This window comes from Callorhinus ursinus, unplaced genomic scaffold, assembly GCF_003265705.2.
Source record: "Callorhinus ursinus isolate GAN/ISIS: 27379988/994484 unplaced genomic scaffold, GSC_fseal_2.0 scaffold9, whole genome shotgun sequence".
Lineage (NCBI taxonomy): Eukaryota > Metazoa > Chordata > Mammalia > Carnivora > Otariidae > Callorhinus > Callorhinus ursinus.
In genome coordinates, this window is record NW_027397071.1 from 34,301,931 (window position 1) to 34,374,019 (window position 72,089).

Genomic DNA, 72,089 nt, shown 5'->3' on the forward strand with positions numbered 1-72,089 from the left:
TCTACATATAATGTTTGCTGTTATGAATATTATGACATTCTTCACTTAGCCTTATGTCAGTGACTGAAAGAAATACTTAACAAGAAGATGCACATACACACATATATTAATCATAACATTTTAATTAGATGAAATGACAATTATCAATACAAAGCATACCTCTTAAAATCTTATGTAAAAAGTCATTGCTAATAAGACATATAAAACACTGAATTTTAGTTCACTTGATGCATAGTATGTGTGTCAAAAATTTTGTAAGAAAAAATATTATTTTGATTGAATATTATTTTGATTATCACCTTTTGATTTTAGAGATATACTCTTCTTTAAAATTTTTCTGAAAATAACTGTTTATTTTAGAATGTATATTTCACTTCACTATCACCTTTTCTCATCAATATGTGATCTCGACCATAAGTTTTCTTTTCTTCCAAGTCACCTCCCAGGGAAATCGGTAAATGTTAACGTAAGTGTACTTGCGTGTGCATGTGTGTGTGTTTACATTTATTCCAAAGTATATATTTACACTAGTCATCTTAGGACAGCCACCAAAATATTAGCAGTGGTTAACCTTAAGAGAGGGAATTAAAAATGATTTACTTTCTGTTTTGGAAAGTATATTGTGCTTTTCTTTGTATTCCAAAATATGTATTATAATCTTGTATTTCTTCCGTAAAATAAACAAAATGTTATATATTAGAGACTGCAGCTATTGTCAAACCCATAGTTCCTTTAATCTAAGGTCTTCAGAAAACATAGATATAGCTGCAAAACTTGTTCAACAACCAAGGGAGAAGTAGTTTCACAAATTCTTAATTTTACTTATTATTATATTTCTCTCACATCATGCACTTATTTATACATTTTGGTAAATAACACATTTTTTGAACCAGACTTCAATTTATTCAATGGAAATTTATGAACAATCCAGGTATCTTTTTTTTTCCCCATGAAGTGGGATCGTTTTCAATCTGCCATAGCATGTGCCCACACATTTTCACTTTGAAAATGTATCATTCAAGTTTAGTCAGGGCAGATTATTGCTTTTTCACTTTCATAATTTTTATGCTGCTCCCAGAAGTCTTCTCGGCATTTGCTTTGAATTCTGTCTTCGGTGCCTCCCTCGTTTGCACAGATTTGGGAATACCAGATGCGGCTGAGTCGAGCCTGTCGCGCGTACCCACCGCGACGTCTGGGGAGCCGAGCGCATCAACACTGTCAGTGTCAGCTCAGCGCGCAGCCCAGCTTGGGAAATGTTAGTTTTACTTTGTGCTAATACTTGAATGTATAAAATAAAGGATATAAAGGACGTCTAAAAATTTAGAACGTTTACTTCATGTAATACTTTCTTGTTTCATATTAGTAATGAACTGTATTGGCTCCCTAAGTATGCTACCAATCAGGCCAAGAGATCTAATTTGTTTGAAACTTCCTGCACAGTTTACTCCCTGCATTTAGGCATAAACCCCTCATAGACAATTTCCTTTTGGATGGGAGAGTTCCCAGTCTATCAACGGGCTCACTTGACTATGAGCCCTCTGAGGCGGGGGGGCGGGGAACTATGTTTTGTCCTCTTTTATGTACCCATCAGCTGTTCGGTGCAGGGCATTTGGTATCCGCTCAATAGAATGGAAGTTGCCTTGCGGCTTCCCTGATGTGTGTGTACCAAATCCTGCTCCACCCCAAATCTTCCACATCTCAATTAATAGCATTTCCATCCTTCTGTAGTCTCTTGGGCTAAAGCCTGTGGATTTATCCTTAGTTCAGATCTTTCCTTCACACCTCACGTCCAATCCATTATAAAAGACTGTCTACTCTACAAACTATATCCAGAATTCAACTCCTTCTCATTACATTCACTATGGTGTCAGCTTCATCCTCTCTCATTTGGATTACACCAATAGCCCCCTGACTTCCTTACATTCCTTCCCTCATCCATACATTCCTTACCTACCTTCCACACATCCCTTCCTTACATTCCTGTCCCTCTACATTCTATTCCCAACCATGCAGCCAGAATCTTAAAGTTGAAATTAGTGGGGCACCTGGGTGGCTCAGTCATTGGGCGTCTGCCTTCGGCTCAGGTCATGCTTCTAGAGTCCCGGGATCGAGCCCTGCGTCAGGCTCCCTGCTCTGCGGGAAGCCTGCTTCTCCCTCTCCCACTCCCCCTGCTTGTGTTCCCTCACTCCCCCTGCTTGTGTTCCCTCTCTCTGTTCCAAATAAATAAATAAAATCTTTTTTTAAAAAAGTTGAAATTAGTTTATGCCCTTTTTTTTCAAAACCATTAACAGTTCTGATTTCACTCAGAGTAAAACACCAATGGCACACAAACGTCTACCTGATCATGTCCCCTACCTCTCTGACTCTCTCCAAGTTCTTCCTCTCCAGCCATCTGCCATCCTTGCCTTCAGTGAATGCTGCAGGAGCCTGAGAGCCTTATCACTCTTGAGTATCTCTGTGGCTAAATCCCTCACTTCTTTCAAGATTTTACTCACATGTCACCTTCTCAATGGGGCTAACGTCACCACCCTATACAAAATTTCAGCTCTACCTCATTGCTTACTCTCTTGGTTCCCCTTTCCCTGCCCTGCTCTCTCTCTCTCTCTCTCTCTCTCTCTCTATATATATATATATATATATATATAAAATTGTCAGTCTCAGATGTTAAAGTATAAACTCCAAATGAAGAATTTTGTTCTTTTTCCATTTCCCTACTGACTTATCCTGTGTCTAGTGTGATTCCCGAAAACTATTTGTTGAATAAATGAATGAATGAACTGCATTTATTTGATTATGTCAAGTGTTCTTTTCTCCATTATTTGTAGTTTGAGTATATTTTTTATTAAGGTACAATTGCCACCTTAGTTCATGTATGCCTGTATTTTATTTCCATTTTAATGCAAACTGTCATTGACCTTGTTTACTTATTAAATATTTATGCAACCACACTGTATCTTTGCTTCATAATAAAGAACACACTGGGTAGGAGAGTCAAAGGAATATGAATGTTGAGGCAAAGCCTAGATACTGAAAGCAATCATTGAATATACTCTAAAACTAGTTCTGATAGCAATGTGTTTAATGATCTAATGACTGTATAATTGGTAAAATGAGATTCTAGGTTCTTAGCATTTCATTGAAAGAACCTGCTTTTAAGGTTAACTAATCAGACAAGAATTACTGAAACTGTTTTAAATTCGCCTTGTGCATGCTAAAGAGACTTTAAACACAATCTATCACAAAAATAAACTGCGTTACCATTAAAATTAATTCAATTAGTAAATTTGACCCTAAACAAGGTAAATATTCATAATGGTTGACCTGTATAAACAATTAAATGGATACATAAAATAACAAAAAAATGTTTTTTTATATATAAACGGCACATTCATGTTCGATGGTGATAACATTTGCTTTCTGTGATTATAACAGAGATGTTAAATACTTATGTTAGCTAATTTTAGCAAAAGGAATAGTACAGTTATTAATTCATTTTCAGGTGAGGAAATAAAGGATTTTTCTCAATTATCTCATTAATGAACAGGTGAAATCTTCATGTCCTTCACTTTTTTTGTTTCCCGTTCATTCTTTCAAACTTACCAATATCTTTCTTCTATAAAATCATTTCTTTATTTTCATTTTCAATATTTTCTGATTTTTCAGCTGTCATTCTACTTCATCTGATGGCTTTAGTCTTCACAGTACTTAAATATATTTTTCTTTTCCAATCCAGACCTTGTCATGCTCTCTACAACCATAGCATTTAAGTTAATAATTAACTAATATTCTAAATATAGTTTCTTTTTCTTATTATGGTTTTATTGTGTATACTTGATACATATTAGAATGTACATACCATATATAAAGGGTACTTTTGATAAATTTTGGCATATATATATAGCATAAATTTTATGAGAAAATTTATTTGATAAATTTATAAATATGTATTTATATATTATAAAAATATATATCTGTAAAACCATCGCAGATAATGAAACATATTCATCAACCTCAAGGGTTTCCTTGTGCCCCTTAGTAATTCCATTCTCCTCTCCTTCCCTGCACCCCTCACCTAAGACAATTATTGAACTATAACTGTAGAACAATTTGCATTTTCTAGAACTTTATATAAATTGAATCATGCAATATGTAATCTTTTTTTGGTTGGTCCTTCTCACTCAACATAATTACTTTGAGATTCATTTATGCTGTGGCATATATCAGTAGTTCACTCTATTTTATTGCTGAGTATTATCCCAGTGTATGGCTATAGGACAATTTGTTTTCAACTCACTTGTCAATGGACATTTGGTTGTTTTCATTTTGGGCTATTACAAATAAAGCAGCTATGAACATTCATGTATAAGTCTTTGTATGGATATAAACTTTTATTTTTTTGGATAAATACAGAGTCTGGGTCTTTGGATCAGGTATGTTTAATGTTTCAAGTAACTACTAAATTGTTTCTCTAAGCGTGTGAGCCATTTTCTATTCCAAATAGCAGTTCATGAGGGTTCCAGTTGCACCACTTTGTATGGTGAGACTTTTTTAGTGTTAGCCATGCTAGTGACTGTATAGTGATATCTAACAGTGGTTTACATTTGCAATTCCCTGTTGACAGTGATAATGTCATGTCTTTCATGTGTTATTTGCCATTTGTACACATTTTTTGGCAAAGTTTCTGCTCAACGGTTTTGCTTATTTTTATTGTGTTGCCTTCTTATTGAAATGTAAGAGTTTTTTTTTTTAAAGATTTTATTTATTTATTTGAGAGAGAGAGAGAGAGAGAGAGAGAGAGAAACAGCATGAGAGGGGAGAAGGTCAGAGGGAGAAGCAGGCTCCCCGCTGAGCCAGGAGCCCGATGTGGGACTCGATCCCGGGACTCCGGGATCATGACCTGAGCCGAAGGCAGTCGCTTAACCAACTGAGCCACCCAGGCGCCCGAAATGTAAGAGTTTTTTACATATTCTACTGCAAGTCTGTTGGATATGTGTTTTGCAAACATTTTCTAATCTTTGGCTTCACTTTTCCCTTTCTTAACAATGTCTTTTAAAGTGTGAAAATGTTTCTTTGTGATAAAGTTCTATTTATTGATTTTTTTCTTTTATAGTATTTGATGTCATATCTAGGAAATCTTTACCAAATCCGCACCACTAAAATATTCTCCTCTTTTATAGTTTTAGCTCTTATATTCTGTTTATGAGCATTCCCAGTTAATATTCTGTATATGACATGAGACAAAGGTCAATGAATTTTCGGTTTTGTTTTTGCATATAACTCTCCACTTGTTCCAGTATCATTTCTTAAAATGATTTTCTTTTCACATAGAATTGCTTTGACACTTTTGCCAATAATCATTGGAATATATACCTGCGGGTCTATTTCTGGATTCTATTCTGTTCCATTGACCTGTTTATCTAGCTTTATGCCAATACCACACTGCCTTTATTACCATAGAGTTTAAGAAGGTCTTAAAATCAGATATTGCTTGTCCTCCATCTTTAGAAACTGATCCTTTTGAAGCTTGCTTTTTAGCGTAGAATGATTAAAAGGGAGGAAACTTTTAATCTGTGGCTATTTGGGAATATATGGCAATCTCCTGACTATGCTACCCTATACCCTGTGAATTATGATGTGTTCCCATTATAGTTGGGGAGGACACAGACTGTTTCCAGTCCTCTGTGACCTCTACAGATTATTCCCTCTCTTCTTTGGGGGTAGTTGTTTTCCTGATACGCCCGTGTTGGTTAGTACTCAGTGGAACACTCAAGAAGAACCATCTGCCCATGTCTGGAGCTCTTTTTTTTTTTTTTTTCTGTGTAGGAACCTTTCTGGTACTTTGTCTCACAACTCTGGGTGCTATCGACTCCCAGCAATCTAGTTCTGTTTCTTTAGCACAAGACGGCTTCCGGGTTACACCTGGGTTCTCTGTGTGCTGCAACTGGGATACTCTCCCTACTGACAGTGGTAGGGCTCATTTCAATAGTTTTCTTCTTCTTAGAGATTACCGTTCTGCACCATTTACTGTCTGATATCTGAAAACCTTTGTTTCATATATTCAGTCTAGTTTTTTTTCCACTTATTTTAGATGGTGGAGTAAATCAGTTTCCAATTACTCTATCTTGACTGGAAATGCAAGACCTCCGTGAAGTTTCTTAATATCCTCAAATCCAAAGAACTTTAATTATACCACTCTTTCATGAGCTGGAAGGAACTTAGTCTCAATTAGAACCATCCTGTCTCTCATATCTTATCTCATACTCCACCCCTTCTTTATGTTACCCTAATTTCTTTAGCTTTCAGCTTTTCTTCTCTTTCTGTTTTATGCATTTCTGTGTATGTGTGACTGTATATCATTCAGCTAATCTTGTTTTTCTGATTTCATTGACTATGATACTAAAGTTTGCTAGAAAATTCTTGAGGTTACATAGTTGATATATATAGAATAAAGCTATCTAAATGTTTAAAAGGTTAAAATAATAAAAAAATATTTCCAACTGTAATGGAATAAAGATGGAAGTCAATAAAAGAAGTAAAACTGGAAAAAACGTCATAAATATGTGGAAATGAAACAACACATTCTTAAACAACTAAGAAGTCAATGAAGAACTCCATAGAAAATCAGAAAATACTTTGAAGTGAATGAAAGATAAAACACAATGTACTAAAACTTATGGGATGCAGCAAAGGCAGTGCTGAGAGGAAAATTTGTAGCAATAAATACCTACATTAAAAAAGAAGAAATACATTAAATGAATAAGCTAACTTTACATCTTAATGAACTAGAAAAAAAAGAAATAATAAAACCCAAAGCTAACAGAAAGAAGAAAAAAATGAAGATTAGAGTGGAGATAAACACAAATAGAGACTAGAAAAGCAATGAAGAAAATCAGTGAAACCCAAAATTTGTTTTCTTGATCAACAAAATGAACAAACCATTAACTAGACTGACAAAGAAAAATAAAGAATATACAAAATAAATAAGAAATGAGTGCAAGGACTTCACTGTCAACCTTACAGAAATACAATTGATTATAAGATAATGCAATAAACAACTGTCACCCAAGAAATTGGGCAACCTAGGTGAAAAGGACAAGTTCTAGAAATACACAAATTGAGGTTGAGATGCTAGCACTTTCTTGCTCTGTTGTAGAGCAGGATCAGAAAACTATGGCCATGGCCAAATTTAGCCTTCAGCCTGTTTTCTTTTCTTTTCTTTTCTTTTCTTTTCTTTTCTTTTCTTTTCTTTTCTTTTCTTTTCTTTTCTTTTCTTTTCTTCTCTTCTCTTCTCTTCTCTGCTCTTCTTTTCTTTTTTGCCATCAAGCTAAGAATATTTTTTGTTTTGTTTTGTCTGTTTTTTTACATGTTTAGGTTTTAAAATAAATAATTATGTGGAACAGGGACTGTATATAATCTGGAAAGCCTTAAATATTTGATATCTGGGTCTTTACAGAGAAAGCTTTCCTACCCCTGCTGTAAAGGAAAAGTCTGAAGGCTTTGGGAGATATGACATTGCAGTGGATTATGTGAACATTTTCATCTATGCTAAGTCATGCTCCGCCTTGGATGTTCCAGAGATCATTTCCTCCCTAAAGTTTTTAAAAAGGGAACTGGGGAAGGAAACACCAGCATCCTTTAATAACTTTTGAGGGGTTCCCTTCTAGAGGTCAAAATGGTGGGAGATGGATCCTGAAGAGAAAGGGCCATACGCTGGCCCTCATTCAAGGAAGGCAAGGAAGACAAAGGGATACAATAAGTATCTGGATGCTCTGACCTGCAGGATCTACGGTGGTACCTGATAACAGAGTTTATAGCAGTTAAAGTAAGTGGGCCACACACAATCTATATTTGGTAGGTTGAAACATCTTTCATTTTCTGGGTTGTAAAATATTTCCCGTTTCTCTGAACCCTCACAAACTCTTGCCATCATCGTCTGTCATTTTGATATATATGAGATGGTGTTTCATTATAATTGTTTCGTGTATTCCTAATTACTAGGGTGATTGATGTTCTGTTTACTGACCATTACATTTGCTATTTCTGTGATATGCGGTTCATATTTTACAACTATTTTTTAAATGAGTCTTTTTTCTTACCAGTATTTAGAAGTCTAAAATTTTGAGTGCTAATGTTTTATTTATTATTTAATAATAATAATAATAATATTTTATTTATTTGACTGGATCCAAATATTTTTCTCATTCTGTTGCTCACCTCTTATTTTGGGGTACTTTTTGTTCTTTTAAAAATATAGTCAAATTTACTCTTCTCATTTTTTTCTTAATTATTTTTAAAACTCATTTTGGGGCGCCTGGGTGGCTTAGTCAGTTAAGCGGCTGCCTTCGGCTCAGGTCATGATCCTGGGGTCCCGGGATCGAGCCCCACATCCAGCTCCCTGCTCAGCAGAAAGCCTGCTTCTCCCTCTCCCTCTGCCTGTCTCTCTGCCTGCTTGTGCTCTCTCTCTCTGTCAAATAAATAAATAAAATCTTAAAAAAAACTCATATTACTCATTTTATTCGTCTTATTTTTGTGTGTATTGAAGAAATTATTCTATACATTTATGGCACAAAGATATTCTATATTTTCTAATATGTTTGTTTCCACTTTAATACTTTCATTTATTTGGAGTTATTTTTGCTTCTATTTGGAAGAGAATTAATTTAGTTATTTTAAAATATTAAAACAAATTACCCATCCCTCTTCTCCTCAAAGATTTTTGATTGCCTACCAAGGTTATGCCCATATATATTTGTTTCTGTTTCTTGACTCCTGATTTTGCCTCATTTATCATTTCTCTATCTCTATGTAAATATGACATTATCTTAATTACTATAATTTTATAATAATCTTTATTTCAAATCATGAAACTTCTCCTTTTTTATGTTTTGCATATTTTTCATGAGTGTTCTTGACACTTTACTTTTGTATGTGATTCTTGGGATCCATTTTCCAACTTCCATAAAAAAATCTTTAGTGGATTTCTTTAAGAACTATAGGAAATGTATAATTTTGTAAAATTTGATGTATCTTTGATGTTTTTGTCTTCCCTTCTATAAATATGCTATATCTCTCCACTTACTCAAATATTTCTTTACTTCCTTCAAAAATATTTCAAATGTTTCTCTTCAAATTTTTGCACATTTTTTATTATATTTATACCCAGGTGACATAAAGTTTTTGCTGTTATTTGGTTAGCCTCTTTTCTATTAAACTTTCAGATAGTTAATATGAGTAAATAGAGTTGCTCTAGTATTTCTGTGTTCATTTTGTTCCCCAAAACTAGGATACAACTCTTATTAGTTATAAAATGTGCTTATAGATTGTGTTAGATGATAGATAAAGATTGATTTTCACTTTCATTCATGAACCTAATGATACTATCATTTATAATCCTTATTAACTTGTATTAATTTTTCTTGTATCAGTGCACTAAGAATTCCAAAAAGTATTAGAATCGCTGATTAATATTTGGCATCCTTCTGGGCGCCTGGGTGGCTCAGTTGGTTAAGCGACTGCCTTCGGCTCAGGTCATGATCCTGGAGTCCCGGGATCGAGTCCCGCATCAGGCTCCCTGCTCTGCAGGGAGTCTGCTTCTCCCTCTGACCCTCTTCCCTCTCATGCTCTGTCTCTCATTCTCTCTCTCTCAAATAAATAAATAAAATCTTTAAAAAAAAATGAACTCCCATATTAAAAAAAAAAAAAATTTGGCAGCCTTCTATTGTTCCTAATCTTAAAAGGAATTCTACTAGAGTTTCCTCTTAAGTATGATATAGTCTGGTTTTGTGGTGAAAACAATCTTTTATTCCTGGTTTTCTAACAGTTATTCTACGTATTAATCAGTTATTTTTTAAAAATTTTATTTAGGGGTGCCTGGGTGGCTCAGTCGTTAGGCATCTGCCTTCGGCTCAGGTCCTGTTCTCAGGGTCCTGGGATGGAGCCGCACATCGAAAAAAATTAAAAAAATAAAAAATTAAAATAAATAAGGATTTTACTTAGAAAAAGGATGTGTTCTGTTAAAGTAAATTTCATGAATACATTTACAAGGTTTAAATATTCTTTCCTTTTTTTTTTTAAGATTTTATTTATTTTTTTTGACAGAGAGAGACACAGTGAGAGAGGGAACCCAAGCAGGGGGAGTAGCAGAGGGAGAAGCAGGCTTCCTGTCGAGCAGGGAGCCTGATGCAATGAGGGGCTTGATCCCAGGACCCTGAGATCATGACCTGAGCCTAAGGCAGACACTTAACTGACTGAGCCACTCAGGCACCCCTAAATATTCTTTCATTTCTGGGATAAGCCCTGATTGGTCAGGATGCAGTATTATTGCTATTCTTTTTCAATTTATGATTTTATATGCTAAATTTTATTTAGGATTTTAAAGCTATATACGTGTGTGGTTGTTTTATAATTTTAGTATTATTCTCTAGTTGAGTTTTAAATTTATTATCACTTCATAAATGGATTGGTTGATTTTCTTATTTTTCTTTTTTTTGAAATACTTCTAAAAGCTAAGAAAATCTGTGCCTTGGAATTTGGCAAAATCTTTTCAAGGCAATTTACACTTTATTGTTGTTGAGAGTTGGATTAGTGATGTTTAATTACTAGTATAATATCTTTAACTTTCTTTTTATTATGTTATGTTAATCACCATACATTACATCATTAGTTCTTGATGTAGTGTTCCATGATTCATTGTTTGCATATAACACCCGGTGCTCCATGCAGAACATGCCCTCTTTGATACCCATCACCAGGCTAACGCATCCTCCTACCTCCCTCCCCTCTAGAACCCTCGGTTTGTTTTTCAGAGTCCATCCTCTCTCATGGTTTGTCTCCCCTTCCAATCTCCCCCCCTTCATTCTTCCCCTCCTGCTATCTTCTTCATGAATCACAGATCTGTACCTCTGAAACAAATAATACATTATATGTTAAAAAAGAGCAATTTTCTTTTGTGAAATTATATATTTGCTGTTTTATTTCTTCCTATATTCCCAATAGTGTTGTTCGTGACTTCTATTTTATAAAATCAGTTTTGCTAGAAGTTCCTATGGATTATGGCTCTTCCAGGAATCAGCTTTTGGTTTTACTGATCATCTCTTTTTCTGTTTTCTATTTTATTTAAATTTTTAATAGTATATTATTTTATTCTTTTGCTTTTCCATGGGTCTATTTTATTATACTTTTTCTATATTTTGGAGTTGAATACTTTGCTCAATTGTTTTTCTGCTTTTTTGGTTGGGGAATAAAATAAAGCTCCAACTTTCTTAGGTTATCTTAGCTTCATCCTACGAGTTTTAATATATACTACATTGTGTTGCACAGTTCTAAATATTTTATAACTTCCAGACATATGGTTTCTTTAGACTATTTTTTAATTATTGATTTCAAATGTAATTTTATTGTGGTCAGAAGTGCGGTGTTTATAATATTGATCCTTGGAATTTTTTGAGATTTCTTTTGTGACTTAGTAAGTGGTCAAATTTTGTAAATATTTTATTAGTGCTTAAAATATCTGCTTGATGCATTAGTTTTTGATAAAGGTTTGTTGAAATCTCCAGGTCCAAATCTACTGATGAATTTGTTAATATTTTTAAATCACTAAGTTTTTATATTGCTTCTTTAAAGACCTACCTTTTTATGAATATTCAAGTTCATAATTATTATTTCTTGCTGCTGGATTACTGCAGTTTTCAGAATTTAGCATCTCACTGTATTTCTGTCAGTGTTTTTACCCTTAAATTGTGTTTTGTCTAGTATTAAGACTGGCTTTCTTTGATTAATATTTCCATCAAGAATTTTTCCATCTCTTTATTTTCTGTGTTGCTTTAATGCAGGATATAACGTGATTAAACACACACACATGCCAACCTCCCTGACTTTTCATGTATAAATTTACTCTATAAAAATTTACTGTGGTTACTTAGTTCTATCATCTTATTTAATGCTTTTTAATTTGTTTCTGTGGGCTTTGTTCTTCCTTTCCTTTGATTCTATTGCTAACAGTTATTTTATTCTCATTTTCTTCTATTTGTTTACAAAAAAATAATCACTCTTATTTTTAACATACATATTTATTATATATAATTTAATAGACTTGAAAGTAGAAATAATTATTCTCCTAGCTTCCTTGTTAGTATAATCTAGCATGATAGCCAAATCATTTCTGAATCAACTAAAAATTACTTTTTCTTATCAATAATGATTTAACAAAATATTTTACTAAAAACTTAGCTCATACACCCCAATTTTCTCCATCTAGATTTACCCATTTTTTTCTACTGCCTAAATACAATGGAATAATGCATTTTATCAACTCCCAGAAGTTTGCTATTAGTACAACTATTAATAATTTGTAGGAAATACAAATTGTTCTTTGATAGCTGTGAATCTACTTTTATTTGTGAGTAGAAATTTGCAATGACCTTTAAGTTGAATCTATAGTTTCCATAATTCTTAAAATACCTTAGCTTTATATTTCAAATGCTACTGGTCTGTCATTCTCTTTTTTTCTACTTCTAAAATTGCCATTAAAAATAATATCTATTGTTTATTGCATACTTAATGTTTGTCAAAAATTTCTTTAAGAATGTTTCAACTACAGTTGACCCTTCAATAGCAGGGGTTTGAATGGCATGGGTCTACCTGTATGCGGATTTTTTTTTCAATAAATACAGTACAGTACTATAAATATATTTTCTTTTCTCTAGCTTACTTTACTGTAAGAATACAGTATATAATACATATAAGATACAAAATATGTGTTAATTTACTGTTTATGATATTGGTAAGGCTTCTGATCACCAGTCAGCTATTAGAAGTTAAGTTTGGGGGGAGCCAAAAGTTATATGTGGATTTTCAACTCTTCAGGGTGTCGGTGCCCCTAACTCCCTTGTTGCTCGGGGGTCAATTGTAATTCTGTCTCACAATTATCCTCTGAAGTAAGAACTACTATTATCAAAATTTTATACATAAAGAAACTGGGATAGAGATGTCTAAAATGACCCAGACAAAAAGAATTAGAACTTGGTTTCAGATCTGTGATCTTAACAGTGAGCCTCTGGGATGCATTGTAGAGTCTGTCAGTCTATCTTCCATTTACTTTCATTTTCTTTTCATATTTTTCCATCACTGTGCTCTTTATAGTACCTTCCATTTTATTAGTTTCTCCTTAGCTATATCTAATGAAGAGTTTATTCTATTGGATTTCTTGTAAATGTTATTTAATTGATCATATTTCTTACTACCTGGATTTTAATCGGTTCCTTCTCACAGTCATTTTTGATTCATATCTTCTTATTTGAGGTACATCTTCTTTAACATTTACTTAATTTTTTTCTGGTGAAAAATTCCCTAAGTTTATATTTGTCTAAAAATTGTCTTGCTCAGGGGTGTTTGGATGGCTCAGTGGAGTATGGAATTCTTGGTCTCGGGATTGTGAGTTCAAGCCCCAAGTTGGGTGTAGAGATTATTTAAAAATAAAACATTTCTAAAAAAAAATCTCTTGTTCAGCTCCATATTTAAAGAACATTTTTGTGGATGCCCATTTCTAACTGATACATTGATGGTTCTTTTTTTCTCTCCTTCAACACTTTACCTTTATCCATTGTCTTCAGGCTTACATCATTTCTAATAAGAACTCAAATGCCATTTTTGTTTTTCCCCTTGAAAATAATGTGTTTTTCTTTGGATGCTTTTTTTTTTTTTTAAGATTTATTTCTTTTATAGAGAGAGCAAGTGAGTGTGAGCTGGGGGAGGGGCAGAGGCAGAGGGAGAGGGAGAGAAACTCAAGCAGACTCCCTGCTGAGCATGGAGCCTGAGGGGCTGGATCCCATGACCCTGAGATCATGACCTGAGCCAAAATCAAGAGTTGTATGTTTAACCAACTGAGCCACCCAAGCTCCCCTCTTTGAATGCTCTTAAGACTTTCTCTTTAACTTTTGTTTTCAGCAGTTTGACTAGTATATGACTATAGTTCCTCTTCTTTGTATCTTGATTTCTCTGAATTTCTAGGAACTATAGTTTTATATCTTTTATCAATTTTGAAAAATTTCAGCCATTTAATCTTCAAATATTTTCCTCTACACCATTCTTTATCTCTTGTTCTGAGACTTAAATGAATGTTAGATTATTTCATATTATTCCACAATTCTCATATACTTAATTTTTTTTCTCTAGGATAGTCTTTGATCTACCTTAAAGTACATGAATTCTTCCTTCTGCTGTGTTCTACAATACACACAATGCCACAGTGAAAGGAAATTTCTATCTAGTCTTGCTGAACTTCTGCTTTTTTTTAATCTATGTACCTCTGTAATTTTTTGACTCAACTATAAATATTAGCTTCTAATTACCTCATTTCTTTACCAACCACGCAAACATTAACACACTACTCCTTCTGATGAATAGTTTACTTCATACCATCTTCTTGACCAAAAGCCTGCAAGGAGTTCCTATTGCCTACCAAATTATATATCTACATCTTAGCCTTGTTAACATTTTTCACAACCTGGTCCCAATTTACAATATTCTGGATTATCTCCTATTATTTATTTATGAATTCAACAGACATTTATTGAGTGCTTACTAAATGCCAAGCTCCGTACTAGACACTGAGGAGCAAATAGTAAGCAAAACAAATATAGTCCCTCCTCAAAAATGCCATTAATTCTGGTGGTTAGATCATTTATTAATATAATGATCACACTAAAAAATCATAAAATTAGAATTCTAATTTTAGTAGCAGAGTTTCATGGTGCAATGAAATAATATAATAGTGGATTCTGACTAGATTAAGAGGGTTGAAAGCTCTTCTCTTATAAAGTAATGATCCATGACGAAAAATGAAAATGAATATAAGGCAAACTCAATGAAGAGAGGGAGAGAGGATTTCATGCAAAGAAAAAAAAAGAACATTTTCAAAATCTCTGTGGCAGAATGTAGACTGGATCACGTAAGGAACTAAAAACAGTGCTGTGAATGCAAAGAATAAAGGGTTCCAATTCTGAGATGAAGTTAGATAAGTAGCCTGGGAACCAAGTATGCAGTGCCTTGTAGGATTTCAGACTTTACTTCAAGATCAGTGGAAATTCACTGAAGGTTTTCAAGTACAGACATGACATGATCAAACTTGTATTTAGGGGAAACAAAAGGTTGTTAGTGCTGCTATGGAAAAATAGATTTGAAAGCAACAATAATGGATATGTGTAGGGTGGTGCAGTTAGGAGGGTATTGTAGCTCAGGCTAGAGATGATGAGTTTGTACTAGTGTAGTTGCTATGGTTATGTGGTTGCTATGGTTATAGGAAGAAATAAATAGACTTGAGAAATATGTAGATAAAATCAACAAGTCTTAGTAGTAGATTTGATATGGTGAGTGGGTTATGCAAAATCAAGAGTGACTCTTAGGGTTTGGCTTGTTTAATTTGGTGGAAGAAGAAATCATTAAGTATTGGAAGGGGGATTACATTTCTGGGTTTGTTTTAGAAATATGAATTTTAAGATGTCTTTGATTTATCCAAGTGGATATTGGAAGAATTCAGTAGGAGGTACAGGTCCACAGTTCAAAGTCGTGGTCTATGTTGAAGGTATAAATTTTGGAGTCATCTGAATATTAGTGGTAGATAAAGATATGTGTAGATGAGATCATCTAGGAAGAGTACATGAAATGAGGAAAGAATAGGACTACTGAAAAGTCTTTGGTTTGTTCTATATTTTATCACTGGTTAGAGAAATTATTTAATATCTCTGAAAAAAACAAAAAAGAAAGAGATCACATATCTATATATGCATTTCATAAAATCTTTTCTAAAATAAAAGAATTGTATCTGCATAATAAAGGAACATATCATCTTCTGGGGAATGTGACTGAAATTAGATCTTATAGGGATGTATCTTAAAACTGGGTTTTCTAAGATTAAAAAACAGAAACCCTTGTAGGCAAAGAAGACAAAAGATCATAATTTGGTTTGTGCCTAACATAATCAGAATTGAAGTAAAACTCACATACTGAAAAATTCAGAGACTTTATGTGTACTATTTGATGATTTTTGATAAGTGCATTGCCATGTGATCACTGAATTGAGATATAGAATATTATCACCTAAAATTTTCTGATGCCTCTTTCTAGTCATTATAACCTACAATAATCAATTTTCGTATTTTCATCATCATATAACAATTCATGTAATGCAATTACACAGCATATACTGCTTTGTGGCAGTTTTTCTTTTTTTTTTTTTCCACTCAACATAATATTTTGGAGGTTTATCCATGTTGTGGCATTGCTGAATGGTATTTGATTGTATGAATATATTGGATTAGTTTATTTGCTCTTCCACTGTCAATTGATGTTGTCAATCACTTTTTATTTTAGGAATTTAATATTATTATTGTCAATTACTAGAAGTACATTATTTAAGTAAAAATAAGTGCCCATTTAAAATTTATACCAGTTTTTAAAATTAGGTATATATTTTTTTATTGTGGTAAAATATACGTAATATAAAATTTACCATTTTAACCATTTTTTAGATTTATTTATTCATTTCAGTGAGAGAGAGAGCATGAGTGGGAGGGTCAGAGAGAGAGGGAGAGAGAATCTCAAGCAGACTCCATGCTGAGTGTGGAACCTGACATGGGGATCAATCCCACGACCCTGAGATCATGACCTGAGCTGAAACCAAGAGTTGGATGCTCAACCAACTGCACCACCCAGTTGCCCCACATTTTAACCATTTTTAAATGGACAGTTCAGTGGCATTAAAATATTCACATTGTTGTACAGTCATCACCACGATCCATCTCCAGAACTTTTCTTTTATGCTGCAGATTGAAACTCTGTACTCATTAGACAATAACTCCTCATTTATCCCTTTTGCCCTGCCCCTGAACCATCATTGTATTTTCTCTATGGTTTTGACTTTTCTAGGTACCTCATATAAGTGGAATCATACAGTTTTTGTCCTTTTGTGATTGGCATATCTCACTTAGGTTAATGTCTTTTCAACCATGTTGAGGCATGTGTCAGAATTTCCTCTCTTTTTAAGACCAAGTAATATTTCACTCTATAAATATTTCACCTACCTATTCATCTGTTGATGAATACTTGGGTTGCTTCTATCTTTTGGCTATTGTGAATAATGCTGCTAAGAACATAGGTATATAAATGTCTGTTTGAATCTTGGCTTTCAATTCTTTAGGGAATATAACCAGAAGTAGAATTGCTGGATCATATGATAGTTTTTTTTTTAATATTTTGAGGAAACATCATATTGTTTTCCATAGTGGCTGCACCATTTTACACTCTTATCAACAATGCACAGGATTCCAATATCTTCACAATCTTGACAGCACTTGTTAGTATTATTATTTTTTGATAACAGTCACTCGAAGGGTGCAAAGTTGTATCTCACTGTGGTTTTGATTTCCATTTTCCTGATGATTAGTGATATTCAGTATGTTTTTCATGTACTCATTGGCCATTTGTACATCTTCTTTGAAGGAATAATAACTTAAGTTCTCTGCCCATTATTAATCAGGTTTGTTTGTTTTTTCTTGTTGAGTTGTAGGAGTTGTTCATATATTAGAGATATTAACTTCTTTTTTCAGTTATGGTTTGCAAATGTTTGGCAAGTAACTTTTAAGGATAAAAAATCATGGTGGACTGAGATTTCTACAAAAGAACACTTAATGCAGTAGAAAAATAGAGTAAAATACCCAAAACAATCTAGGACAGAAAGTGTGAGCCAAGGATTTTTGACCAGACAAGCTGCCTTCAAGTGTATAAGCTATAGAAAAACCAGTATTAAACACTCAAGAACTCAGAAAATATTGTTTTCCTAGAAAAGTCATAAAGAGTTTACCAATATATTAATCTCAACCAACGTGTGTGGTGAGCACAGAATATATTTAATTGTAGAACTGAGATGAAAACAAATGTGGACATTACAATGAAAAAGAAAAGTAAAGCTGTATATTATTCCAAAGGAGAAATTTTATGACTTATAAAAAATTAAACATTAGTGGGAAAAAATGGTAGGAAAGACAATAGTTACACTGATGAAATTATTCCTAAGATTCAGTAGAAAAACAACCTAATTTCAACTCTACAAATCATGTTCAAAAGAGTAGAAGTATATTTAAATGTGCCAAAGTAAATAGCTGGAAAGTTAATACTTTCAGAGGAGTGCTATAAATTGATTAACATTTCAGTATTCATTGTATGCTTACTTAGATGGAAGATCAAAGGTATGTTAAAACTAGGGAATGCAGGGGCACCTGGGTGGCCCAGTCAGTTAAGCTCCCACCTCTTGATTTCCGCTCAGGTCATGATTTCAGGGTTGTGAGATCAAGCCCTGTGTGGTGCTCTTCCCTGGGAATGGAGCCTGCTTAAGATTACCTTCTGAAGACTGGAGCGCCCAGCCGGCCACTGAAGACTGGTCTGCAGCTCCCACTGCTCAGGCCACTGAGTGGGTAGGAACAACCACTGAGGGGTCTTAAGCTGCTCTTCCACAAAGGCAAACAAAATGGAAATAGAAATGGAAAAGGTTGACGGAAAATAAACAGTTTGTAAAAAAAAAAAAAAAAAGATTCTCTCTCTCCCTCTCCCTCTACCCCTCCTCTCTCTCTCAGTCTCTCTCTCAAACAAACAAACAAACAAAAAAAGACAAGGGAATGCAGAGATTGCAAGAAAGGATAAAAACCAATGTAAGCATTTAGAAAAAATAACAACAATAAAACAACATTTGGCATGTAAGTGAGTTTAGTGGTAAAGCATAATGAAGAAGGAAAAAATAATTCTGAGAGCTTTGCTTGGAAGGTCGATGAAAGAATGGTAATGCTTTCTGAGTTCAGGAAGATTAGCATAAGAGGAGACTTGAAAGGAAATGTGAACATTTCTATCTTTCTGTGTTGATGTTGATTTAGCTGGGTTATCACCTAGCCTACTGGCTATGTCAATTTCAATTCCAAGTGACTCAGAGTAAAAGTGCAATACTCAATTGAAAGGACAAATTCAAGGGACAGATACTGATCAACTTTGTCTTCTGTTTACTCATGGAAAGAAACAATGTAGATAAGTCTCTGGAAAATAAAGACAACTACAGGAAATCCAGGACAATGTGGGTGCATGATAGGTGTGGGCAGAGTTAAAGGACGTCAGGAGGATGAAGTAAGGCTAACTAGGTGGAACTAAGTCCTGATGCCTGTATTTCTGAAAAACCAGCAGGCGGCTGGAGCCACAAGGGGATTTCATTTGTCTATTAAGAAACATAGATGTTCTCTTTTATCAACACTAAGATAAGAGTATGTTTCAAAGAAGATATATCACAACATATCAAGAAATATTTTTAAGCTATAAGAATGAAATTGATCAAACTAATAATAGTTTGTAAAATAAATCTGAAATGATATAAGGAAACATGGTTAAGAAACAGAAATAAAATAAGAGTTGCTATTAGCATCTACTCAAAATGAAGTGCAAATGACATAATATTAAAGAATATGTATACATATAATTCTCAATATATAACAACTACTACACATAAGGGAAAGAACAGGGATGTTATCTTCTTGCAGTATCTTTATTAAATACAAGAAGTCATCCAGACTTACATATGTATTTTTGGAGCTATTATGAAGATAGACCCACTTTAAAAAGGCAAGTAGCTCTTTTATATGACTAAGATAAAAAGTATTTTTGAAAAAAGAGGATAATTTACAGAAACATAAAAACTGCAGCAGAACAATGAGTAGCTGTTCTCCTTATCTACTCAGAACAAAACAGAAAATAGGCTTCTGTTGTAGACAAATGGATTCAAATTTTGTGTAAGTTAAAACTTCCTAAATAAAAGAGTTTTGAGATACTGGTTGGGAACATTTTTTGATTTTTGTTTTCAAAATTATTAAGTATAGGGGTGCCTGGGTGGTTCAGTTGGTTAAGTGTCCCAGTCCTGATATCAGCTCAGGTCATGATCTCACCTGAGATCAGCCCCAAGTTGGGCTCCGCGCTCAGTGGGGAGTCTGCTTAAGATTCTCTCGCCCTCTGCCCCTCCCCCCACTTGCTTACATTCTCGCACACGCATGCACGCTCTCTCTCGCAAATAAAAATAATCTTAAAAAATTATTAAGTATAAGTTCTGACTCTCATTTATGTTTTTAGCAATTCCAAAATTACATAAGGCTGAATGAACTCTGCATAAGTTTGCTGTCACATTCTTTATATTGGTACTGAAGTATATAAAGACTTCTTACACCAGCTTATCTGTATCAATTTTAAACAATACAGCAAATGATCTTTAATTGTATCAGGAGAATTTAGTTAACTACGGAGAAGAATTTCCAGCTGGAGAGGAATGTTAAGCATTGAAATGAAGTCCTATGGGACCAGGTAATAATAATAGAACACAGGGAGATGAGGCACAGATGTATAGGAATAGGAATTCACTGCTGAATTTGTCAGCCAGGTGTGCCCAGAGAGGCCGGTTCAAACACCAATCACCATAGGAGTGGAGGGCAAATGAGAGAGTGGGGCCTTATGGTATGAGAAATGGCTTGGGATCACTTCAAATCTTCCAAGCCCATGCTAGACTAATGATCCAGTTCAGGGCTAACGCCGTTGTGTGCACTTTGTTCAAATCTCCCTCCAAATCAGGAAGATTTCTAGGACAGGGGAGTGTTGACCTCACTGTTACATAAGTGCTAGGTAACAGCGTCACAAGCATTATCTTACTTAATCATTACAAGGAATTTGATAAGAAAAACGAAGAAGGTATTATTGCAATTTGCATTTTGCAAAAGAAGGTATTGAGACTTTGGATATTAGAACCTTACCCAATTTCCCATAGCAGGTAAAGCCTGTCAGTCTTACTCTAAAGACCGTATTCTCAATCATTATTCTATATACTGATTAAATTTTGTTTTGAAAATACAGCAAATTTTAGTAAGTATGGCTTAAACAAGACAAACTATTAGACTTTGTTAATTTGTTTACAGAGTTATTGATTTATTTAGAAAATTATAAATGTTTAAAGAAATGTGATTTCTTATTAGTAAATTATTACATGTAGTTACTGGTAAAATGTCTAATTTCCTTTTTATGTTATGCTAATTTCAGATTTTTAAAAACCTTATTAAAATGCATCCATTATTTACTAGAGTTAAAAGATTAATTGTTCCCCCTTATGCATGAGAAAATGGAATAATCCTCATTTCTGACAATTTTTGAAGTAATTGCGCTCTGGAGGAAAAACAAATTTCAATCATATAAGATTTGCCTTTCAATAACACATTTATGTCCTTTATTTGGCCTCCAGTAAAATATGATTATGTTAGATCACATTTCCTTAGATATATACAAATTAGGCATATTGCACAATGGCTAGGAATTACTTTCCTAATGTTTCACAATAGCTAGAATTAATTGAAATCCTTTAGGGTATATGAGGCCGGAAGTGTGTCGTGTTCATGATATAGTAGGAAATAATTAGATCTGTAGTGAAGAGACACTCCCAATTAAATCTTTATGGGGAAATGATTCTGAAATTAGCTCTAAGGAAGTTGAATGGTAGCAGATCATAGGCAAAATGCAATACTCATGCATAGTATTAACAAGTATATTTTATATCTATGCATGGAACTATGTTATCTCCCTTCGAATCAGGATATAATTTGTGTGACATATTAGAGAAAGTTAGGTCTATACCAGAAAAAAAAAAAAGCAGGGCGCCTGGGTGGCTCAGATGGTTAAGCGTCTGCCTTCAGCTCAGGTCATGATCCCAGGGTCCTGGGATCGAGTCCCGCATCGGGCTCCCTGCTCCTTGGGAGCCTGCTTCTCCCTCTGCCTCTCTCTCTCTCTCTGTCGCTCATGAATAAATAAATAAAATCTTTAAAAAAAAAAAAAAAAAAAAGCATGGAAAACATTTTTGTCACAATGGGAGGTAAAGTTAATAGCAACAGTCAACGTCTTACTTGTAATCATCAAATTCATATATAAACCTTAATAGGAGAAATTATGAATGTAGTTAGTATTCTAGAATTCATATGAAACAGATACAGACTGATACTGAAATTTCTTTTTATCTCAGTTTTATTGAGATATAATCGACATACAGTACTACCTAAGTTTAATGTGTCCAGCATAATGATTCACAAATACTGTAAAATGATTGCCACAATAAGTTTAGTTAACATAAGAAAAATCTTGTTAGATTCTGGAATTTGTTTCTAAATCTCTCTGTTATTATTTAGTTAATACAGGATTTACTAGACAACATGAAAGATACTATATCAGATCTTCTATTTCTAAGTTGATTGATAAGATTTATAAAATAAAACTGTCTTGAATTCACATGAAACAGGATAAATTTTGAAAAAGTCTGAAATAAGTGTATGTGTGTAAGTCCCCTAATTCTTGTTTTATTGCCTTATCTTGGAAGTGCTAGGACAAAATCTCCTTTTTCTTTCATTTATTTCCAAAAATGTCTAAATAATATAATTTCAAAGTATAAAATGTCTATATAACTCTTGATGTAACTGAAGAATTGTATATTTGGGAAGGACTTTCCAATTTTATAAATGAGAATATTTAGATGCAGAGAGGTTACATAACTGGCCAACTTTGCAAAGTGTGGTTGCTAGTTACACCTTTGCAACAAGAACTGAATTCAGTACTCCTATCTTAGGTCTCTAGTTTGTACACAGAACCAAAATGCTTCCAGTGGGTAGCTGCTTGCTTGTATTTGTCCATCCTTGGACAAATGCTCAATGCATACTGAATAGGAACATTTTCTAAAAGTTAAATTTGAGGACATTTATACCCATGCTGAGGTGCAGCTTTAAATGTTTTCCTGGACAGTTATTGACATTCAATTATTGTGTGGAAAGATTGTGGCCTCCAGGTTTTTGCCATAATATTCCAATTATAGTTTACATAGTGCTTCCAGTGATTGGCAAGAAGGAAACTGCAGTGTTATTCACATGTGGAATTTCAGTCCTCGATGAGTAAGCTATTATGTATAAAAGGAAGCATTTTAAGCAAATTGATTTTCCGTGTAGAGCTTTAGCCCAAAAGGACTTCTCTGTACAAAAATCAAGATCAATAGTTCTAAGCAAAGCTAAATTGAATCATGTCACTGCTTCAATTTTATAATATTTTTAATGTAAGATAAATAATAAACATGCTTTGGAATCTTTCTTGCTGGTTGTTCTAATTTCAATAACAATCAGTGTGTATTTCATCACCCCACTTGCTGTTGACACCAGAACCATACGCAGAATATACAGTAGAGGAGGCAGACGTGATGCGTGATGACCAAGGGCAGCATGCCTGACGTGCCTTGTCATCTATTTAACCAAAACACTGGTAAAATTCAACTCTAGGATAATTAAGCTCACAATTTATGGATGTCATGTGAAAGAATGAAAATGAAGAGAGCAATTCCTGCCACCATGAGGGAGTTGAGGTTAATATTTGGGTAGCTTTGTGTTAGTGCATTAAATTATGACTAATGATAATATTTTTAAAGGAGGAGGTGTGTTATCTCCAAAGAGAAAGGGCTATTTGGCTTTAGATAATTATTCTGACAATTCAAGCTTAAATGCACAGTTGTTCCGATCACAGAAATATTTGGGATAGATAGACTGATGCAAATCATTAACTGCAAGAAGGAAGGGGAGGTGTCCTCTGTGTGCTGGGCAGCAAGCATGCTATCCTGCACATTCACCAAGCCCATAAAACAAGGATTTTTCAACTCCTACTATGCTAGGAGTCAGATATATAATGTTGGACAAGAAAGATAAAGTTTATGCCCTTATAGAGCTTATAATAACCTTGCAATGGGTGTCCAAGTAGCGCCAATTTATGCTTAAGAGAACAGGAGCTCAGAGAAGTGAAATAACTCGTTCAAAGTCCCCCTTTGAGAAGTGGCCAGGGTGGGATCCAAACCCAAGTCTGCCTGTCTTCAAAGCCTGACATACTCCATGTCACAGTGCCACGAACAAAGTCCGATGAATAGTATTTGCTCATGTATATAATAACACATGTGCCTGGCAACTCTTTGTTTTGCAAACTCCCAGGCCCCTGAATTTCTCTGGGATAAAAAAAGAAAGAAAGAAAGAAAGAAAGAAAGAAAGAAAGAAACAAACAAACAAACAAACAAACAAACGAAAAAAGCAGTTAATTTTTCAAATCTTGGCAGGTGCTTATGTCTGGGCCTGAGTATATTTCATTTCATTTCACTGTCACACATAAAAGCTTTTTTTTAAACTGTAATTTGCACATATTTTTGAAAATTAATTTAATAAAATATTCACTGAAAACAAAGATTAATTACTCCAGGTTTGTCAGCCAACACAACCGAGTGATGACTGTGGTTTTCTTTTTTGAAACAGTTGTTACTTAGACACAAATTATGATGCATTTTTGGAAGCAGATAATTCCTAAATTCATATTAACTGCTTCATAAATCATAGGCCAACTGAAAAATTAATGAAAACGTGCTAATGTGTAGGTGTGTGTAAAAGGAGGTAAATCCGAGGCTAAAAACCAATACAACTCTCAAGCCCTTTATTGCTTCAGAAATTAGTTAGCCCCACCCTTGATCTCATTAGGAAATACATTTTTGGTAAGAAATTTCTGAAATATTTAGTATTTTTTAGTCATGGGAAGTTGTCTAATTATCTTCTTTTTAAAAAGCTAGTTTGAAAACATTTAAGCATGTAGAAGTACCCCAAAATATTTAGTATTTTTTTAGTCAGAGAAAATTGGATACTTAACCCTTCCTTTTAAAAATGACTTTGTGAAAAAATTGAAGCATGGAGACTATGCTGAGTTTCTGTTTGGGAAATGAGTGTGTGGAGGATATTTGAATGGCACCGTGTTTACGTGATCCCTGATCAGTTCAACTGCAAAGGTCCCTCCCTGCAACACTTGATCCTGATCACTGTATTATACAACAATTCAGTGGCTTTTGCTATGTACCAGGCATAAGTTCATATACTTGGGGCATTATTTCAGGTACTCAGTACAAAACAGGAAAGAAAAAATTGCAAGCCCTGCCCTCATGACACTTCCATACTCTCTTCTTGCCAGGTTTCTGCAAATATATTCTTTCCTACTTTATTGCAGTTATTCCCCTTCCTTCCAATACTCCTTTATTGCTAATGTTCTCAGAGGCTTTAATAACATCCTTCTCTCGATATATGATTTTCCCATGTAAGCTTCAACTGTCTCCTCTAGTTTGCTCTGAAATTTCTGTCTTCTTACCCTGACCTTTCCTGCCCTCCAGGTCCATGTTATCAGGTGCTTACATAAGTCCATCTGGAAATCTCAAAGTCATTTCACACACAATGTGTCCTGAATTAAAGCACAATTACCCTTCCCTGCCAAGGAAACCTTTCCTTAGTGCACCTTTTATTCCCTAGTAACATCATCACTGACCAAGAAGTCACCCAATATAAATGTCTATAGTCTGAGTGATTAATAGCTCAGATATCCAGACTGTGGCAGTCTATGTTTCTATTCCAACTTTGCCAATAATTAGCTTAGTAATATTGGCAACTGACTTAACCTATTGGAGCCATAATTTGCTTATCTGTAACTTGAGGATTAAGGGTGCTAGAAAGATTGACAGAGGTGATGTGATTAAGGATTCAGCACCTAGGAAGATATAAATAAAAAGTAGCTTTTGGTATTCATTTTCCCTTTATTATCATTATTTTTATAGCTACCACTATTCAGTCATTTCAAAGTGGGCTTGGCAAAGTCCTTGGGTGTTGCAAAGCCTTGGCGGGGGGGGCTCTTCTGGCTTTGAGTGGGTCTGAGCACCAGGGCTTCCAATTGCCCTGCAAAGTAATATCAACCAGAGCACATCTGATGTCAGGTGATTTATTTAATGGAGTTTAGTTTTGAATTTTGATTGCAATGGATTCTACTCTTGAACACAATTTTACAAATCAGTGATGTATTCCTAGCGATGCTCCTTTGTTTTTCTATTCAAATCTACTTTTTCAAATACTACACTTGAAGAGCCAAACTTCCCACTTGGCACTGAATTTTTCCTTAGCTCAGTCCTTTAAGTGTGTGCATTTGGCTCAGAACTGCTATCCTGCAGGATGAATTCTCCTGAGAAAAATTCCACCTTTTGTGAAAGGCTGGCATGCTATGGAATGTAAGGGGGGTGACATTGTTGGCTTTCCCTGATACTGCTCTAGTTAGACTGAGCTAGAACTCTGCCATTAATTAAAATGAGGCTCCTTTCATATTTAATGCATTGCGCACATTTGCAAAGCTACTGGTCTCCAACTGCAAAGCACACTCTCCCCACCCCCCCAAAAAAAACTCTGTGAAGAATGAGCCAAGAATAATTATTAGCTTTTTGACATATCAGTTTCTAATGAATGTGTTATTTATTTTGAAATACCAGTGGCATGTCTGGTTTTGTAAAGATTTTATTTATTTATTTGAGAGAGAGAGAGCGAACACAAGCGGGGGGGGGGTGTTGAGCAGAGAGAGAGGGTAGGCAGACTCCCCGCTGGCTAGATCCCAGGATCCTAGGATCATGACCTGAGCCTAAGGCAGATGCTTAACTGGCTGAGCCACCCAGGCGCCCCACCAGTGGCATGTCTACTAAATGAAAACCTTAATGTTGTTTCTAGCATGCCTGTAATATCTCATGGTGCAAAAATAATGTATACAGAGCCAAAATTTACAAGCTATATTGAATGTGAATTCATAGATAAGTTTAATAGTTAAATGAGCTATAGGCAGTGAGCAACTGATGTTTATATATACATTAATTATAAACTTCAGTCAAAATACAGATGTGTGAAATTAAAATTTCATTTTTTTCTATTACTAAATGTAATTTAGAACTGGAGCCCCTGTTTCTGACTCACTCAAGTTTGCACTAGGTAAACTCAAATTAGTATTAGCCATTTCTGGTTTTTACTCAAACAAGGGATGTCCCTCTCACTTGTCCTCAGAATACATTTAAATTAGAAGGTTTGTGTAACCCGCATGATTTGGATGGTGTGTAGACGATGAGAATGCAGGCACCTTCTTGACCATGAGCAACCTTTGTTCTCTGCTAGACTCTACAGAGATGTAAATCATGATGTCAGGTCTTTGATCATTGGTCTCATTTTCTGTTTCCATCCACAGCTGACCTTGGCCATCGCTTTTGGGATTCATGCCACATACCTTCACTGAGAGTGTCCCCCCGGTCACCACAAAGAGACATTGTCTTATCCGGCATTCATCTCTCAGCTACTTTGGTCTCATCTGGGTCTCATCTGGCTTTTCTAGAAGGCCTGGAAAATATTCAGAAAGATTACCAATGTTTTTCTGGAAGGATGGAAGACTTGGGGATCTGTTTCAGGTCTTCTTTTCCTAGACACATCCGCTCTTTCTACTTTTTGATGAGGACTCATGTTGGTACAGGGAACTTTCATCTATTTCTTTCTCCTTGGCTCTCTGGCTTCCCTGTTCTTATATTCCTCAGGTGCAGAGAATTGGGTTTATTCCTCTCTAGCCTATGACACATCATCATCATTGATCCATGCAGAACATTTCTGTGTATACTTGATTTTTCTCTGTTATCCCAGATCCACATTTCTATGAATAGTGCTTGTTATATATCCTTATATATGTATCTATCCTGGTAACATATATACTGTATTCTTGTGTATGTGTTTTTAATTTTTATAAATGGCAGTATGCTATAAATCTTACCATATATATGTACATATATATATATGTAAATATAGACTTTAAGTTTTAAAGTATATCCATCTAGTATTTTTTGTTTGTTTCTACCTACTTCATAACATATATCTACCACATTTTAGTAGGTTGAACTGAATGAAACTGATATTTTCTTTTTTTTTTGTGGGGGTGGTGGGAGGGATGGGGTGGCTGAGTGATAGACATTGGGGAGGGTATGTGCTATGGTGAGCGCTGTGAATTGTGTGAAACTGATGAATCACAGACCTGTACCTCTGAAACAAATAATACATTATATGTTAAAAAAAAAAAAGGAAGATAGTAGGAAGGGAAAAATGAAGGGGGGGAAATTGAAGGGGGAGATGAACCATGAGAGACGATGGACTCTGAGAAACAAACTGAGGGTTCTAGAAGGGAGGGGGTGGGGGGTGGGTTAGCCTGGTGATGGGTATTAAAGAGGGCACATATTGAATGGAGCAATGGGTGTTATACGTAAACAATGAATCATGGAACACTATATCAAAAACTAGTGATGCAATGTATGGTGATTAACATAACATAATAAAATTAAATTAAAAAAAGAAACTGATATTTTCTTATAGTAAAAATGGTCAAATATCAGCAATTTCATATGGTTTGACTTAAACTTACCCATTCCCCTGGTGACAAATAACTAGGCTGTGGCCAATTTCCTGCAAACACCAGCAGTACATTGATGAGCATGCCTGTGTACCAGGCATGCATGTCAAGAAATGAGACTGTTGGGTGGTGCTCCCTTCATTTCATTAAGAACTGCCAAACTGTTTTAGAGAATGGCTACACTACTTTTCTGGAAGGGTAGGATAGTGCCATCTCAAGTATCACCAGGGTGGCAAGAAATAAATCCCTATTACTCCTGGACCTCTCCAAACTAATTTGTCTATTTCCCCTTTCCTATAAACCAGGGCTTAGCCAAAAGGGAGGCTGCTTTGTTCTCTGTTAATGGCAGGAGTTGTGTGGATGGCAATTATGTTACAAAAACAAACCTTGGTATATCTCATTATATGTGGCTTCATGTAGAAATCTTTCAGTTCTAATGACAAAATCCCAACCTGAATTATTTTAGTCAAAAAGGAAGGATTGAAGGTCTAAACCACAGAGCACACAGATGCATTTGGAATAAAAAATATTAGGAACTTAAAAGGCAACAGGACATTTTCCTTCTCTAGTCCTTGTCACTTTCTGCCTGTCAGCTTAATTCTCTCTTAACTGTTTTTTGGCTTTTTCCACATAGTGGGAAACCATGGTTGACAACTTCTGAGTTTTATCCCACAATTTTTTTTTGCCACCTGAAAGAGTTTACCTTTGTCACTTAGATTCATTTTGAAAAATCCCATGGGAGTTCCCTGATATTCCTAGGTTAGATGAGTGCTCATTTCTGGATCACTTGACTTTAGTCAGGGTAGGTCTAGGGTTATGTAGGAACATTTCAGTTTTGAGAGTGTCATGTGAATGGGGAAGAAGTTCCAGGAGAGAGGAAAGGCAGGTTACTTGGCGGGCTTAGAGGCTGAGGGGGAAGCAACAGTGCGAGGGCTACGTCACGTGCCGCCACCCTGCCGAGGAACAGTCACGAGGCCATCACCACCAGAAGGAAGTTTCTGCCAATCCTTTTCTCTCCGTCTGTGCTCCTCTTTTACCGCCTAACACCACTGTGGAGCTTCTTGGAAAAGGTTTTCTGGAATCTCCCTAACACAGAAGTGTCTAAGTAAAACCAAATTCAGCCAGAAAAGGGGCATTTTGGCCTTGCTGCTGCACAAACCATTGTTAAAAAGAAGATCCATGGAAGCAGTTCATATTCCTGAGCTTTTCAGAAGAGTTAATACAATGATTCTGCACGTCAGAAATTGTTTTCTTCAGGATATCAGAGCAGTATCTATTTTCTAATCAACAGGTGAACTTTAGATAAATCCTGTTAATGCTGATGTAAGATGTACTAATCTTTAAGACACATTTGGGAGAGAAGGTGACTTGGGGGGTAAGGCAGGAATCAACCATCAATGACTACACAGGTTCAATCCTTGTCTATAGTTAATGGCACAGGTGTATGTAAGAATTGTATATTTTTCTGTACGGCTTTTTTCCTCTCTCTCTCTCTCTCTCAGACTCTCTTTTTTAAGTGGCTCAGAATAACCTCCTGTGGCCAATTGTGAGTTGAAGATAATTAGCCTTTAATTATCACCAGTTACATTTTCACCTGTTCCACTTGCAAATCCCCCAGAACTTCTAGTTTTCCAATTAGCGTGCTCATCCTCCAACAAGCAAGTGTGGGGAAACAGCCTCTCCCTTTGGGAACTAACCCCTTCCCCACTAACCTTTCAAGTCATATTTTAGCTAGGCTAAGAACACCCTGGAGAGGATCGACGTATTTTTATTTGCAATATCTGTCTGCAGAATCTCAGATCAAATGTGTGCCCTCAGTGCAGTAGCTGAATCCAGGTAGACATTGGGAATACCATCTCTGGGGAGATCAGAATCATGAACAGTACAGGAGAGAAGAACAGAAGAATTAAAATTCACTCAAAGAGGCAAAACCTTATTTGCAATTTAAAGAAGAGTTTTCTGTTTTCCTTTTCTCGGTTGCATATAGATAAAAGTCAAATGCAAAACACTAGAGTGGGGAAAAAAATTTCTGAGTGTATTTTTTCATCTTCTATCGGGAGACTGAGTATGTCATTCAAGCAAGAGACAGAAAGGACTCTTAACTCACACTGAGGAAGGTGAGGGTGGTGTAAGTTTAGAAGAAGTAAAATACATAAATAAATATATAAGTGGGTGAAGAAACTTACACAATTGAGAAGAATTCACTGGCAACAAGCTGGCAAATGTAAAATAAAACATTCACTAATCCCCCAAAAGAACACTGTAAAGGAAAAAAGGGATAACTCACTTCGCAGACCTTTTGAGGTTCTACACTTCTGTTATCACATGGTGTCATATACACCTGATAGGAAAACTATAGAGAATCCTTTAGAAAGGCTCTTTGGGGAGCACATACTCATTGGCATGCTAATCATTTATCAGGATGTAAATAATTTAACGATAATGTAGCCAGGGTCCCCAGGGTAAATAATTTCCTTTCCATTACTGTGTATGACACAAATACCCATATTATTTTCCTTGAAAATTACAGTACTTATTTAATACACTTTGATCCCGCTACAAGTTTTGTCTTATTAATCCACATTTTAAAGCAGGTAAGTGGAAGAGGTTATTTACCAACTCACGGATGAAGAAATAGAAGACAAAGGGTCAGCTTGGTCACGAGAATGAGGTAAATACCTATGGTATCCAGGGTTTCGAGGCCGCTGATTTGGCTTACTGTTCACTAGTTCTTCATGTGAGTTTTAATTAACTTGACATACTTTGTTCTAATTGTAGGAAATAAAAAAAAAACACACAGTTAAAGTGTTATTTGACCTAGTATCAAATAATGTCATGTTAAAATTTAATGTCATAAATAACCAAACAAATCTTGCACCTCGCAGTATGCAAGTTATTGAGACGAGTGTCTTGAGAAACTCATGTGCAAAGAGTTGTATGTGATATTCCTTTTGAGTGGCAGGATTTGCAAGTTGCACAAAGCAAATGCAGTGACATGATTTAATCCTCCAGTTTTTGGCACTTTTATTCCTCCAGCATGGGGGAAGGATGATATTAAAGAAAGATGTAAGGAATAGTGGGAAATGGAAAGAATCAAAAGATGGCAGAAGCAAGAATTGAAAAACACCTATATTTAGCCGCTTGAATTACTTGTTATGCCCATATAAGCTATTAATTTCAAATGAGAGAGTAATCTGCCTAGGAAGGTAATGAGTTCATATAGAGTTTTAATAGTTATATTTGAAAATGCTGCAAAGGGGATGACGTTTTGTAGGCCTGCATGTCTGTCGTCTCTAGTACTTCTTACAGGGGCTGCATGTACTTCTCACCTGGGGGAGAGCGGGGTTGCAGTTTGCAATGACCCTGCATCATTGGCCACTACTGTGGGCTTCACTGCTTACACAATCCTTTCTCACAGACAGGACCAACCTTCTTGTCATTGCTACATATCCCACTGTTTGGGTCTCCTGATGCTTTTGCTTCCCAGAAGCCAATGACTTTGTTGCCTGACAATCTTTTTAGCTAGTCTTCAAAACTATGGTTTCCAGGCTTCTTTGGGGGAAGTGGTCTAACTTATCTCCTAATACATCAGGAAACGCCTTTAAGTTCTCCAAGCAAATAGTGACCTTGGCAAGTAAAGACTTCTGTTTCTCGACATCTCATGCCTCCAGAGAAACTGACCTTTCTTTCACATTAATTATCTAATATGTGATCTTGAACACTTTTGGGTGAGACAGACTGTTATTTCCTGGAGTCATTAAACTTGAAGTATTTGGACAACTGAGACATCTTGTCCAGTTGACAGCTGTAAGAACTTAGCTTGGAAAAACGAAGGCTTGGCCTCCAGTTCCTGATGTTAGAAGAGACCCACTGTCTGAGAAAGAAGGCGGTCATTGAGCTTAAGTGCAACAAACCAAGGTTGAAGGAAACGTCATTCACACTGAACGGAGAGTAGATAGGGCTTCTGGTGTTTTATTATACTGGAGCAACCCACACTCAAATTTAGTTGTGAAAAACATAAACAGGGCAAGTGAGAATTAAAACACTATTAGGAATCCTGTCTTTCTAATGGGAGAGTAATTGCAGAATGGCATATCCAACCCTGAAATAGTAAATCCTCGAATCTGGGCTCAGTGAAGGCTAGGAATGTTCTTCACGTTTATACATTTTTCTATCCCAAGCCTCTCCTATGTGCCAGGCAAGCAGGAGATACTTGGGCGTAAAGCATTATGGTGAAATTCTTAGTGGTGAGTTAGCTTAGGGGAGTATTATCTTTGTGGTATGGTATTTTTAAAAGTGAGATTACAGTTGACACATGACATATTAGTTTCAGGTGTACAACATAATGATTCAATATTTGTATATATTGTGAAATGCAGTGTTGTAGTTTGATTTGTCATACTGGATCCCTGTCTCCCAGCAGCTGCTTTCATTTTTACATTGATATGTACCTGTACATGTTTGTGTGTGAGGTGGAATCCATCAAATACCATGCTTCTAATTTGATGCTATATATTGTTCATGGCACAGAACAAAGAACACTGTATTCCCTATTCTCAGAGATTGAAATTATTTATTCATGGGGAGACATTCATGACAGTGTGTCTAGAAATTGATGAGAACTCTATTACTAATAGCATCTACAGTTAATTGCTGACCTATTATGTGCTAGCTAGTGACCCTTATTATTTACAATTATTATCTTTTTATTATCACAACATATCTGGAAGTTGTGGCTGTGATTCCCAACTGTCAGGTCAAGGCAAGCTCACAAAGGCCTAGGGCAATGATTCTCTAGAAAAATACAGTGACATCAGTTGGTCACTGTACAAACCAGTATCTCAAGGTAGTTCACAGTTTTGACATTAGACTGCTACAGTGACATCATATCTTTCTCTGACATATCTTTGTGAAGCTGGGTTTTCAGTGGTTAATATAATAAAAATAAAATGCCACACAAAATGTCATGTGGAGCAGGAAGAGATGGTAGCAGTATCCACCATCTTTGGAATCAAACTTTTGATTCCAAAGTTTGAGAAGTTGTGCTATGCCCAGTAAGTACTAAGATTTTAGGATATAAATACATATTAAGTTTTTGGATTTAACAAGCTAATAAATAGAACCTGTTAGATGTTTCTTTTGGCCTAAAGGTACTGTGATAAAATTACCAAGATACTAAGTGTGCCTTGAACGAAGAATATTTGTGTTAGTATGTCAGTTAGGACGGCATTGGCTAGAAGTAACTGACTCTGAATTATGGTTATTAAAAAATAAGAGGTTATTTTTTGCCATATAACTTAAAATCTAGGGGTAAGCAGTTCAGTGCTATTGTAGCAGTTAAATAAGATAATAAATGCTGTTTCTTTCTGTCATTCTATTTTGCCCCCATCCCTAACAAGCTATCTCATGATCTCTTGGTCAAAATATGGCTGCTTTTGCCCAGATAGTGCATCCATGTTCAAGGCAAGAATAAAACAGGGTGAGGGAGGTCAGGGACATCTATCTCTAGGATAAGGGAAATAAAAGTTTCCCCATGAGCCACCAAGCAGATTTCTGTTTATATAGTATTGGCCAGAACCATTTGCATAGCCACCCCTTGCTTCAAAGGTGTCTGGGGAAGGGGTTCCTTACCATTTCCTGTAGTGAAGACAGGTGAAGGGATTGAGAAGGGTGTTTTTTACTTAGCAACAGTATCTGCTTCAGTTAAGTATTGCCATTTTTAGGGTTATGGTGTGTTATTTAGAAGGGGTTAATCCTATGAAATGGTTGAGCTGGAATTAAGTTCAAATTTCTCTGTTCCCTAAGGGCATGTTTTTTCAATTATGGTTAAGTACCACATCTACTTTTTTTTTTTTTTATTTCCCTTCCAATTCATGACCTGTTCTTGGGACACTGAAGCATTCCATGGGGGTGAAGGAAAGACTGCATTAGGTCAGAGCATAGGAGCTCTGAAAGCCAAGCAGAAGAGCTTTGGTTTTGTATAACAGGACAGAGGAAGAGACGATGCTTCCTGAAGTGAACACTGGTGTTATAAAATCAGCATACGAGAAGACTCAAACTGGAAACAGTTTGAGTGTTGTCATAAATATGTGTACATCATTGCTTTGAGGCTATCTTTTGACACACCCATTTTGCCAGGATTCCTCAAGTGTTTTGTTACTCTGCTGGCAGAAACATGAAATTACTAATACGATGATTTTTTGTTTCCTTTTCTCTTGTCATTAGGATGCAAAACATTCCTTGAACTGTCTTCTAGGAATTAAAACCATAATGATAAAATATGTTTCAAGGCTTGGGACCTTTTCTCGATAGATACCTCTTACCTGGTTACTCATAGACAAAGACTTGACTTGGAAATGGAAAATGATTATCTTCAGATTCTTCCCCTAAGAATCTGAGGCCCAGTATTTGCAAGAAATGAAGGAGAAGAGAAACAGTTGAGACCTGTTAAAAACAAAAACATTTTTGTTACCAACTTTTGAGCAATGTTTCATTCCAAATATAGTGACATTAGACTCACATCAAGTGTAGGATGTGGGATTGCACTTGTTCAAGTATTTCATTTGGCAGCAGCACAGAAGAGAATATAATTTGCCAAGAAATGCTTCACTCTGTCTCCCTTAGTAAATGGAGAATTCATTATCAATAAGAATCTGTACAGGAGATCTCTTCACTTGGTTACTATGAGGAGTGTGCCCCCAGTTTTTATTAAATGTCCTTCTTTTGCCAGGTTTTAAATTTAGTCATAAAAATTGGATAAACTATAAAAATTGGAAAAACAAAGATGTTTTTGTCTTATAAATCTGTAACTTGAAATGACCTGCATTTTTCCAATGAGGAATAGTATTTGGCTTAGTATTCTTTCTGCTTAAAGGAAACACATTTAGATGGCCAGGGATAATATGACAATATGTAAGTTTTCCTATGTAGAGGAAAAAAATCTATTACTGTTAGCCCTTCTGGTTTATTAATAAATTATTTTTATTAAATATTCCCCATGACTTTATGTTGCACCATGCAATAATTATTTGATTGATTATACTTATAACACTCATAAAAGGATATGTTTCATTTGTGAAACATACATTAATTAAAGACAATATTTAAAAATGCAAAACATAGTGATTATACACAGCCATGCTGCTTTTGAAAAAGCAGACTTACTGTTTTCAAATTTATAGTTGCTGACATTTTTTGTCACAGCGTCATATTGCCCAGCAGCACCTTGCAAAGCAGTTAATTACTCTTTTGGGCATACAAAAACCCTGTACATAAGCCTTGACAAAGAAAGGAGGAACCATGGGTAAAGGTATTTCTTCTGTAAGAGACATAGACCAGCACTGATTATATTCACAATTGGCTGTTTTGATGAGTGGCACGAGATGACACATAAGATCTTCTAAGAACTAAAGGCAAGAACTGAAATAAATGTTACTTATAATATTACATTATTTAAAAAGTCATTAGGCATTTCAGAAATCATGATTAGTATGAATGACTTTCCAAATTGACAAAATCTTATGAATCATTCAATTAAGATTATTGTGTTTACTTTAAGCCAAATACTGTACAGCTTGCTGAATAGACCATAATGAAAAAGGTTGACATAATCTCTGTATGTCACGGGCTTGGAATATATAGTGAAAAGAATGAAATATGGAAAATATTGTGACAAGGGGAAGCATGGAGAAGTTGGGAAACAAAAAGAGAAAGTAACAGTCTAGAGGAATTTATGGAGGGCAGTGAAATCTTTGAGGACAAACAGAAGCCCGAATCTGTAGCTAGCTAGCTGAAGTGCATGCGCACGCGCGCGCATGTGTGTGTGTGTGTGTGTGTGTGTGTGTGTGTGTGTGTAGGGTAGAAGGATGTGGGTAGGTGTAGGGAAAAAAAGAATATATATTGATTCATTAACACTGCTAAGATTGACAAGATTGGACAAAGAGAACATTAGTTGGATTTTGAAATAATTCACATCAGAGATTGAGATGACCTGAAATATGGTGAAAACTTGAAATATATTCTGGTAAATTGGATATAGAAGGCAAGAGGAAGCCATTATGAAACCTTAGTTTATGACTCAACTAACTCAGCAGGGCCTATCAGTGAGACAGAAGACAAAGAAAGAGCAGGTTGGAGAGTAGGTCAGAAGGTATGCCCAATTGTATTTGTTGAATTTTAGAAGCCTGGAAGATAATCTAAATAGAAGAATCTTTGCAGTAGGTTACATGTCTGTGAAGCTCAGAAGAGATGTTTAAGCTTGACATATATATTTGGAAGTTATCAACACGCCGATCAGTTAGTATGTGAAGACCCCATACATGCAGATGGAATCTTTCAGGGAGACTATGTAGATTAAGAAAAGGATAAGACTCAGTGTATAACCTGGATGAACATGAACATTAAAGAGATCTAGTAACAAGTGAAATCTAGAGGAGACCAAGTTGTAGTAGCTAAAGAGATACTTTTTCTGAAAAATTGTCATGAAATTTAGCAGAGGTTGACAACCTTTTTCTGCCAAAGTCATATAGTAAGTACTTTAGGCTTCGTGAGTCATACGGTCTTTGTCCCAACTACTCAACTCCGGGACTAGTCAATGCTTCCTAATGGTGCCCAAGGATGAGGTAGGCTGAGGACTGAGATGTGTCCTTAGAGTTTAATGTAAGCAGTCAGTGGTGATTCTGGTGAGAGCACACTTTCTGTGGAGTGTCGCAGTATCTGGAGGAATGGATGGGAAGTGAGGAAGAGGAGGCAGCCTGCAGATGAGAACTAGGTGAAAACATTTACAGGAGAGAAGTAGAATTGTAGCTGGGGGAGCTGGAGGTAGAGGAAGATCTTTATTTATTTATTTTTTGCTTTTTTGTGTGTGTGTTAAAAAATGAGTCCTCAGGTTATTCAAATGCCAAAGTGTAGAAGTCAGTAGAATGGGTAAAGGGATTCAGTTTTCTGAGAAGGCAGAAAGGGTGGCTATCTGAAGGAGATACAGAAAGATTATTTTTCAGTTCAAGGGAGGACACAACACACCCTCATTTTTAATAGAAGGGAAAGAAGGAAGGGATGTTTGTAGTTTGGCAATGAGATGTAGAGAGAATCCCCTAGTACTGATTTCTATGGAGTAGGAATCTATTCATTGTCAAAATAAGGGGAAAGATCATGGACCCAAATATTTGAGGAGACTGGAGAAGATATAAGTTGAAGTAAGAAAATATGAAAAGGAGTCCTACAAGAGTCTGGAGCCAAATTAATTCCAATGACACCGCTCAGCTAGACTGTGCGATTCCTGACCCACCCCCAATCCTCACCATCCAAGATACAGATATAGATAAAATGGACAGTTGATTCGAAATAAGGAGGGTCTTCTCCAGGCAGATGTGTTGAAAAATCCTGAGATCTGATGAAAGAAATAAAAGATATTGCAAAAGAAACTAAACAGATGTTGAAGAGGTGGATCAAGGAAACTAGATAGGGAAGAGGAGAGGATTGACAGGTTATAAATTAGACACACAGACATGTGTATTAGAAAGATTATCATGTAGAAGAGTAACTCACCTCTAAGGATTCAAAATAAATATACACAGTCATTAAAATCATAAACGTCTCTCTCCAACCTTTATCCAGAACACTGATGCTATCTGCAAGGTCTTTGCAAGCCCAGCCTTCACCAATACTGCCCAGTTAATGGTGATGCACACACATATGGTTCATCGATTATATCGTGAATAAGAATGTACTCTTGTTAAAATTCCTGTACCCTTATTGGCCCATCAGGAACCATGATAGGAAAAGAGACAAAGAGAAAGCCATACAATAAATTATAGGAGAAATAAGTAGGAAATATTTGAAAGTAGTTGTCACTACCTATGAGAAGGCTGCAAAGCAATTCATTATACTTGAGAAAGAGCTCAACTTGCAGTATATCAACTACATAGTTGTGAAAAAGACATGATCACAAATATGTGTTTCAGGGGAATCTGAGGGACTTTGGTCACTACTAGACAAAAATTATAAAAAGGATCAATATCTGGCATTTTAGGAAAATAAGCAATTTGGGTCAAAGCACAAGCATAGCTAAGAATATTTTAAAAGAAACTAGCATGAAGACATTTGCTAAACTTCTACTAATAATGTCTATTATTTGAATCGTTCCCCTCCTTTGTGTCAGTAAATGAGTACTTTCTCTCATTTTAATTCACAGTACTACATTGCCTTCTTGACTGTTTTAATATTCCATCTTGTAATTATTTGATTCCCAAGCACTGAAAGAGTGTTAGCAGAGGGTTACACAAAAGTGTTTAAAAGTCGTTAACATTTGTGATGTTTCAAATTAAGAAAAAAAATTTACACCAAATTAACTCTCCTTCTCAAATCACACAGAGAATATGTCATTCCTATATACATATATATATATGCACACACAAACTATACATATATATGTATTTGCTTGTTTTTCCAAATGTTAAGAATGTTTTCCTCCTGCCAGGAAAGGATTATATTTTATCAAGTCCTCAGTTCACTTCAGATCACTTTTTTTTTTTTTTTTTTTTTTACCTTTTCACTCCTTTTTAAACTTTAAGGTACAATTTAACTCTAAGTCACCATGGAATAAGTTAATGGAAATTATTTGAGAACAGACAACCAGATCCTTTTAAAAAGTTAATATGAACGCAGAAATTTCAAAAATCCAACACGAGTTCCCAGGAGCGGTGGCTTCCGTCAAACCCTCCACTTGTGAAACAGTGACTGTGGAGGGGAGCTTGAGTGGTCCTGCTCATTTCTATGGTGATGATTGATAGGGTGACCTCATTCAGGACCTGAGAAAGACAATTTACTGGCTGACAAAATGTTGCCCTCTATATTTACGTTTCCTCAATATGAAAAACAGCCATAGCACTTGGGGTTTTAGTTTTTAGTTTATTAACCTGCTGTGTTTCACATGAAAATATTTTCAATTACCAATTATTTGTAATAACATGAAGTCTTCTTTTAAGAACAAAGTTTAAGTGCTTTTAGCACAAGTTCATCACCTAAATGTTATTTAAAATACAGTCTTCTGTGTTACTTTGGAATATGGTCTGTTTTATTTATTTAATTATTTAAGGGACGAACTGCAATCCCATATTAACAATTTATTTCTTTCCAAAAACCCTAAAAGCATACTTATTTTGAATGAGTGCACGAGAGAAGCACATTAATGTTGGAAGTAATAATTAAGCTGCCTTTAGTCTATCTACAAGCCCAGTCTCATTATAAATAAAGACAAACAAGTGCGACATAAAGAACACTTATTCCTTTTTAATGGACTTTTAAGTTAGTTTCTCAAATTGTTGATGAATGTAATAAAATTAAATTAAATTAAAAGAAATGTCAAGAAGAAAACAAATTTAAAAATTAGCAAAGCCCACAATAAATTTGCAATTTAATTTGTCCATTAAAGGTTTTAAAGGGGGTTAATCTTGGCAAAAAGAAAAAAAAATTGACACTCCAGCTTTAGCAGGAACAATTATTATCATTGCAAATTACTTAAACTATTAAGCTGAGAATAACTCAGAAATATCATTAGCAGTCAAATTACTGAAAAAAAAAACTTGTTTTCTTTCCCTCTTTGTTTAATTTAAACTTAATGTCTGCTTATTCTCACACAAGCAGAAAATGCTGATAAATAATTCCAGAGCATGCCTAAACATCTCCCTTCACAGCTAGCTTCTAATTTGATCTCTGGAGACCCTTCACAGTAGCTGAATAAAATATTTTCATTTATTCTAGGAGAGCCTACACCACCATACGTTTCTAATCTCGAGCTGCTTAGTAATGCCTCTAGATGAGGTCCTCAGCAAATCATTAAACTTGTTCAATAACAACGTTACAAAACACAGGAGATTTGCCGTTAGTGAAACAAAGAAGTTTTTCAAACAGGGGAAAAAAAACTTTAATAAGCCAACTTGAGTTTCTAGGGCAAGTTTGAGAGATTATTTAACATTTTAAATTTCCTGGCAAGTCACAGTACACGGAGACTTCAAATTCGCGGCGTCAGAACGTTTCACGAGGGCCATCCTTTCAAACCGCTAAAGTCGAGTGTGCGAGAATGCTTGGCCGGTAGAATCTCGTGTGCACCGGGTGCCTCAGTTGTGTGCCCGCGGCCGCAGGCTGTGCGCACGACCTCAGCTCTGCGAATACAGGAAACGCGGGACTATACATTTGTTTGTTTTTTAATAAAAAAAAAGTGATGATCAGATGATGTACATTACTTCACGCAAAGCGATCTTGGACCATCAGAGTACAATCTGATGAAACAAAATGTGACCAGTTAATTTTTCCTTGTAGGCTAGGAATTCATAAGTAGTGATAATTTACCAATTAAAAAAAAAATGGTAGGAGAATGAAACAACTTTTTAATATATTAAGGGATCAGATTCCACAGCAGGAAGGGGATGGCATCTGATGGTCCGGGTGGAAGCAGACAGACTCTGGGGCAAGTTTAAGGGTTTTAAATCCCAGCAGCCAGGAGGAGGAGGAGAAAGAGTGAGTCATGTCCCTTGACAGCTCACTGGTCTGTTTTGTTGTTGGATTATTGTATTTTTATATTAAAAAAAAAAAAACTTCGTAAAAAAGTTTGTGGAGGCAGAGGTTCAGTGTCAGAGTTTTCTTGTACAGAAGGAAATTCAAACAAACAAGTATAGAGATGGAAGTGGTAAAGAGAAGGTATTCCCTGTAAATCTTTAACTTTTCCACTCTAAGTTCCCAGGTTATGAAGTGTCCTTTAAAACAGTTCACCCAATGGCAAAAAAGAAAAAAAAAAGTGTTTTAGTTAATCTTATTGTTTTTTTTTTTTTAATTTTTTTTAAGGATTTTATTTATTTATTTGAGAGAGAGAGAATGAGAGACAGCATGAGAGGGAGGAGAGTCAGAGGGAGAAGCAGACTCCCTGCTGAGCAGGGAGCCCGATGTGGGACTCAATTCCGGGACTCCAGGATCATGACCTGAGCCGAAGGCAGTCGCTTAACCAACTGAGCCACCCAGGCGCCCTAGTTAATCTTATTGTTTTCATTTCATGGTCACATGATTTCCTCGGCTATCAGAGCACTCCCTGCTCTTGAACTGCTGAATTAATTGCATGCATTTTTCCTTCACCAGCTCTTCCCTTCCTAACCTTCGCGTTCTTTTGTCAGCCTTTCGCCCTAACAACTTCCTTACCTTCCTTCTTTGTGGGGAATAGAATTTTCAGAAGATCTTAATGCGTATTAGAGACAAGGAGAAGCGCAGAGGGGAGACCACTGGGCAGCCAGCGCCTGTCACCCTGCAATACTTTAAGAAGCTGGGAGGAGCTGACAGAGTCTGTTCTCGTGCATGTTCCCTGAGTTAACCCAGGGATGCAGCGCTTAGAGCTCTTGTTACAGCTACGATCAAAGTTACACTTACTGAGTGTTCAAAAAAAAACCCACCAAAATATATTTTTAGACTAAAAGAAGGAGTCTTATGTTAGTAGAAATGGAGAATTTGCACATTACCTCTAACAAAGTTCAATTAATTCATTATAGCTTTTTCTTTGTTCTTATAATGGTTACTACCCAGATTTAGAAATTAGAAAAATGATCCATAAAAATTGTACTAGTATACGTACATGTCTATAGTCATGTACTATGTGTATGTGTATATAGAGGCCAATTAATACCAACTACATGGCCGTTGTTTGGAAAAATATCTTCTAATACAAAAGGGCTATGGTGCCCCACTCCTTCAGGGCCCAGCATAGATGCAAATACTGTCCTAGTTAATACTTGAATTGCAAAGCATTACTCTCTGTATGATTACTTTCTGGGAGTTCACTTTCACACCTGAAAATGCTCAGTTTCATTCACATTATAAATAATTTTTTCCCTGCTGGTTGAGATATTTTCATGTATTTTGAATTAAAAAAAAATCACGGGGAATTATTTTCACAAACAGACATTAATGAAAACAAAGTCTGTGTGTACTGAGGGGAGAAGTGTGGGCTGCCTTCATGGTTCTTACGCCTAGAGACAAGGGGCCCAGACATCCCTGGGACTCATGATCATGGCCATGCAGGGTAGGGTGTAGGGATGTTGGCTTGAGACTTCTGGGATGTTGCCTGGGTTTGGGCACAGATCTACCAAGTGCTGCTAGCTGTGTGACCTTGGGCAAATTATTTAATTCCCCTTTATTGCAGCTTCCTCATTTGGAAAATGGTGAGAAATATTCCTATTCTGGGTTGCTGTGTGAATTCATTGAGGAAAAACACAAAAGTACTTCTTTGGCACCTAAAACGTTGTAAGTAGGCAATCATGATTTATTATTATTGTTACTGTTATGGCATGAAGATCAAGGTGCAACTAGATGGAGTCTATTTATAATCGTTGAATTTCTGTTTATGGCATGAAGATCTAGTTGCACTAGATGGAGTCCATTTATAATTGTTTAATTTCTGTTTCACACACTGACACAAAATACTTCGTCATTTACCTACCAAAGTGTTCCAATCATAGGTCGTCTAAATCAACTATTCTCATACTTTTCTGACTAGCCTTCACTGCATGTATAGCTTAGTTATTTGAAGCGTGTCCCCTGAGATCAGACAGAGATGAATGTGCATTCAAGTTCCTCTGCTTACCAGGCAGCATAACATAGTGGTTAAGTACATGGACTCTGACTCTACCACCTGCTGGGAATATCACTATAAACTGGAGATATATATAATATATGTGATCCTGCTACAAGAGTTAAGTATCTTTGTATTTATAGACACCTTAGAATCATATGTAGCACACAGTAGTGTTATACATTTGTTTTTAAGAAGTCTCTACCAGTGTGAGTCTCTCTGAGCCTCAGTTTGCTTACTTAAAATATCAAAATAACAATTCCTCCCTCATAGGATTTTGGGGAGTGTTAAATGAAATAATGCACATACAGTGCTTATTAATTCTCTTAATTCTCTATCGTGATTTTCACCACTCCTCAAGACAACTCTTCTGAAGATATTCTCCTAAAATATTCTTCTGCTAATGGTTTTTCCACTTTAAGAAATGCCTTCTTTGTTCCCTGTGGAGTAGCTATACTTGCAAGCCTAGCTTCATTTCCATTCCCTGCAGTCCACACTAACATACCAACATATCCCTTCTTTAATAGATTATTCAAAGAACTGCATCTAACATGTTGTTTATCAAGACTGGCTCCTACTTAGGCACATAAGTACAGTGGAAAGATCATAAACTATGTCATCAGAAAAACTAAACTTTAAGTCTTGGTGTACTAGATGCACCACCCAGTTGGGAAAGATACTTCATGTCCCCAAAGCTCAGTGTATTCAAACATAAAACCTATGTTCTATGTTATTGAGAGCAGTCACCTATCCAATGTATCTTATCTTGGGAGTGGTGGCAGGTTGCTTTGACCAAAAATGGCAGAAGTGTCCAAACAAAGTCCAAATCAGAGGGTAGGACCCAGGACTGCCTAAATCAAACATCAAAATATGTCAAATTTATAATAACGTCATGTGTTTTGTACATTTGAGTTCACAAATCACCTTAAGAGATATGTAATGCTCATTTTTCTAGGTGGAACACTGTGGCTCTGGAAAGTTAAGAAGTTCTGTAATATCATTTATTGCTACTTTTACTTTACCTTGCTACCTCACATCAGTTGATGAGCAGCCCAAAGTGTGAATGAAAAGAGAAGAGGCGTTCCACCATTTGGTCTGGGGCATAACAGGGAAAGTGCTAGGGATTAAATTTATCCCAGCACAAACTAAGCCATTTCATTTTGTCCTAAGTTTCTACGTTCACGTGTCGTGCTTATCTCTAGCAGTAGAAGACTACTACATAGATTTACCGTACCCCAGGGGACAGTTTTGGACATCATGAACAAGGTCAATTTTTTCTTAACATTACCCTCCAAACCCCTCTGACCATTCTATGAAGTGTTCGCCTGCCCTCCTCTCCTGTCATATAACTGAGACTTTATTTTCCTATCTGTCTACTAGCATTCTCATTAGCAATTCCCATTCACTAGTCTCTAGGCATGATGGTAATTATTCAAAAAGATCTTTACAGTTCTTTCCTTTGTTTTACTGTGGGAGGTAGCAATCTTTGCCCCCCTCTCAAACCTCCCACCCCCGTTTGCTCCATAGTGCCAGATTCTAAAGATTTTTTAGAGTCAGACTGAGCCATAACACGTTGCAATGTATCACCTAGTTTAGATAATGGCAATCATGATTTATTTTTCTTCAATAATAGATTACCCTTAATGTCATTTGTGATATTTACTATTGCTGAAGGACAGTAAGAGTGATCATCTCTTGCCATGTGAGCAAATCAAAACTACAGCTTCTTTTTGTTTATCACTTGTAGTGACTCTAATTCTTCTGTTGACATCTGTATCATTTATATCTCTTTCCTTAGTTCTAGTGAGGAAACTCCGAATAAATCTGTTAGGCTTTAGGTATTCAAAATTGCCAATTTGTATTTGCTCACATTAGCACTTTACCTTTCAAATGGTAATTTTAGCTTTTTCACAATTTTTAAAATAACACCTTAACATAAAAATATGGTCTTATAAGAGTTTTTCTGGAGTGCTGATAACTGTTCTGAATGGTTGTCTAAATGGCTATCCGTGTCCCATAAGCAGTCAGCAATACCACCTAAATATAACTAGAATGCAAGCTCTCTTAACCACTTCCATGATCTTACTTGCTAAATTATTCAACACTCTCCAATAGCACTGTAAATCAAACTCACTCATGCTCATAGACATTGTGGTAGGCACAATTCTGAGAGGATTTCCAAGATTCGAAACCCCTGTTGTACATGTCCTATATAATCCCTCCCCTTCTCTAGGCATGGGGCTGTGACTATGATGGATTTCACGCCAGTAGTTAGGTTATGATATATGACAAAGGCGAAGTGATTTTGCAGATGTAGTTGAGGTCCCAAATCAGTTGAATGTTAGTTAACCAAAATTATCCTGGGTGGGCCTGACCTAATCAGGTGAGCCCTAAAAGAAACTGGACCTTCCTAAACGAAGAGATTCAAAGCCTGAGAAATTCTCTTGCTGACTTTGAAGAAACAAAGAGCCATGATTTGAATGGCCTATGCAGACAGCCATGCAGCAAGGGACCATGTGTGGCCTCCAGCTGTTGAGAGAAATACCTGGCTGACAGCTAGCAGGAAAACAGTGATCTCAGGCATACAGCCCCAAGAAAATAAATTCTGTGAACACGCAATGAACTTGCAGTTGGTCTTTCTCTTGTGGAGCCTCTAAATGAGGATGTAGCTAGCCGGTGTCTTAATTTTGGCTTTATGAGACCCCGAGCGGAAGACCCAGCAGACCTGTCCCAGACTGCTGACCCACAACATCTGGGAGATAACAAGTATATGCTGTTTTAATCTGCTAACCTTCTGTCAATGTGTTACACAGCAATAGAAAACGAATACAGAATCTAAAGATTTTGTTTTGTTTTGTTTTGTTTTGACAGAGAGAGAGAGTGCACAAGTAAGGGGAGAGGCAGAGAGAGAGAGAGAGAGAGAGAGAGAGAGAGAGAGAGAGAGAGAAGGAGGCTCCCCAATGAGCAGGGAGCCCAATGTGGGGCTCGATTCCAGGACCCTGAGATCATGACCTGAGCTAAAGGCAGACGCTTAACCGACTGAGCCACCCAGGCGCCCTGAGGTAAACTTTTAAATAAAAACTTTATTTGAAGTAAAGTTTAAGTTGAAAGAAAGGAACTTCTGTCAAATTAGTTAGAGGGAGTCAGTTTCAAAGAGTAGGATAGGAGAAAATACCTCAAGTCGAGAAGGAAGCTATAATGAGTTGGTTTTCTATACCTTTAAGTCCTCTTTGCTTTTTAATGAGGTATAAGGTAGACATAGATGTTGATATCTAGGTAATAAATATGTATCTTTTTATGTATCCCCATGAAGCACTGGTATGTCGATGTAACTGTCAGCGACCAATTGGGAAACTAGGAATCTCTCAACATATTTCAAAAAAAGAGAATTTAATATAGGAAATTGATTACCTAAATCATGGGAGGACAAGAAGCGATCCCTAACTCTAAAGGTACTCAAAGAGATAGTAACCCTGCCTGCATCTGGGGCTGCCTTATAGAAGGTAGAACCACATGGGGTCCACTCTATGGGTGCCCATTGAGCGAGTGGCTTATCCAAGTAGGACCTTAAAGCATAGGATCTGCTGGAGATTCCACATGAATCTGAGAGAAAGGCAGAAACCTACCATGCTCTCTCTTCTCATTCTGTCCTCTGGTCTTCTACAGTTCCTCCCAGTGGTTGCACATGCCCAGAAGTCAGCAAGGAGAGGAGCCTGGGAAATAGTCCCTGCCATAGAAAAGGGGAATAAGGGCAGAGTAAGAAATAAATCTGGGGGCTCATAGGCAAAGGTTCACAGAAGCGGATATTAACTCCATTTCTTAAAGTTGGGTAGTGGATGGCAGAGTTGGGATTTGAAGCAGGGAACTTACCACATTCTGGCTCTCCACTATGCTACAGTGAAAACAGAAACTACTATCAGTTCAGCAATAACTGAAAATATTCCAGAAGAATTCACGGAAAGAATACATTCTACATTCAAATAGTGAAATCCAGCTGGCATCTAGAAATACATAATGAATAGTACACTAGTTAAAATACACTAGTTAAAAAGCCTGAATTTTAGATTTCCTTTGTTTGGTCCACTCATCCTGTCCTGCTTACAAAGAGGCAGGTTAGACAGAATTCCCATGGTGGCTGAAATATAAACAGGTAATAAGCAGAACTTATGACAGTGGATGGTATGTGATGCTAATCAGGGGCATAGTCACCAAGATCTATATTTCTCACACTTTGATGCACTGTCTATAGAAACATTTGTGGGTGTTAATTCTGACGTAGGTGTTGCACTGTTAGTACACCTTATCACTGTTACGATAATTGGCCTTGTTCCTTCTCAATTACTTTGTAAGAGTAATTATCTGAGACCATGTTGTAGCAGTTTGGTCGTGCAAGAGAATTTGTTTTTGTGTACCACTTAAAATAAACCTGGCTTGTCGAGCTGTTGTTTTACCCATCCCTCTTGCTCTCTTTCAATTTAGAGAGAACTCTCAGAGGTAAACCACAGGAAGGTTCACACATGAAAATTCCCTGAGGTCAAAGCTAGTAGCCGTGCCAAGTTGGAGATTCTAGGCATATGACAGCTCTTTGGGAGTTAGTTTTCACATTGCCTGCCAAATGGGAATTTGACATAAGCAAGGCGAACACTGGGCTTCTTGCAACTTTACTTGTGAAGGTGAAAAATGAAGATGCTTCTAATTAGCAAAAAATGGTTTGTAACAACAGCTCGAATTCCAAATCCTGTGGTTGGTAAAGCATACATATGGAGGTATAGCTAAGTTCAGTTGCCAAAATTTACAATCCATTTCCTTTCTGCAATATTTGAATCCATATGGGTATTAGAGAGATCCAATTATTGTCAAAGCGGCTTCCATATTTATAGGACAAGATAGTTAAGCTTGGGCACCTTTTTAAGATGTGTTCAAGTTTAATTTCAAAGTCCATAATCCACTTAGTTAAGGCAGAATACTAATAGATGGCTGCCTCAAGGTGATTTTTTTTCCCGCTCTTAAAATATGATAAAAATTACATGTTGGAGTATCTTAAAACAATTTGAGAATGAAATTTTTAGGTGTTCAAAAGGAAGCACATTTTAACATTATTTTAAAATTTTGGTCACACTTTGACTAAAAGAAAAATAATCCAGAGAAATAGAGATTTCCTTTAACTCTCTTTTATAATAAACGTGTGGATTTAAGGAAGAAGGTAGCAGCAGTAATTTCATATATGAGTGCCCTTATAGGTAAAAGTTTAAACTGTAAATCTTAACTTGTACTAATATAAATTATTATGTTTTATACATACAAAGTATGAGATGAACAGTCACAACATTTTTGAAAAAAACAGTATAAGTATGCCTTAATTTCTTTAGGGATGTTTGGTGATATACATCTTAAAGATACGTTTCACTCTCCACTACAATTTTCAATACTGAATATTGTTTTCAAAAAGGCAAGACATTTCACAATAAGTGGCTATTACTGCAATAATTTATATGGTTCTGCATGCATATTAGTAAACATAACAAATGAACATATCTGTACTTATCTTTGTTTTTCAAATATTTCAATCATTAAGAATTTACAGTAGCCTCCATAATTTGGAATAGGCAAAAAAGAATATTTAATGGTTTGCACATATTTTAAAACTTGATTATTTTTACAGAGATTTGTTTTTCCTTAATACTACTAAATGCTAATAAGTAATCTGACTATAAAGACGACATCATAAGCAATTATAACTTTATGATTTTATTTGTTAAAATATCACTGATTACTTTCAGTATACTGCCATGAACATTAGCTGCTATCCTCATGTATATAGTTAGATTTGGGGTTGCATGTATAAAGACGACCCTCAATTACTGCTGAACTTTTGTAATTGCCTCTTGTAACCCTTTAGGAATCATATTCTTTCAGGCCAGGTAGGGTTTTGTGAACTCACTGTCATGTTTGAAGTACCTATTCAATTGTTGAATGGTAAACATAATTGGTAATTAAGAAAAAAATATATAGGTGTATCTATGTCACAGGTAGGTTTCCTTGGGAAGCAGATTCTGAGTTAAATACTGGTGTGCGGACGGTTTGTTAGGTTATGCTCTTGGGGTCCCCATCTATGGAAGGAAAAGGGAGGAAGCAGGATTAGACACCGAGGAAGCTGGGCTGCAGAGCAGTGTCAACAAAGGTCTTAGCTGACCCCATGGTGAGGTATGAAGTTAAGATGGTTAGGGGAGGGGACTGAGCCCTTATCACATCACTTTGTTTGGTCACTGGATATGGGCTGCTTAGGAAAGAGGGCATCATCTTGGGTGAGGCAACTCTCTTCCGACAAGACAATACAGAAAAGGCCTACGGTTGTGGGCTATCTATTCACACAACTACATGCAGGTGGGACATATGTTCATCAGTCTTAAAGGGAATCTGCCCATGGTGTATTCTGGTGCCCACCACAGCCTTTCGTAAGTCAACTTTCTGTAGGATTCATCAATGAAATGTGTAATATTGGAAGTTGACCTATAATTCATTCATTCCTTTATTTATTCACCAAAAATTAAGTATTCTCCATTTTTTTAAAGATTTTATTTATTTACTTATGTTTATTTTATTTAGGATTTTTAAAGATTTTATTTATTTATTTGACAGAGAGAGAGAGAGACAGCGAGAGAAGGAACACAAGCAGGGGGAGTGGGCGAGGGAGAAACAGGCTTCCCGCTGAGCAGGGAGCCTGATGCGGGGCTCCATCCCAGGACCTTGGGATCATGACCTGAGCTGAAGGCTGACACTTAACCGTCTGAGCCACCCAGGCGCCCCAAGTATTTTCTATTCTTTAACTAAATAGTTGGCACATAATAAGAACTCAATAAATATGTATTGAACGAATACATGAATGGGTAATGACCAGTTTGAAGGAAAGAAATGTGCTAAGACTTGCTCAAATAGGTATGAGTGCTGTTTTTCCTTCATTGGTAGTAATGTTTGTTGAAGAAATATTCTCAGTCGATTTTGGTGATTTCCATTCCTATCTCCCCTTTGACTGTGTACTTTATTTAAGAAGGCAGTAATTGTCTTTTCGTCTTTATAACCACAGGATCTAGCAAAGTTTCTTGCTTATAGAAAGCATGTCATAGTGTTTTTTGCATCAGTGAAACAGCTTTACGATGCACCTTAAATGTGATGGCAGTAGATATGAACTGTATATTAAAGACCATGAAAGGATTGCCATTAAAACAGAAATTAAGCTAGTAATCTCAACCATTTGAAGGTTGAGGAATCAGTGTGGAAGAGGGATGGCAGGAGTGAGGTCAAAGATGAGTCTGATCGCTAGGTTATTATGAGAAATCTGGCAGGAATGGAAGGACGGAGCAAAGGCAATGAACGTGAGGATGAGATGGGATGGCTTCAGTTGTTCATTGGTAAAAGATTAGATGCATGTATGAGGACAGAGGATATGGGGGCAAAATGGAGGGAAGTTTTAGCGCATGATAGAATTAAACACCTCCACAGGGAAGTGAGAAGCAGCTAGTACCACACAACAAACAACTTCTGTGTGATGACGAGGCTAGCATTATTTGGGTTAGATGTTCTTGTCACTTCCTGCCCCGCTCTGTTCATCTACCCCTCCTTCTGCAGCCATAATTAGATAGGGTATTTCAAGTCCCGTGTTCTATTAGGCTAGAATTTAAGAGCGTTGTTTGGTAAAGTTTAAAGACCTATCATATTTCTGACAAGAAGGAATTAAGATTTATTCTACTGTTATATTTCTGGAATTTTAAAATCCAAGAGTCACCACTTCAGTGCCTCTGCTTTAGAGAATGACGTGATCAGCTTCGTACACAAAGAGAACTAGGTTCTTTTGCTGTTCTCCTTCCTCTCCTCTTTTCCCTCTTTCTCCTTTCCTTCTTCTAAACCTTTCTTTCTTTCTCTACTTTCCCCTTTCTTTCACCAAAGAATTTGGGTTTTGATATCCTTTTTTCCTTTTCCATTTAATATGTAAACGGTATCCTATTCTAGAGCAGACGAAGAAATGATGGTCCAGATTAATTGAAGTTTATTTTTCCAGGAAGCAGCGCTTAACAGTGTACATTCATTAAGACATAAGTAATCTGAGAAAACAATGTGCAATAAACAGTGATGATAAGAAGGAGGAGGAGAAAAAGAAGAACGAATCAAATTTAACTTTCCTAATATCCGAATTGCTTGTTGCACTGAAGAAATCAAATTTAACTTCCCTAATACCCTAATTGCTTGGTGCACGGCTATAACATATATTTGTGGTGTACTTTTGTTTTATTTAGACCTTATTCCTATGATTGAAAATAAATATACTCACGGAATATGGATTTAGGATAAATTTAGTATTTGCTGCATTTGGGCCAAATGCAGCAAATACTATTTTTATTGAAATTATTATTTTTATTGAAATTTAATTTCAATTTCCTCTATGAAAATATGGTTGTAAATATGGTTGTAAATAAAATATCTCATTTTATATTAATTAATTCATATGTAACAAATGTATACATATGTTTCCTTGGTGGCAATCATTGGGCTGAAAATCCTGCTATAAAACATTTATGAATTATCAAGCAGGGACTGAAATTTTGGCTCACGGGAAATACCAGATGTGATGATGTAGCCAAGTGTAAAGTTAGAAAAATATATATAAAGTTGTACATCAGGCGGATTTGTTTATTTGTTTAACCATCAAACTTTGAATATCCTTGCGTTGTTAAAATTATTCCACAGGTCCTGGAAAATGAGACTTTAAATTCCCTAATTCTGTGTGTGTGTGTGTGTGTGTGTGTGTGTGTGTGTGTATGCACACATGCGATCCCAAGGGCATGCAACACTTCTAGCCTCTGACTGGCACAGCGGTAGCCCAGAGGAGAGAGCAAATGGCCAAGTTGGGCCCGTATATGTTATCTGGAATTGAACTATTTCATACTCAGTGCCGTCAATGCTAGAAATGTGTTCTTTACCTTTTTTTTTTGTAACAAAGAAACTTTCCAGTTTGTTTGTCTACCCACAGCTATATGGCTATCCTTGAGCAAGGCATAAGGATATGTTTGGAGGACTACTCATTTTTTTTGGTCTGTTTATTTTAAGCAGGATATTGTATGAAGTAAGACTTTATAGAAAAAAATGTTACTTTGCATGCACTTTTCATCTCTTTAAAGACAAATTATCAGGAGGCATTTCATGGAAAAGAAAGTTATACTATATTCAGTCTGTCCATCTTCATGTTTATCTTCTCTCTGATTTAAGATGAAAGAAGAATCAGAAGCATAGGCATTCACACCACTGCAACTAATCATCTTTACCAACCGTAATTTAAAAAGTGAGAGAATTCTAAAATTTTACCTATATTTGGTGTTTTAAATAGAAATCTTATACATCAGCCTGGGTATTTCATGTTAGATTACAGAAGATAATGTGCACAATATATATCAAAATTAAACTATTATTCAAATGTTCTTATAATAGTAGTCTTTAAACGGCTTAACACATTCCTTTTGACTTTTATTATCACAGAAACCTCTTAGTAATGGTTTTATAAAATGATATTTTTTCTTAGCCAATATTTAATATTTTTTATTAAACTACACTTTTTGTAAAGTCAAACACTGACAATCCTGATGTCCATCTCTAAAAGTACATAAAGGCAAGTTAGCAAGCTATATGTGCATATGCCCTGAATATTCAGTGTTTAGTTCTTCAGTCAAGTTCTCTTCTTGTTCTCTAAGAAGCTCGTATTTGCTTCCAACTTAAAATTCACTGTGTTCCTGCTGCCCCACTTTTCCAACCAAAGATTACCAATAACTCAAAGTGTAGCTCAAGCCCCGCCTAAATTTCCTTCCCCATTGTTTCAGCTTACATTTAATTTCCCATATCCTTCAACTTTCATTGCAATCATTATCCGTAACTTGTGTTGGCCCTTAAAATTTATTACCTTAAGGAGCAATAATAATAACAGCTATGGTGAATTCAGGGCCTACTGTGGTGTAAGAACTGACCTAGTTGTTCTCATAACTAATTCTAAAATATAGAACACAACAACCCTGCAAAGTAAGAATTATTGTTCTCTGTTTTACAGATGAGGAAACTAAATTTCAGAGAGTTAAGTGTTTTTCCACAACTCCCACAGTTAGTGAGTATTAGAATGAGTGCTCAACAGTAGGTCTGGCTCCAAAACTCGTGTTCTTTCTATTAAAAATTTAAAATACCATGTATTTGTCAAGTAAAATAGGCTGAAAGATACTGAAGTCCAGAACCCAAGTTTTAATTAAAAAAAAAAAAGTCCTCTAACTTCCTGGTACACTGCCTTATTTGCTTTAAACCCAGAAAAGGCTGACTTTTTTTTTTTTTTAATGGGCGGGGGCAATGTATATTTCATCATTCTATTCCCACAGGTGAGTACAATTCTTTTTTTTTAAGTTTTTATTTAAATTCCACTTAGTTAACATACAGTATAATATTAGCTTCAGGTGTACAATATAGTGATTCAACACTTGCATACAACACCTGGTGCGCATCACAACAAGGGCACTCCTTAATCCCTATCACCGGCTTAACCCGTGCCCCCAGCCACCTCCCTTCTGGTAACCATCAGTGTGTTCTCCATAGTTAAGAGTCTGTTTTTTGGGTTACAGAAAAGGCTGACTTCAAATTAACAAACTTAGGTAGTTTTATCATTTTTTACAATTTAATGTATTATTAGCAGAAAAGTACTCACAATGAAGGAGTAAGATGTAGGTTTATGATTTCCCTCTGTTGGGAACAAACCATTGGGCTAATTTGGGGGTAACTGTAAAGATCCAGTTTCAAATTTTCCTTTGTGCTCCCAAGTACTTTTTGATGTATTATGAACTCTCTTATGGGGAAAAGTTCAGGTAAAAATAGTGGTGGACACATACAAATAATTTACACTTATAGTCTAATTTAAGTGTATATATGAATAATATATTTGATATTTTTATGACTTACATTGAAAAATAAAGCTAAATAAAACAACACAATTAAAATGATAGGAAACTTTCCTAGTTTTCTGTTTTTGATCTCTAGTAACTCAGGCCATGATGAAGATCAAAGATTCCCTTTGTTCTTTGCACGAAGCCCCAGTGTGAAGGCTCTGTGTCAGTTCTCCCTGTAGCAGAGAATGGTTAAATGTTAGGGAGAGACTATTGCTCACCAATATCTTCTCTACCTCTTCTTCCTTGGTGCTTTGCTCAATTACATTTCATGCAGGCAGGGCCAAATGACTACTTCTGGCCAATGGAATGCAACTGACAGTGTTAGAGGCCACTTCCAGTTCTGATCCCTAAAACTTCCAATCAGTTCTTTATACTTTCCTCGTCTTTAGGACTTAAGGAATGGCAGATCCACTAAGTAGAACAGATGAGGGCCCTGAATGACTGCATGGAGCAGACCCCTTCCCAGCTCCCCAACCTGCAGTCACTGTTCACTATGAAGTGAGCAATTAAAAACCCATGATCAAAATCTCTGTTAGTCTTCGGTTAATGAAAATGAGGAGATGCTTATAGTTAGCATACCTTGACTAATGAAAACTGAATTTCAAAGTGATAATAAACTGGGTCTATTGATTGACAACAAATATGTAAATAACATCCTGAGGTGCTAATTTTCAATGCATTAAATGATATTTATTACAAGTAGATCAATGTTTACTATTTGAAAATAATTACTATAGATTTTACTAGCTAAGGGACATTAAATGCAAATTTGATTTTTACTTAGCCAGAAAGAAATTGGACTAACTAATCATTAAAGTACTGTCCAGTTTATCATTTCTATTTTATCCATTTAAGAAATATTTTTGGAGCATCTACTCTGAGCTAGACACAATTCTAAGGCTTCAAAGTTACATCAGTGAGCCGCACAGTTGACTAACCCCATCCTCATGGAGTTTACCTGTTAGTAGAGAAAGACCATAAACGACATAAACATTTGTATATATACTTAGAGATGCTGACATGGGGGTATCCTGATGGGATTCGATTCCTTGACTCTGGTTACATCCATATCCATGTCCTACCTGCAGTTTGATTGTTCAACTTGACATTGTATCCTGGAACTAGTTAAGTTTCCTCTTGTCACCTTAGTTTGCTTTAGGTTTTTATTAATGACAAATACATGATTTCAGATTCATATACTATCTATGATCAATCTCTACTAAAGCTTAATCCAAGTTGTTATAATTCTTGGCTAATACATTTTCAGCATTTCTTATATCTATTACGGAGATATGGAAATACATATGAAAGCAAACCATCCACAGTTTTACTTACTTTCACTTTCTTCTTTTTTTTTTTAAACTCTAAACACCTCTAGAAGGGATGTTACTATTATCTTCCTCGAAGTACAAGAAAACAAATTATCCTTTCGGGATGGGCCATCACACCTGAGTAATCCCGAGAAGAATCAGGCACTTGTCACCATGGCTTACAACACGTATTTGAGCGAGAGTCCTAAAGAAGGGCTCAGTTGGTAGAGATAGAACCTTTTTATGAATCTGACCTTTGAAACCAACATAGTGGGCAATAACCATTAACAGATCAAATATGAGAAATGTCAGGTGTGGAATAAGCCCTGACAGGAAATAATTTCGTCAGCTGGGGCATTGGAACAATCACTGACAGACCTTGGAGGCCATCCTGTAGGCACCTTCTCCCTCCCAGTCAGTGACAAGGATGATGTGCTGCTTCCTTTAGCACTGTCCTCCTTAGCTCAATGTTCAGCTACAAAGACAATCACACTGACTCAAGTGTACCATAATTCTGAGAAAATCACCACTGTGAGGTGGCCCCCTTTTTTTTTCCATGATTGCTATAGAGAGGGAGTCCTGATAGAGAAATAAACTTAATATCCTTCAGTGCACAGTCCTGTATTTTTCTAGGCTACCTGTCGTGTGTCATAGCGTTGAATATTCTTTTAGCCAGAGGCATCTTCAGCCAGGTTCCCCAAATCTACTTTTCCAATTGTTAAGTACATCTCCCAGTGTCAGGTTTAAGGTTGCTGTGGAGCTGGTAACTGGGAGGCAGGTAAAAATAGTTATTGGTGTGGTAAGCAAGGAGTTACTATTCTGATATTTACCGCTGACCACGTTTTGACTTACAGCTCTGTCATTTTCTTTTGATTCAGTGGCCAATTAACCAGCCTGGTTATGAAAGAAGAGTAGTAGGCCTACTAATACAATTTTTTAAATGCCACAAAAGCCTTTACTCCTGGCAAAGCAGTTTCCCCCAATGTGTTTACTTCCCGACTCGTGACTGTATCTGCTAAAGATCTGGTTGCGGCTGAAATTAGAAATCCCATTAGGGACACATTTGGGAGTGTCTTTAATATGGTCCTTGTTTCTGAACTGTGGGAGGAAAATCACTGGATGTGGCTCCGTCTGTGGCAATGATCCCTGAGCTCTTTTAGTAAACAATCCATCAGCATCCGCGGTTCAGAGGGGAACATAAATTGCATGCATCATCTAGCACCCAATAAACATTAACCAGTAATAATACGAAAAGTTGAAGTGCAGGTTTGTAACTACAGGGAAATAAGACTGGGTACTAAAAGGGAAGGAAACATTTGAGTTTTCTTCATAACGGCTACTTCTGTCTTCTTACTTACGAAATTTTATTTCCTTTGCACTCTTGTACTTTCATCCTGATGACATGGCTATTATTTTATAGCAGTTTCAAGCAGTTAATTAATGAACTGCACACAAGTGACATGATACCACCTTGCCCAATTATCTCTAGCATCTATTTTTACAGTACAAAGCACTGCCGCTTTGTGAATTGTCTCTGTTGGCAAATTGGCTCAGGAGGCAGTTACTTTAATAGCCAAAACAATGCAACAGTAAAGCCACACTGGTGATACAGAGTAATTGTAAATCACCATGTGAGATCTCATAAAGCTCACCATAAAAGCCTGGTGATATCATGTAATAAAAGTGCTCTTTTCTACTGAGTTAAGCAGCTATTGCTCAATTTACCGTGTAATCTCATGAGCCCCAGGCTCATTAGCCCATCTAGAATGGGATGTGGCATGAGGGGACAGTGACCACGTTGAACCAGAGAATTGTGGAGACTTTTTTTTCTTTTTCCCTCGGTGTGTTTCATAAAATAGAGAAACCTACACTGGGGGGTTGTTATATTTCAAATTTGTCCAAGCAGCTCTATCTCCACTCTGCTTTTTCTCCCTCAGCTTCCCTCTTTCTTCCGGTCGCCAGGGTCCTTGGACTTCTGTTACGCTCACACATGCAGTCTGGCTGTTGAAGCCAAAAAGGTTAGCTTTGAGTAAACTGAGCACAAATTTTATAATTTACTGTTTGCATAAGCCAGACTCACCATGGTAGGTATACTTTCCTGACACAAATAATGAAAAGGCATAGGCATGCTCTGTGCTTGACATATTTAATGTAATATGTTTACATAGTTTATGGTGTTCATCTGTAAGGATGCCCATTCGGTCGTAGGTAGCATTTAGAAGCTCAAATTTTAGCACCAAAACCTATACAACTAGTGGTATTTGTATAATCTCTGCCATTTGTGACTTACATACTACACTTACATTTTTTCAGTAAAGTACTATCTGTTCGACTAAAATGTTTTACACATATCATTAAAATTATTCTTTCTGAAGCAGAATTGTTTACAAAATGGGAAACCAGGGATATAATTTTCTGCCATTTACCAGACTATTGATAAAAAGAAAACAAAGCCATATGTCACTTGATTCAAACCACCTATGCTCTCTATTATTTACTTTTTTTTTTTATCATTTGTGAATATCTCTGCCTATTCTTTAGGAAGTTCCTTTGAAAGCTTTTTCTATTTGTGTCTGTGTGTGTCTTTGTGTGTGAACTCTGTCTACCACACTTTGTCTACCACAGTTTTTTTTTAATTCATAGTATTTAATAGATATTTATTAAGTAAGAGTCCTCTTTAAGCAGAAGTACTAAAACTTGCTTTCTAAATACGATTTGCCTTTACAAGAATTCACTTTAAGAGACTACATAGGCCAATAATATTGCTGTGAATTTTTGAAATTTCTTTCTGAAACTCATCTTTAGAACAATATTTTTTAAAGATTTTATTTATTTATTTGAGAGAGAGAGAATGAGAGAGAAAGAGAGCATGAGAGGGAGAAGCAGACTCCCTGCTGAGCCGGGAGCCCACTGTGGGACTCGATCCCGGGACTCCAGGATCATGACCTGAGCCAAAGGCAGTCGCTTAACCAACTGAGCCACCCAGGCACCCTCATCTTTAGAACAATTTTTCAGGCATGGAGGAAAACCATGCTTGGCTTCTATTTTGTTTTTAAATTAAAACAAATGTTAAATGCCTGAATCCTTCAGATATCATTAACTCCTAAGGGATTTTGGCTAATTCTAAAATCTAATCTACTGGCACAACTGGTCATATAGGTGAATGTGCCAAGGATTCTGCTGGTCAGTCAAAGTGGCATTGAAGTAACAATCACACTGAAGGAAACTGATGGCTTAGCAAGATAAGGGCTTTGAGATATATAACCAATTTTCTATTTCAGTTTTAATTGCTCAGCACCATTATCTTATGGCAATACTTTGAGTAACTATCCCACCATGAAGCATTGTTGTATTTGAGTTACTTGATTAGAAACAAGTAAATGTAAGACTACATTTGTGTAGGTTATAGAATAACCAAATATAAAAAAATTCACACAGAAAACATAATGCAATGTGTTTTATGTACGGAGAAGCCTTTAGGAGCAAAGAGGCAAAACATGCATCACATGCTATATAATTTAACACAGCATTCTGAATCTATTGTATTGCACAAAAATATGGCATTTTCTTGTTGACTAAATATGATGTAACTAAGGTTTGTTCTCATGGTATAAGTTAATTATATCATAAGTGAATAAAGCTGTGTGTATTTTAACTTTGCTGACCTTTCCTGTCTTTTACATAGATACAGAATGAATTGCTGTTTTTTTAATATTTCTTCTAGAAAGTTTCTGATGGTAGCAGATGCTAGCTTGAATTGAAAATGATTTGCTTATTTATTATGCCAAAGCCACATCTAGCATTAATCTACTTGGCCAATACAAATGTCAGAAAAGATAAACATCTAATTTGATTAAATAAATTGACAACTGATTATTTATTAAAGGAGGATAGATTGCAGGAATAAGATCCATGCACACAGACATCATCTTAAACATGTTCAGAATCTAATATGCCGTGCTATGTTCTTTGTACTGCCTTTGGGAAAAAAATATTACAAGAATGATGATGACATGGAATGTTGAATGGAAGTCCTGTAACTATCAAGGATGGTGCAAATTATCTGTGATTTACACATTGCTTGAAGCAGGAATAATACATTTGCGATTATCAGTCATAAAAACAAAAGTAAGATCACAAAATTGATCCCTGTATCAGATAATCCATGTGAGTATACAGTTCCCAGAGTTCAAAGCATTATTGGACATTCAAGCAGGTGGCAGAGGAGGGACCCAGGCAGGTTACAATTTTTAACACGTGTACCAGAGGTCTCCACTAAGAACGCAAGATGGAAGGACAATGGAGGGAGGAGAGGTTCATTTACATAGCTTGGCTGAGAGGTTTGTGTGCCTATCCTGTTGAATCTTCCCAATAGCCCTCTGATTAGATTCATTCAACAGATATTTTACTTTATGGCAGGCAATGTTCGAGCTTGTGAGGATTCAACAAGGACTTAGGGCTGCTCTTCTCACAGGTTTATGTCAGGGTTTCTCAACCTTGACACTATGGACATTTTGGACCAGAGAATTTTTTGTTGTGGGGCTATCTTTTGCATTTCTAGGATATTGAACAGCCTCCCGGAACGGTACCCAATAGATACCAGTAACATGGAAGTATGATAACCAAAATGTCTCCACACATTGCCAAATGTCCCCTAGGAGACCAAACTGCCCCTATTGAGAACCACTGAGTTAGTTACATAATAGTGGGGGGATGACAAACAATGAATCATTCAACAAATAAACGATGCAGTTTCAAATAGTGAGAAACACAGTAATGGGATAGAAAACTACTAGGGGTTGGTGGTGGAAAGGGTAAGAGGATTTGTAAAGACTATTCAAGCTACTGGAAAAGTGTCTCAAGAGGGAAGTCTTAAGGAGATACAGAATGATGCAAAGATCTAAGAAAAGAGGTTAGAGGCAAAGGAATAAATAGCAAAAGCAAAGGTCTTAGTTATGGAGACTCTTAGACTAGAAAGATTTCTTCATTTGCTCAAGGTCATGTAGAACCAAGATACAAGTCACATCTGTCTGCTTCCTGATCCTGGGTCATTTGCATGCCTTCTATCACCTCACTTTAAATCCAGACAACTGCCCTTCAAATGTCCTAGAGTAGAAATGTGGTGAGTTCTGCAGGTGGAAGAATGATCTGAACGCATAGCCAAAACACACTAGTGGCTGCTGATGTTTAGAGGGTCTGAGAGGGGAAAGCAGTTGATGATATTAACAGAAGAATATAGTCAAGAAATATAAATTTCACACAGTAATAACAAGAACATTAATATGTAAAATATTAATATGATGACCCATGCCTCTTCTCCCTTTTCCTTCCTTCCTCTCAATAGAAGCTATCAGAGACACATTTTTTTTTCCAAAGAATAAGTTTTACAGGAAACCACACTGGGTGGCATAGTAATGCGAAATTAGAAAGTCTTTTTATCTGATAATAATTCATCCTAAAATATAGTATATCTCTGACACCATGAATTAAAATATATGTTGACAAACAGATATTGCCTTTTACACTAGGTAATATACTTGTTACGGATTTATGGTTTGTACATAATAATAAGTGGCCCGGACAGAGAGATTTCACTGAACTCTTGGGAAAGACTGTAACTTATATTTCCTGCTGACTTCTGTTTTGCATGGTACCTTATTAAGATATATGGAATATTTAGTCTTTGATTCTTTAATTATAATTGGCAGGTGTCCCTGAAATTGTAAAGCAATTAGGAAGCTGTTTTCTTACCATAGCAGTGCTAGTGGACTTGAGTTTTCTAGGGTGTTTATCATGCCCTCTTTCCTCTCATTTATCATTCCAGATTGGATCCTTCAAGGACAGCATCCTAGCCATTACCAATACCTCAGGGCACAGATGAAGATAAGGAGCCTGGAGAATATACAGGTAAGTTTATTGCACATGAGATTTAACCATCAGTTGTAATACTTTACAATATGAAGTTTATATATTGTCTCTAAAAGTGGAGGCCTCTTCGTTTTATAAAAGACTACAAATTTTAAATACTTGAGGCCTTTATTTATCCAGAGACCGTGAAATGTTCCACAATTTAGAAGTCCTTTAAGTGATAATACTGTTCTTCTTAGTTTACAGAATAGAATTTTAAGACATTTAAAAATAAACAAACAAAAACACATGTATTTCCTTGACTAACTCTACAGAGACACTTTAAATCTGTTTTATTTTAATTCAGGAGGGACTTTTATATTCTTCAAAAAGTTATATGCTTTTCTTTCTAGAAGGGAAAGATAGCTCAATTAATCTTTTATAGCGTTTGCTATTTGTGTTAATATTTTAAACTTGGTAATAATATGATATATGCTAAATATTCTCAAGGATGTGTTCATTTTTTCAATAAAAATGTTTATTGTTCTACTTTCCATGTGCTAGGTAGTTGATATATTGATGAAAAAAATATATGGTCCCTTCCCTCATTCAGTTTATAGTCTTGAGGGGGGTAGGATTTTTATTTATTTATTTGCTCAATAAATATTTGTTTTACCAGACTTCCTTCTTGTACCTTGGTAAAGAAGACAGGGAAAGTCCTGAATTCAAGAAGTACATATTCAGTTGAGAGGCATTAAAAAGTAAACAAATAAGTATCTTATGTAGTGAAAAAAATAAATAAAAGGAAGCAGATGATAGCATGCAGCTTGAGGTGTTTACTTCTACAGCTATTTCTGTACATTTAAATATCGCATAACTTTCATTCTAAAGAATAAATGGGAAGTATGGGAGTTGAAATAATTTGTCTCTAGTATTTTGAACTGCTTGACTGTGAAGAGATCAAAGTGATAGAGAAATACAGAAGGTAGATATATGAGGTCAGAGGAAACATTTTAAAGATGGAGGATGCCCAAATGTGCTTGAATGAATAAGAATGAGACAGGAGGGAGAGGGAAGTTGAAAACAAAAGCAGACAGAGGGGATTCATAGAGGAGCCAGTTCTCAAAAAGGCAAGAGCCTCACAGAAATCTTACGGAGCATCCATGGAGGGGAAATTTCTTTCATCCATTCATTTGTTCTTTTATTCATTTATTTAGTCACACATTTTACTCAATTATGAATTGGAAGATATGAAAAAAATAAACACTATCTCTACCAAAGAAGAGCTTATGTATCTAAAACATATGACTGGAAAATAACCATGCATTAAAATACAAATTGCAATGACAACTATTGCTATAGAAATTCAGAAGATAAGATCACCCATAGGCTCAAGTTTTAATCCACATAAAGTGTCCTATTCCCAAACTTTTGACTTTTCATAGGTATTTCACTAGTCATTACTCGTGGAGAAAGCTATACTTGATTTAGCCCTTGAAGAAGGAGGAGTTTAAGAAACGTGCAGAAAGGGCAAAGGGCTATTGAGACTGGGAATAGCATGAGCACATGCAGAAGTGGGAATATTTTCTCTATTACATGTTATGTATTAAATTGTATCCCCCACAAAAAGATATATTGAAGTCTTAATCCCTATACAACAGAATGTGGTCTATTTAAAATAGAGTCACTGCCGATATAATTAGTTGAGACCACCCTTAATCCACTGTGACTTGTGTCCTTATAAAAAAAAGGAGAGAAAGATACACAGGGAGAAGACTGCCTGTCATAGCAGGCAAATTAGTATCATGCATCTACAAAGGAAGGAGTGCCAGGGATTGCCAGCAATACCAGAAGCTGGAAGGGGAAGGAAGGGTTCTTATCCACCAGTTTCACAGAGAGCTTGGCCCCACTATCGTCTTGACTTCAGGCTTTTGGCCCCCAGAACTCAGATAATATATTTTTGTTGCCTAAGCTACTAGGTACTTTGTTATAGCAAGCATAGGAAACTAATACACATGATATATACTATAATGTAGGTATTTCCTTAATTGTATTTAAAATGTGGTAATTTTGTCCTTTTTGAATTTTATATTTCATATATATGAAAATATATTCTATCCAAATAATAGGAAGACACTTTTTGTAACTGTTAATTGTATGATATTTCATCCTAACAAAAAATATTATTCTTAAATTCAATTCTTAAATTCAAGTATTCTTAAATTATCATGATAGACTTTTAAAGCTTTGTTTACAGTAAATATTTTAAAATATTGGGAAACACAATGTAATATTAAATGATAAAGATGTGCATAAAAGTGTACACATCAACTAAGTTTAATGTACATGCCCATCCCCATACATATATATATATATATATATATATGTATGTATGTATGTATATACACAAGAATGGAAATGAATGAACGGGGGGGAAAGACCGGAAGAAACTATAGCAAAATAATTATAGTAGCTATGGCTAGATTTGTCTTTAATTCTTGAAAATAAATCTAAGTATAATTTGCACATTCTTGGGGAAAAAATCTTTTTATCCATTTAAAAACAAAAAGTTAACTCTTACTTGTCTATTACCATGATTGATGTTTATATGCTAAAACTGAGCTGATCCAGTGAAGACTGTTGAAATGTGCATATTGCTTTTGACTTTGTGTATGTTATATTCAGTAATACTTCAATTAGGATTGGTCTTCTGAGAAAAACAGCTTGCTCTTACCGAGTCAATCTGAGTCCAGAAGTGCAGAGAACGTTGTAGATATTCTGCTATCCTGAGTTGGTTCTGGGTCACCCAACTACAGCGGGGATGCAATTCAAGGCCAGACTCTAGTGAGATATCCAGGAGACAGTAATTTGCAGTCTTATTCCCTAAGCAGGGGCCTCTAGCTACTTTCTTTCTTTTTTTTAAAGATTTTATTTATTTGACAGAGAGAGAGAGCAGGAGAGCACAAGCAGGGGGGTGCAGAGGGAGAGGGAGAAATACGCTCCCCACTGAGCAGGGAGCCTGATGCAGGGCTTAATCCCAGGACCCTGGGATCATGACCTGAGCCAAAGGCAGATACTTAACCAACGGAGCCACGCAGGTGCTACTCTCATACATAACTTGAGAAGGGTGTTGGTAGCAGAACCCAACTCATGATAAGGAGATTATAAAAGGATCTTGCTTACTATACATGCAGTGCTTTTCTGTGTTGTTTTCCTACTTTTCTATGTTACTTCTCCCTCTGTCAATGAGGTTTCTGAGAATAACGATACACTGAAATGTGTGGTAACACTCTAGATACAGCAAGACTAGACATTAACCAGATCACTCCAGAAAAAAATAAGGTGTGGTTTTGCTAATTTCAGGTGAGGCCTCCCTCCCTATACCTAGTTGGTTTAGTAATGGATTTTGACCTAAATGGTAAGTTATTATGATTTTAAGAACAAACCAGCATTCAAATGATTATAGTTCTATGTTAAATTTAAAGTGCACTCAAAGAATAATTGGGTTTCAGAGCATGAAAGGACAGGAGCTTTGAATTAGCTAGTGGACTCTATTTTATATATGACATCCTGGAGGCACAGAGAGCTAAAGTTAAGTCCTGAAGTTTCCTTGGAAAGTTTGTGTCAGATCCAGATGGAACAAAGGCCTTCTGACTCTCAGGTGACGGGCTCCTTCCATTATACCATGCTCTGCTCTGATGATCTGTCAGAGATATTCAAGCACAGGCACAATGACTGTCAGTCAACCTGAACATAATCCACTAAGTTATGCTAATTCCCATAAAAACTAAGATGACACACAGCTGAAGGAATCCCCATTAGGATTTCGTTCATATGAATTTGCCCATTTATGGCAAACTCCTCCTGCTCTTTGGAATCTTTTTGTTCTCTTTATGCCGTCTCTGTTGTCATAAACCCAGATATCTCTAGGATTAAAGGAAGACAAAATGAGGAAAAATGAAACAGAAGTGAAAGTGGTGCTCTTTTCTACCTAAGCTGGCATTTCTGTGATGAGTACCAGTAATAAATGGAATGGGGAAGACATGAGGTGGTATGCCCTGGCATCCAATAAGTTCCGTCAACGCCAGGCGCTAACTAGAGGAAGGGCCTCTGCTTAAACAGGTCAGAGGAAAAGGGAGTGTGCATGTAATAATACAATTCTGGTAACAAGGGCAAGGGCTTTTAGTGGTCTAAAATAATTTAGCAAATGCAAGATTATCATGGACTCAATGAGGCTTTAAATGTAATTAAACTATGAAAAAATCCACTGTTTTGAATATCCAATAACCGTTACTATTATTTTCAGTTTCAATTTGTTAAAAATGCTTAAAAATGTTCAAAGAAGAGACAACTCCCTGGCTCCTTTAGGAAAACTGGGTTTTTGTTTGGTGAAGGTAATACCGGGGAGAGAAATTCTATAGGAGGAAGCAGCTATCAAATTGCTGGCTGGAACGCCTGGAGTAGTAAGGACTTTTGTTTACTAATCAGAAGGCCAAATCTAGGAGTGAAAGAAGAGAGCCTATGTGGGTAATCCCTTGCAGAAAATGTTCTTCAGAGGTTTTGCTTGGTTCTGTTTTGCTTTTTGGTTTTGTTCACCTTGGCCTGGAGACTAAACAAGATGTAGGAGCATTTTCTTTGAAGCCATCCTCCAAATTTTTGCCAGGGTTATTTTTTCCCTAATTTGAAGATCTCGTTATCTCATGTCACCATTTGAAATTTCAAATAAAATTCTGTGATTCTCCCTTCAAACTCAAACTAAAATATTTGAAAATTTAAAATTGTCAGTTTACCATTCCAGACCCTTTCTACCATCCAAGGCGTCCCTCCCACGGTTATCTAACATTTAGATTCTACAAACATTAATCTCCTTGTCACCCCCTTATATGCAAAGTGTTCTGGTAATTCAGTGACTTGACTCAGACACCTTCCTCTGTCAGGTATGTCCAGCTGTCTTTCTGTCTAGCAACCCTTCTTCAAAGCCCAATTCCGTTGTCTACTGTGGAATCTTCCCTAGCCTGTTCTGAAAAGTCTTTCTTTCTCTGTGCATTTGCAGCATTTATATATGATGCAATGGACAGATCTTATGACACGGGACTTCAGTTATGTGCAAGTGAGCATAGAATTTATGTCTTGGTCATCTTCCTATCTCCAGCATCAGCTCAATACTTGGTACATAATGTGTGGTCAATGGATGCTTTAAGAATGAATGGGTGAAAGAAGGCATATATTTGTTGAAGCCCCATCTAAGCACAGGAAAATATGCAGGAGTAAGAGAATGCTGTGTGCTTGTCCCACAGACATTTATAGATCGATGAGTGCTATTAAGCTAAAAGCAACATCAAAGACAGCTTTAAAAGCAGAAAGAAGTCACACCTGAAGGGAGTATGAAAAAAGTAGAAATAGCTTTCTCACATCTTTGTATTAAGCATTATTCCATGTGTAGGACTTATGGGCTGACTATATGTATTTAAACCTCAGGCCTTTTTAAAATATATTTTCAAAGGCAATTGGGATAGATACCTTCTGTTGGCCCTTATGCTTCTTCTTCATGCCATAAACCACCTAAAGTAGTTGGTTTCAATTATTCCTTTCTAAATATGCTTTACCTGGGAGCCTGGGTGGCTCAGATGGTTAAGCGTCTGCCTTCGGCTCAGGTCATGATCCCAGGGTCCTGGGATCAAGTCCCGCATTGGGCTCCCTGCTCCTTGGGAGCCTGCTTCTCCCTCTGCCTCTCTCTCTCTCTCTCTCTTTCTGTCTCTCTTGAATAAATAAATAAAATCTTTAAAAAAAAATATGCTTTACCTGTGGAGAAATATGGTTGACCCTAGTAGAGTGATCCCTTAGGAAAAGATAACATGATTAGATCCAATATCTCAAAATCTTTCTTACCAGACAAGCAAATAGAATTATTTTCTTCTGATGAGTGTCTCAAATACTACAATTAAATATCCAAATAAATATCCAAACTATCATTTGGATGCCTTTTTTGCCTTAAGTAACCGAAGTTCCATCTAAAAGTCTCTGTAATAAGTAGAGGTTTATTTATCTTACATATTAAAAGAGTTCAAAAGGAAAGTGTTGGTTTATCTATTCAAAGATGTCAAAGATCAAGGCTGTCCCCTACTTTCTCTTTGCGGTCTTTTGGAATGTTGCCTTTTCATCTTTGTCTAGTTGTTCCATTGTCTCAAGAAACTCCTTGAGAGTTTCTGTATCATGACTGCTTTGGAAAGCAGAAAACTGGAACCATCATTTGTCTATGCTAGAAGAAAAGTCTACTTGTTGTTCCTAACTACATTAACAAACAACAGTGCCATCATTTACCGGCAGCTTCCAGAATTATAGACATAACCCTTGACAGACATACAGAGTCTTTTACAAATTTAATTTGTTTCCATTATGGCTGTTGTAATGAAACAAGACATAGGAATTTGATCTTTTCATACACCGACTAGTATAGAGCCTTAGAGGGAGTAAATCTATGATAATTATTTTTATATGAGTTAGTTTTGCAAACATGAAAGATAATGATAATTATATGGAAAAGAGGTGATTTAAATTTTTAAACAAGCTAAAATTATTATCAGGACAGACTTATTTATAAAACAAGGGCCGCAGTTGGTGTCTGAATTGCTCGTGTTCTGATAAAAGTAATAGAGGTTTTGCTTTAATAACATTTTCTAGAAATAGGTTTATCTTTCTTTTTATTTAAGATTTTACAAAATATTTTTGAGATGAAAATCTAAAGACACTAGTTACAATGAATTGAAGTAAATCAAGAAAAGATGCTCAAATAAATTGGTTCTTAAATTTTTTGAGTTTACTTTCTTTGCCTATGTTTAAGGGTAGTTTCCAGGAAGACTAACCTAGACTGGAGAAAATTCTTTTAATTTCCCCCAGTGTAAATACAAGGCCTCACTTTTCTCTTTCCCCTTTACTCTAAGAAGGCATGTTTGCTTTTTTCTTCCTGCAGAGACAAGACTTAAAGTAACTGCTGTTCACAGCTTGAAAGAACAAGACCTTCACTACTTTTTAAGTCTCTCCTCCCCAGAGGTAGCCTCTTGCTTTAATAAATTGACACTTGAACCCTAATGATTTTTTTTTTTTTTTGTAAATTTGGTTCAAAGGTAAAGGGTAGAAAGGCAAAACTCAACAGGCTCTATTATTCCTTTGTCATGTAAGAAATTTATCATCATAAACATATATTGCACTCACTAATAAGTTATTCTATTCCCTAAATGCAAAATCATAAAAAGGAGATGATAGTAAATATCATATAGTACATATTTTATGAAAAATGTTTAGCATTTTTCATTAAGAAAGCTAAAAAATAAACTTTTATAATCATAAACTCTCAGGCACTTTAAAATCAAAACATGTGGTCTGTGACTCTTCACTTGTATCTGGATTGGACTTGGTGATTTGTAACTCAACTAAGGCTACAGGAGTGATGCTGGATGGCTCTGAGGGCCGTCAGGAGACACCACTGCAACTTCTACCTGGTTCTCTGGGGATGGTTGCTCTGGAGAAAGCCAGCTGCCATGTAAGAAGTTCAACTCTAGAAATTACCATGCTGGAGTGACCTCCTAGGGGCACTCTCGTCAACACCAGCTGCGGCCCTGTGAGTGAGCCATGCGGACACTCAGCCCAGCCGAGACTTTAGATGCCGGCAGCGGCCCCCCCGCCAACAACTGACTTGCCACCACAGGAGGGACTTCGGACCAGAACTGTCTGGCCAGTTCCTTCCTGAAGTCCTGACTCGTATCTCATGAGGCCATCCAAATGCCTGCCATAAGCGACTAGTTTTAGAGTAATTAGGCAACAATATCTATACAAATTTTAATTAAAATCATTTAATTAAAATCATTTAAAATCAGTTTTCTTAAAATGAGGACAAGTTTTTAAAAAATTTGTTCAGAATCTAAACCTTTCAGAAAACAACAACAGCTCACAGGGGTTCTAATTTAGTTTTTTGCTTTTACTACTTTAGCTTATGTTTTTGACAAGAAGAATCTGTGGCTGACTTTTTTTCTTTTGGATGTACAGTTGAATTTGGGGGGATGATACATCTTCAAAATAGTTGCGATATAATCAGAAGAAAGGATATTTTCCATTTTCCTGAGTATTTCTTATGTGAGATAAGATAGTTAAACATAAGCATGAGCTCTCATTAAAAGAGAGTCTACTCTTATTTTAAAGTAAATTTATGTAACTGATTTTTTGAAAATTCCTAATCATGACTAACTTCAGATACCATTAGACAACACACAAAATTGAGCTTAAATATTAGAAAATGAATGAAAGGTTATGGAACTTCTCAGAACCTAGAAGGTTGTAAAAGTTTCAGTCACTGGTCATAGGAAGAAAGGAAAGGAGAGATCAGGAGTAATGATGTAACTTGGTAAATTATCAGGAAAAAAAGGTATAAAATTCTCTGGAGAAGTAAATGGAAATATGTAGAGAAAAGTAGATTATGATTAGTATATATAAATACATGGTACACAGTCTCTCTCTCTCTCTCTCTCTCTCTATATATATATATATATATATTATATATATATATATATATATATCTATATATATAAACCAATATATATATATTGGTTTAAGGCATCAAAGATTGAAAAGAGCTCTGGGGATAAAAGGCAACGTTTGGATGACCTTTAATTTTTGCTTCTAAACATCACTCATTCCTTGTTTTCCCTTTGCCTCATCGCACGTCCTTGTCACTTTCTCTGAATTTCTTTTCTTTTTTTACCTGTTTCCTCCTGATTTTCCTCTCTCTCCTCGCTAAGTGTTTTTGTTTAATTTCTTTTTCTTTCAAAAAACACATCTGGGAGATCAGGCTCGAGCAACATTTCTGTAGTGTCCCCAGAAAGGTACAGGTTCCTTCTATCTTCCATCTTCATTATCCAGGTGAGCCCTAAATCCAATGACCTAGGTATCCATACAAGAGAGATACGACAGGGAAAATACGACAGGAAAAAAGAGCAGTCCACGTGAAGATGAAGGCAGAGACTGGAGTGATAAAGCCATGGCCGAGGAATACCTGCTGTCACCGGAAGCTGGAAGAGGCAAGAAATGGGATCTCCCACAGCCTCTGGAGGGTATCCAGCCCTGTGGACACCTTGCTTCCAATTTCTGTCCTCCAAAATTGTGACAGAATATATTTTTGTGGTTTTCAGCCATGGGCACATGGTAACTGATCGCAGCAGCTTCAGGAAATGAAGCTGCCTTAATTTGCATCTTTTTTTTTTTTGGCCTGGATTGTCACAGCTGTGCTAAATTGCCTCCCTCTCTTCTTTCTTGCCCTAGTCCTATCTATGCAGTCACCAGATAGTCTTCTTAACACAAATCTCATTACTACTTTGTCTTAAAACTTTTCAATGTCTCCCCGTTGACTATAGGCTAATGTTTAAATCCCTTTGTAGGTTACGCAAATGCCTTTACAATGAAAACCCTATCCACAAAAATTTAGCTTCTTACACTCTTAACTTGAATCATACATGATTTCCTGTAGTGCTGTGAATCCCCCGGTATACCATGCTTCAATTCCTTTGTATGCATTCTTTTCTCTGCCCAGAACACTCTCCCTCCTTCTCTATCCGTTAAGTTTCTTCTCTTTGTGTACAGATAAGTGCTTCTGTGACCCCTGGTACACAATGCCTTAATTTTTTACCCCAGTTTGTCAGACTTAAATTTGAACCCCTCAAGGGTATAGCACTCTTTGTATTTCTGATCTAGGGAGTAGCAGCTGCATAATAAGCACTTAAGAAAAATTTAGCTAAATAATAAAGAAGTGACCTATATTGTGGTCATTAGAATTGGATGCTGCAGTGAGTGAGGATCCATTGAAGAGAGAGGAAAGGCCATTGGCTTTGGCTAAAAGTAAATGATTAGATTCCTTAGGGATAGTAATTTGGATGCTGATGACTGATTGCTGGGAATTAAAAGGAATTAAATAGAGTGACTATAGATTCTGAGTTCCAGAAATCTGGCTTTAGAAGGAAAGGAAATTATATGTGTCTAGCATTTTAATTAGTTTCTGATATTATATATTTTTTAAAAGAGTATAGATTATGATTTATGGTACTAAACATGTGTTGTTACTGCTACTATTTTCTTTTTTTGACCAGTATCTATTGCCCTTGCCTCTGCTAAGTGCGTCCTGATTTTATTCAGTAGAATTGCTTCTCCCTCATATTATAGTCTTAATGAGACTGAAAATCAAGATGTCTTGACTTATACTAATTCAGGTAGGTGTGTGACCCAAACTTGGCCAATAGTTTCTCATTGTTGGTATTTTGACTCCTGAAAGAATCAATGGAGAAAATAGTCTAAGTTCATTCATTCCAATGGGGAGACTTGAAGAGATAGCTGAGGGTTTTTTTTTAAAGATTTTATTTATTTATTTGAGAGAGAGAGAATGAGAGATAGAGAGCATGAGAGGGAAGAGGGCCAGAGGGAGAAGCAGACTCCCTGCCGAGCAGGGAGCCTGATGCGGGACTCGATCCCGGGACTCCAGGATCATGACCTGAGCCGAAGGCAGTCGCTTAACCAACTGAGCCACCCAGGCGCCCTGAGGGGTTCTTGATACTTAAACTTTCACAGTTGATCTTGTTCCTATCTTTTTTTTCCTCACAACCCAGTTTATCTTTCCTTTGATTCTTGGAACTACCTATTATTCTTGCAAGTTTTCCTGCTTACATTAGCCACAGTTAATTCTCTAGCTTACAACCGATGAATCCAGAATGCCCTGATAAACTTGGAATTTTTATTGATATTAATAAATGGGAAACAGCCTTAGAGAAAGAAAAAAAAAGAAGAAATTCTTTAGTGGAGAGCAAAAGCTAATGTTGCATGATGGCTACTATTCTTATCATACTACTCAATGGCTCATAATAAGAAGGAAAAAAGTTGTCTTTTTCTGGAAAGAATTGAAAGAGTAAGTTTAAAAATAGAATTTTAGAAGTCTTTGTAAAAAGTTAAATCTCACAGATTCAA

General features: G+C 36.1%; 1 long non-coding RNA gene across 1 annotated transcript; it reads right to left on the reverse strand.

Annotated features, from left to right (window-relative positions):
* Positions 1 to 30,995: 30,995 nt before the first annotated feature.
* On the reverse strand, positions 30,996 to 46,691 carry LOC141373362 (uncharacterized). The gene is made up of 3 exons (XR_012379266.1): positions 46,591 to 46,691; positions 34,677 to 34,797; positions 30,996 to 31,121 (listed from the first exon to the last, which is right to left on the reverse strand). It is a non-coding gene; the product is annotated as an uncharacterized lncRNA (long non-coding RNA).
* Positions 46,692 to 72,089: the final 25,398 nt, after the last annotated feature.